The 72,089-nt window shown below is 42.6% G+C and overlaps 1 protein-coding gene across 1 annotated transcript; it reads left to right on the top strand.

Moving 5' to 3' along the window:
• Positions 1-13,918: 13,918 nt before the first annotated feature.
• Positions 13,919-71,559, top strand: LOC124594279 (probable RNA-binding protein 46). The gene is made up of 6 exons (XM_047132645.1): positions 13,919-14,068; positions 43,548-43,766; positions 47,336-47,497; positions 54,486-54,736; positions 66,215-66,280; positions 71,556-71,559. Exons 1-6 carry the CDS (start codon positions 13,919-13,921, stop codon positions 71,557-71,559), a joined length of 852 nt encoding a protein of 283 aa, XP_046988601.1.
• Positions 71,560-72,089: the final 530 nt, after the last annotated feature.

Raw genomic sequence — 72,089 nt, 5'->3', positions numbered from 1 at the left:
GATACAGCGTCACCAACTTGTTCGACGAGTCTCTTAATTCGATTTGAGTTTCGCATATCGTTATTTTAGGCTGAAGCCTCATATTTTGCGCTGACCAGCGGATGGTAATAGAAACTGGGAGTCCCTCAGAGTACCAGTTCTCTATGCACACAAAAATACGTTTATGATATGTAGATTGGACTGGGTTCAAATGAGGTCAGATATTTAACACAAAGTTACCGTAATAAAAATAGAAATAGTGTACGTGGAGGTATCTGCCGTGTTTGCAACTAAATGAATGGCGATTTGTTTTTGACATACACGTTTCGCTTCTTTTATTTATGAAGCATCATCAGTGGCCTGTATTACTGTATAATGAATTCATTGTGTGGTTTTCTCATGTTACAGTCTTAGTTTTCAGGCTAGAAACACGCCAGAAATCGGCCGTCTGGAGTATGGGCATCGAGTAAACGCATCTTCAGGACCCTCATGGGCTAGAAACATTGGAAATCCTAAAACGATAATTTAACCTCACGAAATTCGTGCTGCAACAATTGTTTCAAACTTGAAAAACAATGGATAACTTGAGGAAACGTAACGTAGTAACACAGTTGTAAGCACTAGATAATGCAATTTTATGTATCCAATACAAAAAAAAGTATTACAGGTCACTAAAGATGCTTCTTAAGTAAAAGAAGAGAAAGGCACATTTTTTTTCTCGGCCAATTTTGGTTGAAAAAACCGGAAATTTCTTGTGGAATATTTTCAAACATTCCCGCTTCGTCTCGTATAGTTTCACTGACTTCCGACAGGTGGCAGCGCTGTACGGAGCTGTTAAAATGGCGTCTGTAACGGATGTGCGTTGCAAACAACGGGCAGTGATCGAGTTTCTTTTGGCGGAAAACCAGGGCATCTCAGATATTCATAGGCGCTTGCAAAATGTCTACGGTGATCTGGCAGTGGACAAAAGCACGGTGAGTCGTTGGGCAAAGCGTGTGTCATCATCGCCGCAAGGTCAAGCAAGACTGTCTGATCTCCCGCGTGCGGGCCGGCCGTGCACAGCTGTGACTCCTGCAATGGCGGAGCGTGCGAACACACTCGTTCGAGATGATCGACGGATCACCATCAAACAACTCCGTGCTCAACTTGACATCTCTGTTGGTAGTGCTGTCACAATTGTACACCAGTTGGGATATTCAAAGGTTTGTTCCCGCTTGGTCCCTCGTTGTCTAACCGAACACCATAAAGAGCAAAGGAGAACCATCTGTGCGGAATTGCTTGCTCGTCATGTGGCTGAGGGTGACAATTTCTTGTCAAAGATTGTTACAGGCGATGAAACATGGGTTCATCACTTCGAACCTGAAACAAAACGGCAATCAATGGAGTGGCGCCACACCCACTCCCCTACCAAGAAAAAGTTTAAAGCCATACCCTCAGCCGGTAAAGTCATGGTTACAGTCTTCTGGGACGCTGAAGGGGTTATTCTGTTCGATGTCCTTCCCCATGGTCAAACGATCAACTCTGAAGTGTATTGTGCTACTCTTCAGAAATTGAAGAAACGACTTCAGCGTGTTCGTAGGCACAAAAATCTGAACGAACTTCTCCTTCTTCATGACAGCGCAAGACCTCACACAAGTCTTCGCACCCGAGAAGAGCTCACAAAACTTCAGTGGACTGTTCTTCCTCATGCACCCTACAGCCCCGATCTCGCACCGTCGGATTTCCATATGTTTGGCCCAATGAAGGACGCAATCCGTGGAAGGCACTACGCGGATGATGAAGAAGTTATTGATGCAGTACTACGTTGGCTCCGACATCGACCAGTGGAATGGTGCCGTGCAGGCATACAGGCCCTCATTTCAAGGTGGCGTAAGGCCGTATCATTGAATGGAGATTACGTTGAAAAATAGTGTTGTGTAGCTAAAAGATTGGGGAATAACCTGGGGTATTTCAATGCTGAATAAAACAACCCCTGTTTCAGAAAAAAAATGTGTTGCATTACTTATTGAACTGCCCTCGTACATTGATGTTTCAATTAATTCACAGTAATTCAAATATCTTCTTCAATGAAAAATTACATGACCGAATAGAATTATTTTGACCCCCTGTTTCGACTGGAATAGCTCAGTTGCTGCCAAAAGATTAAAAAAAAAGTCAAAAACAAATGGAGTGGTACTTTCATTTCAGACTTGAAAGAATTAGGTTGTGGAAGATATTCCTCGTAAAACATGTTGCCTCACTGCCATCAAAAGGTGGCTCTGAGATTTCAATACATTGTAGGTTAGACATAATTTTGAAAGACGAAACTAAAAGCGAACACTTGAATCACATGATGACAACTCTAGGTGTAAATATGAATAAAATTACATGTATGAAAAGAGCAGTTTTGTGTTACAGTCGATAGTAAATGTTATGCAGCATCAGATCTAACGTTTAATATATGAAAATTTGTCTTAAAGGAAGAAAGAGTTTTCAGTAAGTAGCAATCGATGACAACCCAAGTGCTTGCTACTTTATTAAATTCTTTTATTTGGCTTTTATGTACTGAACCATACTGCGCAACTCATTACAAATATAAGATCATATATACAGAGGAATCACAGTATAAGTAGCTTGAACAACTGTTTTTAATTATTTTGCAGTTTTCACAAAGGATCAGTACTTATATCTAAGGAATCCTGACATATCAACTACAGGCAAAATCAGATATGTAGAAAAGAATACTCAATAGAGTTTGGTAAGCATACACCTGCCATATAAAATAAAAAAAAGACTGTATAATTGAGGATCTTCATGACACAATAAAACAGGATCCCTCGTTGGAAGAGGTACCTTCAGTTCTGTAGCAACCGGGTTTTCTGTGCTTTTAAGGGACTAACAGTCGCAGTCCTTTTTGACTATCCGATGTAAGTGTGGAGGAGTTGAACTGTGGTCGGTTCGCGATTTAGAGTTATGAATACGAAAACTGGCTGAAGAAGAATTGGTAGAGGATTAATGCCTTTCAGTCTGCCGTAAAGGACAATACTAAACTGCGATCTAACTAGAAATTGGAAGCTCTCCCTGCTATCGAAGCAGGTAATTAAGTGGTTACGAATGCGTACCAGCCAAGGCAATCGAACGTATAGCAAAAATAGTTCGGTAATAGGAGAAGCGAGTGTTTTGCCCTACTGAATAAGCAAAGGTCCCTGATGCGGTAGGAACAGCAACACAGTAGGCTGGATTTTTTTCTGGAGGTTGGGGAGACCGGGGCACATCTATACAGAGACTTTTCTCGGGAACCGTTCTTGCCAGAGTGCTACCGACAATGGAGGATAAGTACTGCCATTAACTGAGGGCCCCCACAAACTTCACGGCATCACTTGAGTGAACATTTTATTGCGAAGAACATATTCGCGTTTTCGTGGAAGATGAGTTAGTTTTGTTATTCAAACATCGAAGCTCCTGGGGATCATACCTTTTAGAATTGAGAATACGTAAATTAATACATGTTCGTTTACAGGAGAGAATTCTACTATACAAGGTACGGGGTGACAATTATTGAACTATATTAAATAAAACCGTCATAACTTCTGAAAGGTTTGCGTTAGGGCATTCAAACTGCACAGTAGGCCGCCGGTCATGAAGGGGAATTAGTACGGTTTGGTTTGGCGACGAAGTTCACTTTTTATTTGGATGGGTTCGTCAGTAAACAAAATTGGCGCATTTGTGGAACTGAGAATCCGCGTCTCGCGATCGAGAAGTCTCTTCACCCTCAACTACCGAAAAGTACGTGAAGGGTTTGGAAGACGATTTCATCCCCATTATCCAAAGTGACCCTGATTTCGACAAGATGTGACTCATGCAAGACGGAGCTCGACCCCATCGAAACAGGAGATAGTTTGAGGTCCTGGAGGAGCATTTTGGGGACCGCATTGTGGCTCTGGGGTACCCAGAAGCCACTGGCATGGGCATCGATTGATTGCCATATTCTCCGGATCTAAACATATGCGACTCCTTCTTGTGGGGCTATGTTAAAGACAACGTGATTAGCAATAACCCCGAAGCCATTGGTGAGCTAAAAACAACGATTCACGAGGTCCATCGTCAGCATCGATGTTCCGACGTTTAAGCGGGTCATGCAGAATTTCGCTATTCGTCAGCGCCCCATCATCGCCAATGATGGCAGGAATATTGAACATGCCATAACCTAAATCCGAATATCTGTAGTCACGTGTGCACGTTGAATAAAGTGTGTGCACGCCGTTGTGTGTAACTAATTTACGTTTTTTTCATATAGTTCAATAATTGTCACCCTGTACATTTGTCTAATTTGGAAGCCTGAAAGTTACTACTGTAGTTTCGAAACTAATTTATACCTGGCGATGGAGCACGTTTATGCAGTTCTCTTAGGGCACGTTTATGCACTATTTTGCATTTCCATTCCATCTGATACCATAGTCAAGAAAGTTTCAAGGCAACAGCAGCCGGAAACGCAGTCTAAAATGATGAACGCATAAGAGAGTAAAAGGTAAAAATAGCTTAAAAAAGCTATTTGAACCTAATGAACCTCAAGTTGAAAGAATTAATTATGTGAGAGTAACAACTGATTGGGGCAAGAAATTGCTAAGAGCAAGAATATGGAAAAATGTGGATAGGTCTACTTCTGACGTCATCATCAGTGTTCTGCCCAAAGGCGGGTTTTACATGTTTACTCACTATGTTCTCCAATCGTCTGCCACCCTCTTGATGTCCACGTAACTTTCGCTTCCTTTTATGTCGTCTATCATCTTGTATCTCCTCCTTTGTCTCACAAACTAGTCCTTCGAAATCGTCTGCTAGCAAGCACTCCCGCCTCAGTGAAAGTCCCGCCCAGTTCTTCTTCCTTTCTCTTATAACTTGCGGCAGTCTGATGAAGTGGATGAAAATTGTCTTTCTATTTACTGCTTGAAATATGTAGCCAATCAAAAAGAAAGCAAGAATGGGTCCAGTGCCTTAGATCTTATCGGCTCACGATGATGGATCACATTAATTTTGCGTGCATAAATTGCAGCATGGAAGATGATGGTGAATAGGCCTTTAATTAACACTCAAACTTCTGTGTAGACTACATTATCCTAATAGGTGGAAATTCGCCCAAAAATTTGTTTTCTGCCAGTAACATTGTCGTGTTTACTGCCAGTAAAACATATTTTGAAAGTTTTAGTAGTGTGTTTTGTTTTCTCATTATTGCAGGGGTTCCCATACTTTTCATCTGTAGTGCAACACTTTGACAATCCTAATGAAACACGTGGTTAATTTTGAAGATTAATAAAAATTTTAAAAATTAGGAAAACTTGTTTTATTCAGTGATTACTTAAACTTTAAATCAATGCTAATAATTCAGGAATCATCATGAAATTTTAAAAAATGGTATCGTCAAAACGTCAACAAAAATGAATGCCATGCCATTAATACTTTTTCACGGAGCGCTTAATTAACTTCCCACCAAACAGCAGTGTTCGCGGAACACAGTTTGGGAAACTGTATTGTTGTGTTCTGTGATTTGCGTAAACGTGCCTCTACAGGCGCATAAACCTGCTCCATACCAGGGACATGTTCACCCTCTCGACTTGTGCGTATGTATAATTATTTTGTACTCTTAAATGTAATGTCGAGTTAGAAGTATATATACAAAGTTATACTTTGATGATCATCTAGTAACACTAAATAATTTTAAAGACGATAAACAAACCTAACCATTTTTCGCATATCTTGGCTTCCCTCGGTATGATGGCTCAAGTCACTCAGTATCAGTGAGCCACAATTCCTATCAGTCAAGTCGTACACATGTCGAGCTACAACAAACAGTTCGTCGATGAAGAAGAAGACGTTCTATTCAAACAGCTGCATAATGGAAAAGTGGAAACACCTTCCATCTTTAAGACAAGGCTTGACAAAAATTTCGTTTACGACACTTATCAATCGTCATTTATTAAACGAAGACAAAGTTCTATGAGTTATTCAGGTTATACATTTTCCAGTTTAACTATTACCTGGATCTGATCATGAAACTTTCGGAAAGCGCTCGCGGTGAAGTGAGGCGGTCAGACGTACTTCCGTAAAGCAGGGGAAGTGCAAGCTGTGCGCTTACTTTAGTGGAATCATCATGTGTAACGTTCACCGTAGCGTCAGAAACGAGCTTATATATTTCGGTACAGTCATTAAAGTGGGGAGTAACTTATTTTAAATCGATGGAAAGTAGCATGATCGCTGGGCTCGGAACTTCGAAGCGAAGGTCAGACAAACCAACATCAATCAGTTTATAACACTCATTGTAGGATGACTAGCTACAGTTAGAAGCTGTAAACCGTCACTGTGACAGGCAGTTACGTGTTAAATCGATACATCTCATAAAAAAATGGAAGTAGGTACGTGTGCATGCTCCACATCTCCTCCTGAACCGCTGGAGCCATGTCAACCAAACTTGATATAACTATCATTCATTGTCTAGCAACAATCGCTGTGGGGGGTAATAACGACTGTCTAACATAGGTCAAGTGATGACGTCATGAACAATTGTATGCGTGAAAAATTGCCGCCTCTTGCATAGCGTTTAAAAGTATTACAGCTGTACTACTAACTGTATTCGTAATAAATTTCCCAGGCGGCATCCACATAGACCGCTAAATGGTCCCACAAAATTATATCATGGTACCAGGAGATATGACATCATAAACACTGAGCTGCTTAAAAAATTGTCGCATTGTGCACGACGTTTAAATTTATTACTTGTTTACAATTAATGTTATTCGCAGCACATTTTGCAGATAGTACACACATATTCCGTTAAATGTACCTACTGTATATCACTTTATAACACGTAGATCAGGAGATATGATGCCATAAACGCTGAGATCCGTGAAAAGCTGCCGCATCATGCACGACATTTCAATTGATTACTTCTTTGCTACTAACTTTATTGGTAACATATTTCGCAGAGGGTGTCCTCATATGCCGCTGAATGCACCTAAACAAATTAAAATTGCACAGCACACAGTTCAAGAGGTATTAAGTCATAAACACTGAGATGCGTAAAAAAAATGCTGCACCATGCGTGAAGTTTTAATATATTTATTCATTACTGCTGAGACACTCGTACAGTCGAGTAAAATTAAGGAAATTCCTGGCACCTGGCAGCGCTTTTGACAGATTTCAACTATGAAGCGCAAACGGCTACATTGGAAAACAGTAGCCGTCTATAGAGTTATGAAGAGATTTTGCTACAGAGAAGTTTACAGAATCGCGTTTAGCTCCTGGACGTGTAACTAAAATTATTGCTTATAATAAGCTCTGAGTTGCATGGAAATTTCAGAGAATTTGTATTTTGCATACTATCTTTCTTAATTTGGGTATTGTACTTATTGATTAATACGCTACTGGCCATTAAAACTGCTACACCACGAAGATGACGTGCTACAGACGCGAAATTTAACCGACAGGAAGAAGATGCTGTGGTATGCAAATGATTAGTTTTTCAGAGCATTCACACATGGTTGGCACCGGTGGCGACACCTACAACGTGCTCACATGAGGAAAGTTTCCAACCGATTTCTCATACACAAACAGCAGTTGACCGGCGTTGCCTGGTGAAACGTTGTAGTGATGCCTCGTGTAAGGGAGAGAAATGCTTGCCATCACGTTTCCGACTTTGATAAATGTCGGAGTGTAGCCTAGCGCGATTGCGGTTTATCGTATCGCGACATTGCTGCTCGCGTTGGTCGAGATCCAATGACTGTTAGCAGAATATGGAATCGGTGGGTTCAGGAGGGTAATACGGAACGCCTTGCTGGATCCCAACGTATCACTAGCACTCGAGATGACAGGCATCTTATCCGCATGACTGTAACGGATCGTGCAGCCACGTCTCGATCCCTGAGTCAACAGATGGGGACGTTTGCAAGACAACAACCATCTGCACGAACAGTTCGACGACGTTTGCAGCAGCATGGACTATCAGCTCGGAGACCATGGCTGCGGTTACCCTTGACGCTGCATCACAGACAGGAGCGCCTGCGATGGTGTACTCAACGACGAATCTGGGTGCGCGAATGGCAAAACGTCATTTTTTCGGATGAATCCAGGTTCTGTTTACAGCATCATGATGGTCGCATACGTGTTTGGCGACATCGCGGTGAACGCTTATGGAAGCGTGTATTCGTCATCGCCATACTGGCGTATCACCCGGCGTGATGGTATGGGGTGCCATTGGTTACACGTCTCGGTCACCTCTTGTTCTCATTGACCGCACTTTGAACAGTGGACGTTACATTTCAGATGTGTTACGACCCGTGGCTCTACCCTTCATTCTATGCCTGCGAAACCCTACATTTCAGCAGGATAATGCACGACCGCATGTTGCAGGTCCTGTACGGGCCTTTTTGGATACAGAAAATGTTCGACTGCTGCCCTGGCCAGCACGTTCTCCAGATCTCTCACCAATTGAAAACGTCTGGTCAAAGGTGGCCGAGCAGCTGGCTCGTCACAATACGCTAGTCACTACTCTTGATGAACTGTGGTATCGTGTTGAAGCTGCATGGGCAGCTGTACCTGTACACGCCATCCAAGCTCTGTTTGACTCAATGCCCAGGCGCATCAAGGCCGTTATTACGGCCAGAGGTGGTTGTTCTGGGTACTGATTTCTCAGGATCTATGTACCCATACTGCGTGAAAATGTAATCACATGTCAGTTCTAGTATAATATATTTGTCCAGTGAATACCCGTTTATCATCTGCATTTCTTCTTCGTGTAGCAATTTTAATGGCCAGTAGTGTAAATTATTCATATTTCTTTGTACGACTGTTTTAGAATATCAGTGGTGTTTTCACAAATACATGAGAATGAAATTTTTTCGATATCGCACTAGAAACAGTTCACTTTTTTTGTTTCCGTTTCTAATAGAAAATTTGCAGAATGAATACCCGGGTAATGCTGACTTTGTCAGCTTGTTTCGTAATAAAATTAGTCTCGTAGACCTGTACAAAAATTTTCCTCAACTAAAATTTTTACGTTAGAAGTTCGTTACTATTATTTCGATGTTTGAACCTACATACTTCTGCGGTAACTTTTTCCGCAGTGAAGAAATGAATATCTACCCGCAGAAGCTCACTGACAGATCCCAACTTAAAAGATTATTGGATGGAATTAAATTTTTCTTCTACATCTGCATAGGCCTTCCTCAAGCCACCGTACGGTGCCTGGCAGAGGGTCCCCTATACCACAACTAGTCATTTCCTTTCCTGGCGGAGGGTAACCTATAACACAACTAGTCATTTCCTTTCCTGTTCTACTCCCGAAATGAGCGAGGGAAAAACGACTGTCTGTGTGCCTCCGTATGAGCCCTAATTTCTCTATCTAATCTTAGTGGTCCTTACGCGCAATGTATGTTGCCGGCAGTAGAACCGTTCAGCAGTCAGCTTCAGATGATGTAGGTTCTCTAAATTTTCTCAATAGTGTCCTTCGAAGAGAACGTCGCCTTCCATCCAGGGTTTCCCATTTCAGTTTCCGAAGCATCTCCGTGACGCTTAACACTATGTGATCAAAAGTATTCGGACACCTGGCTGAAAATGACTTATAAGTTCGTGGCGCCCTCCATCGGTAATGTTGGAATTAAATATGGTGTTGGTCCACCCTTAGCCTTGATAACAGTTTCCACTCTCGCAGGCATACGTTCAATCAGGTGCTGGAAGGTTTATTGGGGAATGGCAGTCCATTCTTCACGGAGTACTGCTCTGAGGAGAGGTATCAATGTCGGTCGGTGAGGCCTGAAACGAAGTCGGCGTTCCAAAACATCCCAAAGGTGTTCTGTAGGATTCAGGTCAGGACTCTGTGCAGGACAGTCCATTTCAGGGATGTTATTGTCGTGTAACCACTCTGTCACAGGCCGTGCATTACGAACAGGTGCTCTATCGTGTTGAAAGATGCAAACGCCGTCCCCAAATTGCTCTTCAACAGTGGGAAGCAAGAAGATGCTTAAAACGTCAATGTAGGCCTGTGCCGTAATAGTGCCACACAAAACAACAAGGGGTGAACAACACGACCACATCATAACACATCATAATTTTACAGTTGGCACTACGCACGCTGGCAGATGTTCACCGGGCATTCGCCATACCCACACGCTGTCATCGGATCGCCACATTGTGTACCGTCATTCGTCACACCATTCAACGTTTTTCCACTGTTCAATCGTCCAAGGTTTACGCTCGTTACACTAAGCGAGGCGTTGTTTGGCGTTTACCGGCGTGATGTGTGGCTTACGAGCAGCCGCTCGATCATGAAATCCAAGTTTTCTCACATCCCGCCTAACTGTCGTAGTACTCGCAGTGGATCCTGATGCAGTTTGAAATTCCTGTGTGATGGTCTGGATAGATGTCTGGCTATTACACATTACGACCCCCTTCAACTGTCGGCGGTCTCTGTCAGTCAACAGACGAGGTCGGCCTGTACGCTTTTGTGCTGTACGTGTCCTTTCACGTTTCCACTTCACTATCATACCGGAAACAGCGGACCTAGAAATGTTTACGAGTGTCGAAATCTCCCGTACTGTCAGATGACACAAGTGACACCCAAGCACCTGACCACGTTCGAAGTCCTTGAGTTCCGCGGAGCGCCCCATTCTGCTCTATCACGATATCTAGTGACTACTGAGGTCGCTGATATGGAGTACCTGGCGGTAGGTGGCAGCACAATGCACCTAATATGAAAAACGGGTGTGTTTGGGGGTGTCTAGACACTTTTGATCACATACTGTACGTCGTGTTCGAACCTACCGTTAACAAATCTAGCAGCTCGCCTCTGAACTGCCTCGATGTCCTCCTCTAAATCGATATGTGTCCTCCTCCAAACCAAAGTGTACGGATCCCAAACACTAGAACAGTATTCAGGAATAGGTCGCAACAACGTCCTATATTCGGTCTCCTTTACGGATGAACAGCACTTCCATAAAATTCTCCCAATAAACCGAAGTCGCCATTAGCCTTCCCTACTGTGATCTCCACAAGCTCGTTCCATTTCATATCGCTTTGCAACGTTGCACCCAGGTATTTAAACGCCGTGACTGTGTTAAGCAGTACACTACTAACGCTGTATCCGAACATTGCAAGTTTGTTTTTCGTACTCACTTTCATTAACTTACATTTTTTCCACATTTGCAGCTAGCTGCCATTCATCATATCAACTAAATATTTTGTCTGAGTCATCTTGTATCTTTCTGCAGTCGCTCAACTTCGACATCACAGCAACATCAGCAAACAACAGCTGATTGCTGCCCGCCCCATCCGCCAAATCAGCTATGTATATGGAAAACAACAGCGATCCTGTCACACTTCCCTGGGGCGCTACTGACGATATCCATGTCTGTGATGAACACTCGCCGTGGAGGACAACATACTGGGTTCTCTTACTTAAGAAGTCTTCGAGACACTCACATATCTGTGAACTTAATCCATATGCTCGTACCTTCGTTAACAGCCTGCAAGGGTGCACCATGTCAAACGCTTTCCGCGAATCTAGAAATATGGAATCTGCCTGTTGCCGCTCATCCGTAGTTCGCAGTATATCATGTGAGGAAAAGGCAAACTGAGTTTCACATGTGTGATTCTTTCTAAAACCATGCTGATTTGTTGTCATAAGGTTCTCAGTCTCAAGAAAATTTATTGTCTTCGAACTGAGAATATGTTCAAGGATTCTGCAGCAAATCGAAGTCGCTGGGACTTTGTTCTGGGCGAGAGATTCACGATAAATGCAAGCTAGGTAAGAAGGAAATGCAGTTGAGTACTCTTCGTAAAACCGAGTCGGGATTCCTTTTGATCTGGTGACTTATTTGCTTTCAAATCTTTCAGTTGTTTATCTACGCCAGGGGAGCTTGTTACTATGTCGTCCATACAGGAGTCTGTCTGTTTTTCAGATGACGGTATGTTTGTACGATTGTCCTGCACGGACGATTTCTTGACTACGAAATTTAAAACTTCGGCTTTCGTTTGGTATCATCAGCTGCCACACCAGACTGGTGAACAAGATAGTGAATGGAAGCGTTAGACCTCCTTAGCGATTTTACATAGGACCAGAATTTCCTCGGGTTCTTTGTGCCAAATCGTTTGCTTAAGTATGATGGTGGTAGTTGTTTTATACCACATACATCTTTTACCGAGCGAGGTGGCGCAGTGGTTAGCACACTGGACTCGCATTCGGGAGGATGACGGTTCAATCCCGTCTCCAGCCATCCTGATTTAGGTTTTCCGTGATTTCTCTAAATCGTTTGAGGCAAATGCCGGGATGGTTCCTTTGAAAGGGCACGGCCGATTTCCTTCCCAATCCTTCCCTAACCCGAGCTTGCTCTCCGTCTCTAATGACCTCGTTGTCGACGGGACGTTAAACATTAACCACCACCACCACCACATACATCTTTTCGCAGACGCACGAACCTCTACTGACCTTTGCTTGTCGTCATTTTTGCATTCTCTTTTAAACCTCGAGTGCAACAGCCTCTGCTTCTTCAGCATCTTCTGAATTTCGTTACTGAAGCACAGTGGGCCGTTTCTATCCTTTATTCACTTGCGAGGCACATGACACTCCACGATTTAAAATCTCCTTGAACTTTGTCCATAGTCCGTCTACGTCCATCTTACAGTAACTAAGTGACGTCAGCTCACTCTCTAACAACTGCTTATCTGCTGCATGTAGCAGAAGCATTCTCCTAGCCTTCGTGACTGATTTATTAACTTTCGTAACCATAGTTGTCATAATGACATCATGATCGCTAATTCCCGTTTCTATACTGACATTGTCGATAAGATCTGGTCTATTTGTAGGTACAAGGTCTAAGCTATTTCCATTGCGCGTGGGCTTCCAAGCCAGCTGCTCAAGACAGTCTTCAGAAAACATCTTCAAAAGTATGTCAAACGACTGTCTGTCTGTCCCCCCTGCAATGAATCCATTGACATCCCAGTCTATACTTGGATGTCGTCTCCAACTAATATTACATGATCTAGGTGTTTACGCGCTACTGATTGTGGACTTTTTGAATTATTCTGCACACACTGCAGAATCGGGTGGCGGTAAAATCATTCAACAATTAATCTGGTTCTCCTACGGCTGTTACACGCGACCAGATAAATTCACTTTCGCACTCCACTTTGACCTCAATAAAGGCAATATTTTTGTCAACTGCAATGAACACCCCATCTCCTACGAGTCTCAACTTTGCAATAGCACGCCAGCTTTTAGACATAAACGGGGAATCCTGCCCGTACCTCAGGCGTGGGTGATCTGTGGGGCTGATCATCTATCATTAAAAGATTATCTTCGAATTAGCAGTGCTTAGAAAGTGATACAACAGACTGATGCTGTAATCAAAAGCAATATAAGTGGCATTCATAGGCATCCATTCCTTTTATGTTGAACGTGTGAATAAAACAGTCACAAGTTGATATCTATGTAAACTTTATCGCAAAACAACATGGAGTATAAGGTTGCAGTAATCGTAAGAAATGTAATGTTTCGTATTTATTTGCCCACGATCTTCGCTTCATGTGTTATAAGAAATGTTAGATTCATTTCATTGTCATTTCTCATTAATGTAACTATCTTAGAAAATAAATTTGCCACGAAAGGCGTTAATTAGCCACCGTGCGGCGATACATCCCAATCACTTCTGTTTTAATTCAAGTAGTACAAAACTTACAATATTGGAATATTCATTTCATTCGCTTAGCATCGATCTACATGTCTTTTTCTTAAGCGCACGTAAGACGATGCGCGCTGGCGAGACGATTGAGTTGATTCTTGAGGCGCTGAAAAAGAAGCGGCGAGCGGTGGCATCATATTGTTGGGCAGGCAGCGGCTGTCAGTTGAGATTTAAAAAACGGCCAGTCTAAAACGGCCTAAGCGCGCTGTGGCCGTGCAGTGAGCAGTGAGACCGGCATGTGGCAGCCACAGCAGCAGCGGGACGACCGCGAAGGGGACGAAGATCTGCACGAGCGCCTGCTGCAGCTCATGGCCACTTCCGGATACCCTATCGTACAGGTGACGCACGCCCTGCGACGCGTAGCCCTTAAATCAAAGTTGCCAGCAGTGCGTTCCGGTTCATTTGGCGCAGTGTGTTCGCGCTAGGGCGTATTCGGCAAGTAGTCAAAGGCTCGTCCTTCAGCCCTAGAAACTTCACTTTCGGCCTGAGTTTGCGTAGTAGTCCCGGCACTGGGAAAAATAAATCGTTGCTTTGCTTTCACTGCTGTTTCATCTCGCTCGCTCAACCTTCGCAACAGTTTTTTCTTTTTTTTTTTTTTTTTCCAAACGTGTTTTACCTAATCGCTGTATGCGTCATCAGTGGTCCACACAAGAAAAAAATAGTGCAGTTAGTTTCTTGCTGTAATTATTTTATTCTGAGTCACTTAATTTTGATAACTAGCGTTTCGTAGCGGCGCTAAAGTACGTAGTTTACTCGCTTATTTCTGTATCTCCTATCTGCCAAACATGTCCATTGGCTATTTTGTTTAGCATGCTGGAACCAAAACTGTGACTATTCTGGAACCAGAATAAGAAGGTTCTTTCTATGTACCGCTGAACTCCAATGCGCTACAACACTCTTTTAAGTCCGGTGGGTGTGGTGAAATGTGTAAACCGTAAAACGCAGTTCTGTGGTTTTGGGTCCGTAATTGCGGTCTCGGACACATCTAGCAGATACGAGAAATAAGCTCACTGTATAATCTAAGTGTTTTCCTTTCAACGATCCAATTAAATTTATTTTTTTGCTAAGTAATACTAAATAGTTAGACAACTCGAAACAAAGTAATTATAGCAAGAAAATAATTGTACTAATATTTCTGCAGCAAATAACAGATGACAGAACAGCTTTTTTAGAAACTGATGAAAATGACCGCAAGCATTAATGATAGAAAAAGGTTTTTTTGTTGTTGCCCGTCCTGTAATATTGTTCTTATTTTTAATTTCCTCCCCTCGATAACGTTTGCCATGACGATTAAAGACAGCTAGACGTCATGGAGAGGTCATTCATTCTGAGAATAGTTCTCCACCAACTTTTCTTCTTTTGAAATTCTCTATCATCATATGCATTTCACTTGAAAGGCGTGCATGCTGCACATAAAACAACTGGAGAGAAATAATTACGTACAACAAGAGAAATAATTACGTACAACAGTGATATCGTTCGTTCGTTAGAATATTTTCACAAAATGCTTAAAATATGTATTAGTAGCTGAGAACTACACGACAGATTATAAATTCTAACTGAATTGACCATAGATCGAGAAATAAATGCTTCCAATTGTCTATTTGTTAATAATACATACGGTTCTTAGTTGTCGCTGAACTTAAAAAGGAAAAACATTGTAATGAATTCTGCTCTCACTCCCTGGAAGAACAATGTCACTAGTATTAAAATTATTACCTTTAAAGCTAAAATACATAATGCGCATGTATATCGTTAGTTACAGTAGTATCAGTTTTGTTCTCGCACACTTTCTCTACAAACTAACTTATTCGTTCATCCTCGTTCATGGATTTAATACAGAGCGTAAGCTGGCGTTACGTATCTACGTAATTGCTATAGCTCCACTCTCAAAGATTAAAAAAAAAAGTCATTTTTCTACTGAAGCGTGACTGGAAGCGACTACTGATGATACGATGCATCCTCCCTCATACACTATAGAAAACAACTAGGTACACTTTGCAATTTGTTTTCCGCATAGCATTCGATTGCAGCATCTGTTTTTCTTAAGTGCGTTTAATTGAATGTTTTGATCTTTGGCGGCTGTAGCTAATCACATGATATCGAAAACCGAATACTGCGTAGTAAAGCATACGAGAGCTAAACTGAAACTATTTAGAATATCAAACAAGGACTTCTTTTTTAAAAAATTAAATGGTTTTGTTGTTTTTCAAAATATTTCCCTTTAACATGAATACCTTTTTGCATTATATTTAACTAGTTCTTCGCTCTTCCTGAGGCACTTGAGAAACCAGGTTTTTATAAAGTTCTGCTGCTTCATGTGATGACGAAAAAGTGATTCCACTTATTTTATCTTTAATTTTTGGAAATAAAAAGAGACCACAAGGTGCTGGGTCTGGACTGTATGCTGGACGGTCCATGGTTTTAACCTTTAGGACAACCCAATTCTCAGTTGGTAGTTTTGCTTAACGCGACACTGTATTATTGCACGTAAAATTATTTTCCCATTTCAACGTTGTTCATGGCCTTTTTAAAATTTTGCGGTAAACGGATATTTGTGTACCAATCGGCAGTAACGACACGTCTACTCTCTAATACTGTATAAGCAATATATATTTGGTAAAAACACACATTCTCGCTAGCACTGCGAATTCGTCGGTCTTTTGCAGTCATGAGTTCTGATCTGTATTTTCAGGACCATAACAATAAATTCAAGATTCATCACCAGTAATGATATTCCAAACTAAATCTGATGTAACGCCCTGGAATTTTTTCAGATTTTTTAGACGTTATTATTCTTGATTAGGATTCAGCGTATGTGGAATCCATCGACAACGGTCTGTTACGTAAGATACAAACAGAAGTAAACTGTTTCTAAAGTGTTTCTCTACGAATTCAGCGTTCCTTCTAGATATTTTGGATTATAGAATTCAGTATTTCTTGTGTTGGATATATCTTTTTCTATAGAAAAAGGTATACTAAAACACGTGAAGAGTTGTCTATTTTAAGGCCTTGTCTCATCCTCGTAACATCTGAGAGGTGAAGAATTTCATGTGTTCATGCACTTTAATCAAAGATTATTACGGTTCTTGTTATTGTTGCTGCAAATTTACAATTAGATGTTACTTTTTTGTTATATTACTCGTTATCCAGTACTGTCTGAGATTAAGTCCCTTTATTCCATTTTAACCATGACATCACTGTCGTGGCGGTGTAGCGCCTTTATCATATTCTATACCTTTCGTCATGTACTAGCGTATCAGTTGTATTCTTCACAAATTGCAATGCCGCTAACGTTTTTGATCTCCCGTGTTCATGGATTCAGATGAAACTGAATACTATGCTGAAACATCTAAAGGTATAGCCGATACGTAGCACTTCTTGTTGAAACATAATTATTATTATTATTATTATTATTACTGTTATTATTTGTATGCTAAGGAAGGCGTTCCTATTTTACACCCGACTTACACTGTTATAAGCACAGTTGAATTTCCGGATGTTTTGATCCTCATTCATGGTGTTCTTGCGTTAAAAAAAGGCTTGTAATATCGATTTCAAGTCGCGTCTTGTCATGTTGGAGAATTTTTTCCTTGCGTTCTTCAGCATGATGAAGAAAGTATCTGAAACAACAAGTATCTGCAAACGGCAGTGTCAAAGAGTCATGAAGCGAACTGTATGTTGTCTTATATTGAAATGTAAAAGAAACAGACCAATTGAAACAAACCACATAAGTAGTGCGATTAAATTCTTGGGTATGGTACGTCTGCAAATAAGAGTCAGAGATTTAGTAGCGGACAAGCTGTGAGAAGTGCGCATGCATGAGCTCCAATTATTCATTGTAGAAGTAGATATTCTCCAGAAAATTGAGTTTTATGACGTCAGTGTCGTTACTTTTAATATTCTTCGCTATAAGTAAAATGGCGATAAAACTTGTATTTCTGATATGGAAGCACATTATAACAGAGAGAAAAAAATTAAAATTGTTGCTGCTTTTGTTGATTATGAGAGCTACATATTCATCCATTAACGTATCAGTTTAATGTTGTTATTAACGTCCGTCTCATCACACATCATCGGTGACATGCGAGAGTGAAACATTACCACCATAACAGATTGTCTTGGTGATTTTAAAGTATCAGGCTGCAGTTATTGTTATTATGTCTATAATTAACCAAGGTTTTTTTTACATACATCTTTATTTTCTTGCAATCTATTTACAGTAATGCCAGACGAGTACATGAAAAAAGGGGCGTTATACTATTCATAACTGGTGCAAACTTACGTAGTTATTTATACTGGCGAGAAAATCTCCCATACTCTCTTGTTCGAATTTTTTGGGCAGGTGTGTTTCAGTTGGGCGCGGCAATGCCGTAAGTGAGACGGTTCACAGTTCTGAAATTATAGGATTGTGTCTCCATTTACAAACTGTCGTACGATTTCCAGAAGCCACTAGGCTGGTTTCACACTCTGTTTGAAGCTCTTCATAGTCAAAAATAATAGTTACGCGCAATCGGTACCACGGCATAGAAGTAACTTCTGAAATCATTGGCACAGAAAATAAATGTTTAATGCCGTCAATTTGAAAATCATCTCAGATAGAAAATTTTTACTGCCGCCTCCAAACAGAAAATGTTCTATGTCCTGAGTTTTACAACGGTGCATTTAAATTTTTTATGCAGCAACCAGAACTTTCACTAGAAACCTAACATCCGAAAGGTAAGTTGATTGGTATTATTTACATAAAACAGCTCTTGTATAGGAATGTGTGGATGACACAAAAATTGCTCTGTATTTGTCTCTCCTCTTCCCTTCCGGGTATAAGTCACAACTACGGACAACTGTGTGTCTGGGAGCCGCAGGGCTTCCGTTCCGCACAATATTCTCTCCTACGGCAACGACTAAAGCACAACTGTTCTAGTGATTAACTTTCCATACGACAGAGAAAATACATATAGAAAGTTGATTCGCATATCCGTTTAAGCAGAGTTGACATCAGGTTGAAGGGGTCCTATAATGTATGTGAATTATTAAAATTTGAATTTACGAATTCATAGCTCACGCCATCGACAAGGAGCAGAATAAAACAAACACCAATTTTTTCAGCGAGAATAAATTTGGTGACTATGCCCCAGGGTCAGTGTTCAGTTTGATCTGCCGCGGCAACCGAAATTAATCGAAGCGAAAGAAGGTTTTCGCGATTAGAAGAATTTTAGGAACGATTTCTACCTAGAAGTAGAAATAAAGATGTAAAGTCTTATAAAGAATCTACGACAGGTTATTTGAAATTAAAAGAAAATGCGAAATGTGCCATTTTCACGAAGACTGGTCCAATTACACCGCGAACGTCCCTCTAAACTTAAACAGAAGTTGCGTTGCAAGTAATAGGGCCCCTGTTGTCACAAATGTAGGTAAGTGCTTTCTCTGAAAAAAAAAATCGAACGAAGGGAGAGGAAGATTAGTGTTTAACGCCATGTCGAGGTTCATAAGAGACAGTACAAGTTCAGACTGGAGGTAGCATGGGGAAAAAATTTTGTCCGAGTTGTTTTCAAAGGTATCATTCCAGCATTTGCCGTAACACAACTTAGGGAAAACATTAATAACCTAAATCTGGAAGGGCGGACGGTTACTTCAACCGCTGTCCTCCGGAATGTGGGTCCAATTTGTTAACCACTGTGCCACGTCGCATAGTAAGAGGAAAAGAGAACAAATATGAGAAGCAGCATTTTTGTCAAAGTACTGGCTTTGCACGTAATTTACCAACGTGTAACACACCATAATGTAAGTCCTCACTCATAGCACTGTTTCCGCTTCCCTTTACGGCTAATTCCACGAAAAATAATGATAAGCATCTTATCAGTGTATTTCTAGGGCTCTTGGTTTCTTTAAAAACAACAAGTGGCTAATTTTAAAAAAGAAATGGAAATAAAAACATAGTTCCTTCAGTATTCCGGAATGAGAAATCTTAACGGGCATTTACAGCAAAATACGCACACCCTTTTCTGTCCTACTGCTTGCGGAAGACCTCGTTCCGTCAGCTGAATGTTTCTGGAAATGTTTGAAGATAATTCTTTTGGTGGCACATCATGTTCGTAAATTCTTCTTCTTCTTCCTCCTGCATCATGTGATAAGCATACTGTGGTGTCTAATATTTATGGCGTTCACTTTATTATTCTTTTTCTGTCTTTTTTTCTCTCTCTGCTCCCTTGAGTGAGGTGTAGAACTTTGACTATTGTCTTTTGTACACAAGTCAATCACCAGTTTTGTTCTGGAGTACTGTAAGCAATTTTTTTGTATACTTTGTGCTTGAAATTCTGTCCTTATTTCTTCATTGTTTTCCCGTAGCTCTTATTGTGTAACCTGCAATTTATTGAAAACTCTAGTTTGTGCTGTCTGTAATCCTTGTTTGTCTCGTTTTAGTATCATTAGCTCACAGTCACTCGATTGCTTGGTAGATGTCCCTCATACTCGCCCTCCCCCACCTCTCTCTCTTCTTAATTTACGTTGTTTAAGTCCTGTGAGGTTTGAGACTAGTTTAATTGAAGTTTTCTTTTGTTCCTGTGCTGAATTCTTCTTAAAATGACAATACCTGTCCTAGTAAGTTGAATGTATCCTAGTAAGTTGAATAAATTTACCCTTTCTATTTGTCGATTTATATTTACCTTTCTTTACATATACCAAAAGATTGTTGTTTCCTGAATATCACGATTGTACGAGAATAAAGATGGTGCTGTGATGATATCAAGTGGAGTGGCAACTGTTACCTGTTCGCCATAAACGAAAGTAGTAAAAATACAATACATTTATAATACATAAGTTGCGCCAAAACGGCCGACACATTACATGCCCACATAACGCAAAAAGAGAGAGAGAGAGAGAGAGAGAGAGAAAAGAGCTAGAAGAAACCTCTAGTGGGACTGGTCACAAGCATATACATTTTTTTTTTCAAATAAATTTAGAAAAAAGGAAACAAGGAGATACGTTGAACAGTTTGTAACAAGTACTGGATAGGGACAGGAAATTGCTTAACATGGATGTACAAGTTTTTTGTAAGCGTACGTTAGACGACGCGCGCTGGCGAGGCGACAGACTTGATTCTTGAGGCGCTAAAGAAGATGCAGCGAGCGGTGGCATCATATTGTTGGGCAGGCAGCGGCCGTCAGTTGAGATTTAAAAAACGGCCAAAGCGCGCCGTAGCCGTGCATTGGGCTGCGAGACGGCAGCATGTGGCAGCCACGGCAACAGCGGGACGAACGCGAGGGGGACGCAGATCCGCACGAGCGTCTTGTGGCACTCATGACCACCTCGGGATACCCTATCGTACAGGTGACGCACACTTTTTTGGTTTAATCTTTTTTTTAAAAAAAAGTAAAGATCGGAGAGTGTCTACTCCCACACTAGCATGGTAACCATCCAAAAAATTTATGCTGTTACCTCTGCAAAAGGTATTTCAACCGACTAGTCACAGTTTATGGGTATGCGATGTCCGTACACCTGGGTGAGATCACCCACTAATACGGGCCCACCGGGAGATAGTAGACGGAAACATTTGAAGAAATAGCGGATTTAAGGGCAGCGGGATAAAAGTGTCATGGGGGAAAAAACCTCTGAGGCAGTCACGTTGGGTAGTAAGGCATTTGGCGGACTTGCTTGCCATCTGCGACAGATCATTCAAGGGTGGGGTTATATTAGTGACAGGTATTATACAGCTGCTCGATACCATTGTCATTGCTCAAGGTCGTCATAAAGACTTCAGTTGCGCTGCTTAGCCTTTATATCGCCGACACCCTCATTCTGGTTCAGGCACTGTTCTTGTAGTCGCGAGCAACGCTTTCCAGTTCATTTGACGCAGAGCATTCGCGTTCTGAAATGTTCGGGCAATAATCAAAGGCTCATCCTGCGGTAGTAATTGCTTCAAATTAGGCCTGATTGAGCCTTTGACCCGCAGTGCTGTGAAAAATAAAACATTCATGTGATTTTAGTGTTCTTTCAATTGAAGAAAAGAATAGTTATTAGTTGTCTGTTGCAATTCAGTTGTAGTTTCCTCTTAAACAAACATTTTTTGCGTAATTTCTTGAGATATCTTTCACGATCTCAAGTATAAATGCTTTTTAGAATGATTCCCTTGTTATAAATATTTGTAGTTATCCAATGGATACATGGAGCATATAGCACAGATGAAAACTTATAACTAGTGGAAATAAGACATCAACTCAAAAATAAAAATAAGCAACACTGCATATCTAATCCAGATAGATAAAAGCAAAAGGACTGTAGTAAGAAAATAGTCGCATTAATAATTTTTGTTATACATTATAATATACAGAGTGTTTCAAAATGAACACACCGGTTTTAAGGCGTTGTAGCATTTATTGCGTTCCACTTACAATTGTAAATAATACACCAAATGAAAGAGAAACTCAAACAGTTTTGTTTGTATACGTGTGCGCAATGGGAAGAATATGGAATGACAGAGTGACTGAAAAACGTGTTGAACAAGTGCGAGTCTTTCATGCTTAGCCCCAAGAAATATCCCCGCGGAATGTTTATGGGCCTTTCTTTTTCGAAGCTGTAACTGATGTTTCTTATCTTGATGTGCTACAGCTATGGCCCGGGCCTCAATGGGAAGAAGCTGAACAACACATCTTTATTTGGGAGCAAGATAGTGCACCGCCTAACTGGCGTAACTCAGTACGCGACTGGTTAAACGACGTTGTGTCCGACCGGCGGATTGGGCGCAAGGGGCCGGTTGACACAGCATTTTATGCATGGCCTCCACGTTCACACACGATCATGTGTGTGTGCCTCCAATACCAGCTGTTCTCTTCGACTTTAGAATCAGTGTTATTGCAACAGTTACTCGTGACACATTGATCAAGGTTCCGGAACAACTCGCCTGTCGACTCGATGTGCGATCGGTGTTGACGCCGAATAATTGTAAGAAAAGCTGTTTGTGTTTCTCTTTCATTTGGTGTATTATTTATAATTGTAAGGTGAATGTAATTTGTGCTACAAAACCTTAAAACCCGTATATTCATTTTGAAACACCCTGTATTTGTTAAGCAGCTAGAAGAAACGTATTTGGTTATGAAACGAAATTAAATTCGATTGCAAAAGATTTGCAATAGCGATTATTTCTGCAAGACGATCTGTATAGAAGTAGCCTTTAAGGAGAAGAGGCCTCACATATTAACAATCCTGTCATTCTCTCTCCCTCTCGCTATCTCTCCGTCATTCTCTGCTTTTCTTATTCCTTTGTTATTTTCCTATACACAAAGGGTGGATCACTGATGGAAGGTAGTCGCTCTTCATTAGAGCCTACGTCAGTGTAACTCACCATTCCAGTTTCTCTCTGACTTCCTTTTTGTTTCTTCCCTCCAGTAGAAGGTCATAAAAATCACAGAAGAGCAAAGTGGCATTGTGCGTCCGTTAATATAAATACGATATGTGCTAGCAGCTGACAATTTTATAGCCAATTATACATTTTAATTGTATATGTCATTGATTCCGCCATTTGTGCTCGGAATACGGAAGTAAATTAGTTTCTCATTACATATTCGATGAGAAATGCTAGAAATGATGTTTAATGTCGACTTTAAAAAGATATTAATAGCTTCTTCATTTACTCCTTCGGTAGACCAATTTCGGTTTTGAGAATTTTTAAGATCAATTACACATGAAACAGTATATAATTTCCTGTTTGCCTGAGAGTCCCATTGTATTTACAACGGGAGCTAGCTCTGAGTTTATCGGCTCTAGTTAATTGTTATGGCCGTGCTGTGAGATTACATAAAGATAATCCGTCAAATGTACTCGCAATTGTGAATATGTACTACCATCAGCGCTATAATGGACTGAAATGGTGAAAAGCACACGGATCGCGGTATTTGTTTATCGAGAATCGTTTTGCAGTTTTTCATGCCTTTCCTTAATAACAACTTATGCTAACTATAGGTCTAGCCACGTTACAACTAAACTATGACACTTGTAGATGAAAGCTTTCTATGTGAAGTTTTCCGTTCAATGTTGTGGGCCGAAATATATTACACTTGTAAAGCTGTGTCTTCATGAGGACTAGTCTTTTTTGCGTGAAGAAGGTCTCGTAAACAGACAACCAGTAGATATAAATCATTCCAAACATCACAAATTCAGAATGTTTGTGGTACATCATCAAAAAGACTGGCTTAGATTTAGTAGGCAGCCATCTATCAGAGGCGCATGTCCATAATTTTCAGTATTTAATGTATCTGTGCGGCTAATTTTTATACATTTTAATGTAGTTAAACGTTGGTCATCTTGTAAAATTTTGTAATTGTGATGCCGAATTAAACAGTAATAAACTCAACGAACATTAAGCTTCCTCACAGTTTGCAGGCCGTACAAACAGTCGAAGGCAAGAGGGGAAAGAAGTCAACTAAAGCTTCGTAACATTAGGTGGAGTTTACATTTACAGATCAGTCATCTATTATCTTGCGATTTTGATACTATTGCTGACATCTTGCGCCACTTGTTACTGTTTTACACATAGGTCCATTATTGCTGTTATTCAAACTGGCAGATCAGGGATTTTTAAATTTGCTGGCAGCAATTAATATTTTCCTTAATCGATTCCTTTCCTTCATGTGAACCGTTTACAGCATGTCATATACAGATATGTAGCGGCGCGGGATTAGCCGAGCGGTCTAGAGCGCTGCAGTCATGGAGTGTGCGGCTGCTCCCGGCGGAGGTTCGATTCCTCCCTCGGGCATGGGTGTGTGTGTTCGTCCTTAGGATAATTTAGGTTAAGTTTTGTGTAAGCTTATGGACTGATGACCTTAGCAGTTAAGTCCCATAAGGTTTCACACACATTTGAACATATACAGATATGTAACTAACTGTTTAGTCCATTTCAAAAATTCCTTTGTGGCGTAGACGAAATTGTTAAGGCAAAACAGCTTTACATTTGAAAACCCGTCTGTTTCATTTCTGTTAGCAAAGTGTCAGAGATGTTATATAGCCGTGTTTCCCACTAAAAGTCGCTAGCGGGAAGTGCAGCTCAATTTTCCTTCTAGTATTGAATTTATGATTGTATCTAGTACTCTCAAACTGCAATGGGTTGTCTCGGACAATTTTCATCAGAGAATAAATGTACTGGGATGCTGTGGTTAATATTCCCAGTTGCTTAAACAAATGCCTGCAAGATGTTTGTATATGTGTGTGTAAACCCCACATTTAAACCAATTACTTTCTATCGTGCAATGAATATTTCTTGCCTAAGTGAGGAGGTACCCTATATTATCATGCTTTAGGACGTCGATGAAACCAAATATGCATAGTATTTTAACTTACTGATTTCTGTGTTCGCTATGTTCGCCATTATACTTACGACAAAAGTTAACGTTTCAGCAGGCCTAGGACATAACTTTTCCAGTTTTTTCATCAATATATACACCCGAGAGCTTACAACTTCCTACTATGTTAACGATTTGTTGTTGATTTTCTACGCTATTGGGAAGTGGGGTATTTTTGAAATTACGGAAATGGAAGGCCAATATTTTTTTAATACAAAATAAATCCATTTATGCAATACCTGTTACCAACTTCAGCAAAAAATGTAATTTGCTATTTTCGCTGAAGATGCTTGTTGACTTGAGAATAATGCTAGTATCACACGCAAAAAATACCAATTATGTCTCCCAAATCAAATCAAATGGTAGACGACTAACACAGAGCAAGAACATTACTGAAATGAGCTCATGATCAAACCCTGCTGACAACTGAGTTATCAGAGTTAATGTGCATCTACATCTACGTGATTACTGTGCTGTTCACAATAAAGTGCCTCGCAGAGGGTCCAGTGAACCACCTTCAAAGCTGTCTACCGTTCCACTCTCGAACGGCACGCGGCAAAAACGAGCACTTAAATTTTTCTGTGCGAGCCCTTATTTCTCTTATTTTATAGTGATGATCGTTTCTGCCTATGTAGGTGGGTGCCAACAGAATGTTTTCGCAATCGGAGGAGAAAACTGGTGATTGAAATTTCATGAGAAGATCCCGTCGCAACGAAAAACGCCTTTGTTTTAGTTATTGCCATTGATCTGTCGAGAGGTGGCATTCGGGTTTCATATTTTATTCATAAGCACTGAGGCTACTGATTATTAAACTTGTATGCACGCTAATAGTTCATTAAATCGATATGTCAGATCCTGCGGTTAAAGTTAACACGACGTTCTCGCGCACAGTAGCGTGGCCCACGTCTGCGACGTTTCTGCTGTGGCAACAGGTGCGCGGTTACCTTTTCTTACGAATCCTAAAAAATCGCCAGTTTTTGGTCACCAATTGGATGTATCCGTGACAAAAGACCCTTTAAAATCTGTGCTAAATTTAAAAAAAGGAAATTCCATGTAAACCCAAGGGATGTAAAGCAATTACTGTCAAAGGCGCACTCATCTTCATCTTAAAGAAGATCATGATTACTCATTTGTTTTGCAGTTATTTTTGCGCTCCTCAGTTACTTCTGCGCTCCCCTCTTACTCTCGTTAGTTGTAATAAGACGTGGTGCAATTTCAAGGCAATTATTTCTTTTAGAAACAGTTGAAACTATCTTCTTCCTCCTGAGATTTTCACATAATCTTCCTAGATCGAGGACAAACTCAGTGGTTCACGGCCTTGTAGTAAATGATATTTAGATCAAAAAGTGCTTTTTTTGAAATAGCTCTGTTTTTGGACAATGTACCTCGTTCAGTGGTTCAAATGGTTCAAATGGCTCTGAGCACTATGGGACTCAACTGCTGTGGTCATAAGTCCCCCAGAACTCAGAACTACTTAAACCTAACTAACCTAAGGACATCACACACATCCATGCCCGAGCCAGGATTCGAACCTGCGACCGTAGCGGTCTTGCGGTTCCAGACTGCAGCGCCTTTAACCACTCGGCCACTCCGGCCGGCACCTCGTTCAGTGCTTTTCCAGTCAGAAGATTAGAACCAACATATGCGATTCTGAAAGGCCTGAAAAATATTATTTGCGATGACTTAGTTATTGACTCAGGGCAAAGACTGATATTTGAAACTGATTATGAGACGTTATTTTAATGTACAGAAAGAATTTTAATTAAATAATTATTTGATAGCCCTTTAACTTCAGCCCGTAAATTTGTGTGTGATTCCACCTGTTCCAAGTGTAAACAGAGTTGCTAACATGATCTGTACCTACTGGAGTATCTAAGAGTCTAATGATGCCAGACGGATATCCGGACATTATTGTCACTACTTACTTCAAAACGGTCTTTTTGTCAGTTTATGCTGACGGACATATCGAAGATGGATGCTTTGGGGCATGGAGTGGTACAATGTCACTCAGTGTAGCTTGCCGCCCCTGTCTGTCCATTGCCATCCCCAGGGAAGACTGTTTTTATGGCCTGGTGCTCCTTCCGCATCGTGAACACTCCCTGTCTTTTTAAGCGCTGGACCTCAGTGCCCTACTCCACCGCACCCGATCTTCTGGAGAAGCAGCATGTAAAGGGGTTGGACAAAAATATCGAAACATCACAAACGCAACGCATTACCATGGCTAATACGATATACGAAAACCTTTGACATTCGAAACAGCTTCCAGTCTTCTTGGAATTGATAAATACAGGTCCTGTATGGTTTTTAAGGGAATTCTATACCATTATTCTTGCAAAATAGTGGCAAGTTCAAGTAGCGCTGATGGACGTGGATAGCGATCACGCACCCTTCTCTCCCAAGTAGGCCTTAGAAGCTCAATAACGTTGAGATCTGATGATTGTGGTGGCCAGGGAAGGTGCAACATTTCATTCTCTTGCTCAAAAAACAATCTTGAACGATGCGAGCTATGTGAACAGGAACCTTGTTGTATTGGATCACCATTTGGGAATAAACAGCGTACCATGACATGGACCTGATCAGCCAGTATAGCCATGGCGCTCATGGAATATCACGATATGGCTGCCACAAACTTCTTCGAACGCCCTTCATGTTTCGCTCTTGGGACGTAAATTCAGCTAGAAGTTGGAAACAGTGTACAACAAGACTCATCCGACCAAATGACTTTCTTCCATTGCTCCATAGTTCAGCTTCCATGACTTATGATCACTTTTCCCTGTTACAAGCTTTTGATCTCTTACGCAGTCATTTGGAATTGCAGATCGCCCTGCAGTTGGCAGCTTATGGAGCTTCCTTCGTGTTTCTTTGGTGCTGACGGGGTTCGCGAGCGCGACGTGGCATTCTGCAGTGACACTTGCAGCTATCGTCTTCTTATGCTTCGTCACAATCCTCTTCAGTGACCTCTGTCACGATCGCTCAACACTCACTTTGTCCACGGGTGATGTTTTCCGTTTCCCACGTGCGCGGTATAAATCTTCGATACGGCGCCTCATGAAACACCCAACACTTTGGCTACCTTGGTTACGAAAAAACCCACCACACGACCGTCAACAATATGCCCGCCTTCGAATTCACTTGGCTCCGACATAATGCAACCACAACTACACAGAAGACTGTTGTGATCACGACTGACACTGGCAACGTATTGAGGACGTTACATAAATGCTGCTGGTATGTTGACGTCATCTTGTGACCTATGAACATTTCTTTAAACCCATGACCAAAGATGATATCACCGGAGACTAGATACAGAAGACGCACCGCGTGTTGAGACAATCGACGCTCGCGAAACATTGAATGAGGGCAGGCGCCTTGCAAAAAAAAAAAAAAATGGTTCAAATGGTTCTGATCACTATGGGACTTAACTGCTGTGGTCATCAGTCCCCTAGAACTTAGAACTACTTAGACCTAACTAACCTAAGGACATCACACACATCCATGCCCGAGGCAGGATTCGAACCTGCGACCGTAGTGGTCTCGCGGTTCCAAACTGTAGCGCCTAGAACCGCACGGCCACTCCGGCCGGCAGGTGCCTTGCAGCTGGACACGCCGTAGCCAACAACTCATCACCCGGCACCGAGCCTTTCTGTACTTCCCATGAAGTTGTCACCTGCTAGCGCTCGCACGGTACCCAAGACCATTGAGTCAATGCCACTACAGCGGTTTGGACTGTGTGTGTGTTATTTGTCATGATCTTTCCATCACGAGACAGACTAACAGTAGTGTTAAGAAGAGTTTCTGTTACAATTGTTTGAATGCTGCAGTATTGTTGCTGCTTCCTACCATCGCCTACTGTAAGTGCTTGACGCGATCGCAAATTGCATAAGCAGCAGTTAAAATGAAAACGCGCATAAGGAAAAAAAGTAAGTAAATTATTTGTTATTTCAGAAGTAATCGCCTTATCTGTTATACATTTATCCCACTTTGAGACAAGACGGTCAGTGCCTTCAGGGAAAAATGTTTGCTGTTGCATACAACACCATGCTTCTACCTATGCGTGCATCTGGTCTTCCAAAGCTAATCGAGAGCAATGAATATCTGTCTTCAGGGCTCGAAAACATGGAAATCGCATGGGGATAGATCGGGACTCTATGTAGGATATGTAAGGTCTTCCCAGCGAAACTTCTGCAGTGTACTCAAAACAACCTTGGCAACATGTAGAACCGCCCATACTCATCTCCATACTATCTTGATTTCTATCCATGCGATTTCCACAGAAGAAAGACTTTCGTGGCGTTGATTTGCTTCGACGAACAGATGCACGCCTCGGTTTATTCATGGTTCCATAGGCGACCGCAAACATTTTTCCATGAGGGCATTGACCATTTTGTCATACAGTGGGATAAATGTATTAATAAATATGGCGATTACTTTTGAAATAATAAACAGTTTATTTACTTATTTTCCATGTCTCTTTTTCATTTGACTGTCTCGTATACAGGGTGATTAGAAACAAGTGTGAAAAGCTTGTAAGGATGTTGCAGGGTAGATTGTACTGAAAAACAAGTGTTAAGAAAAAAATTCCAAACGTTGCGCCGTTTCCGAGTTAATTATCATTGAAGTCAGCCAATCAGGCTGTTGCGTGCGCGAATTCCAACAGCTCCCAGATACCATTAGTGTCACTTGTTCTCATAGCATAGATAATTGTGTACGAGACTTCTCAGCCTTTGACTCGTTTTTGATGCTTACTGCCGTCCCATGTCCAATTTTTGTATCGGTCTCTTGTTTGGTTTTAGGAAACCAAACGAAGGACATGTCTGGCGGCGCCGTCTCTGGTGCGCCGCTTGAATTTGCGCGCGCAACCGCCTGATTGGCTAAGTTTAGTGCTAATTAACTCGGGAACGGCGCAGAGTATCGAATTTTTTTCTTAGCGCTTGTTTCTAGCACACCCTACCATACAAGCTTTTCAGTCTGTTTCTGGTTCAAAATGGTTCAAATGGCTCTGAGCACTATGGGACAAAACATCTTAGGTCATCAGTCCCCTAGAACTTAGAACTACTTAAACCTAGCTAACCTAAGGACACCACACACATCTATGCCCGAGGCAGGATTCGAACCTGCGACCGTAGCAGTCCCGCGGTTCCGGACTGTAGCGCCTAGAACCGCACGGCCACCGCGGCCGGCAGTCTGTTTCTGACCACCCTGTTATGATAATGTAACTAATCTACCTGACTTTGTAAATTTAACAAGGATCGGTCTCTTCTTTCGTTTGTGACTTTCGTGGCTATTACTATCCGTAAGTTGAAATAATGTATATCGAATCATGACATATGATAAATAGATGTGTTCCGGCGCCACAGCCATTAGAGATCCACGGTCTTAATTTTCGTTAGGTACAGGACATTTTATTAAAAAGATACAAGTCCAGAATGACCATGAACATTAAAAGTGGTGCACACTGTTAGAATGAAGAATACTGGAAAGCACAAGCACTGCATTACGAAACATGCGGCTGACATTGGACGCATTTGTTGCTTCTGTCGTCTCCAGTCTTGAGCCTGGTTTTCTGTAGCTCTCCACGCTAGTATACCTCTTCATCCTTGCATAACTGCTGCAGCCTACTCGTACATTCACTTGAAAGTGCTTATTGTGTTCAAGCCTTTGTCTCCTTCAGCAGTATTCTCCCACCCGTACTTTCCTCCACTACCACTCTGACGATCCTTAATGCCTCAGGATGTGTCCAGTCAGCCGCTCCCTTCTTTTACTCGTGTCATCAATTTCTTTTCTCCCCTTTTGCTTCAGTACCTCATCATTAGTTATCGAATTTACTCTTGTAATATTTAGCATTCTTCAGTAGTACCACTGAAGCTTATATTCCATCTTAACAAGATCCTTTTTTTTTCCAGAACTGCTGTTTTGCTATTGGTAGTCTACATTTTGTATCCGCCATGCTTTGGTCATCAATTATTTTCCTGCCCAAATAGCAAAACTTTTAATGTTTCATTTCCAACTCTAATTCTCTTAGCACTGCCTGATGTAAATCTACTACAGTCCAACACCCTCGTTTTATTTTTGTTGATGGTCATCTTATAACTTCGTTTGAAGACACACCTCGTCCTACTGCTGCTTCAGGCGCTTTGTAGTCTGTGATGGAAATTCCATGTCATCGGCAAACCTAGAAGATTTTATTTCTTTTTCGTGAACTTTCTCTTTCAAACTGTCTTGTTAGTTTCCTTCACTTATTGCTCAGTGTGCATATTGGGTAACAATGCCACTCACCTCTTAATTACTGCTTCCCTTTCAGGCCATTCGACTCTCACAACTGCAGTCTGGTTTCTGTACAAGTTTTGGGTACCTTTAGCTCGTTGTATTGTATTCCTGCTACCTTCAGAATTTCGAAGAGTCTCTTCACGTTCTTCTTCTTCCTCTGCTTCCTTTTCCTTGGCGTTTCCCGTTTCTCTACAACGTCGGCGCTGTTTTATGGGTGTTGCCAATCAATGTTCGTGACAGTCAATGGCCGGATGCCAATCGTAACGGAATCTGTGTACGCCATCCGTCTCTGTCTAGAGTAAATCTCGAGTTCAAGAGCGAGAGTTTTTTTTCTAAATGCCTGCGTAGCGTGTATCTGAGGCGGATGTGGATCCCAGAACGGTATTTATGTAGGTGGATGTGGGAAACCGACTAAAAACCACATCCAGGCTGGCTGGCTCACTATCCCCGCTTGTCGTTCATCCGCGAGGCGGACTCGTTCCGGGACAGTCTCGCCTCCCCGAATCCCGGAAGAGGCGCATTAACGCGCTTGGCAATCCGAGCGAGTCAGAATTTCGATAAGTGTGTTCCGTCAGAAACTTTCTGTCCGTCTATCTTGTAAGATAAGTCATAGGGTCAGTTCTGCTTCGGGTGTTCCTACATTCCTCCGGAATTCAAACTGATCTTCCCCGATGTCAGCGTCTACCAATTTTATGTTCTTGTGTAAATAAATCGGGTCGCTATTTTGTGACCGTGACTGATGGCTCGGTATTATTCATACCTGTCAGCAACTGCCTTCTTTGGTATAGAAATTACCACGTTCTCGTGTTATGTGACTGTTCTGGTGGTTTATAGTAAAATATATACATTGTGAATGAAGAACATACATTTGTGTAAGAGTCTACAATATTAATTGTTAACTAACCGGTGTTCAACTGCTGGACCATCATCATGTTAGTTGTATTAAACTATGTAACAGCGTAATATCTGATCAGATTCCAACGTTCTTATCAACATGAATCCTATAGCTTCCAGGCTCTGTGACCTCCTTAAACTCCTTAAATACTATATCCCAGTCAGCCCTGTACTAATTTCACTCTTGTCATCGTGTTACAAATTAGACAGAGACTTAAACCACTGGACCAAAGTTAAAACCAATAAAAGCGGCGTCTTGTGGCTTAATCTCAAAAAATGGTTCAAATGGCTCTGAGCACTATGGGACTCAACTGCTGAGGTCATTAGTCCCCTAGAACGTAGAACTAGTTAAACCTAACTAACCTAAGGACATCACACACATCCATGCCCGAGCCAGGATTCGAACCTGCGGCTGTAGCGGTCGCGCGGTTCCAGACTGAAGAGCCTAGAACCGCTCGGCCACTCCGGCCGGCAGTACGAAAGACATCTACAGGGCTCTTGCAGTAGATTTCAGTAAAAGAAGGAATGATGAACATAACTTTTTATTACGAAAGGAAACTTGGTATCATATAAACACAGAATTATCTCAATACTTAAGTCTGTTGTGAAACAATTTGACGTGTTTGAGGGGAGGAACAATTGTCTTAGAAGCGTGGCGTCTCCGCAATGGCGAAGGAAACGTAACATTAAAGGAATCATGGAACCTGATCATTATGACTAAGTAGTTACGTTATTAATCAACAACAGAAAGAAGTTGTCATTATGGAACCGTCTTTAATAAAGAATAAACAGAGGAAGAGAGCGGTACAAGACTAGTTGAGTGGCAAAATGACCTCCCATCCGCAAATTATGGAAATCTCAATAAAATCCATCACACGGTTCTTCGTTTGTGAAATAAGGATTACACGATTCAAGTGCAAGCAGTAGGTAAAGAGATCAATTTAATGTAAGGTCAGCCACTCGCCACGTGGCCGCGTGCTGGAACACAAAGAAGCACGGGCCTACATCACAAAAATTATCTTTTATATAATATTAATTTCACATGCGTATTACGAAAATTCATAGGAAAATGACGCTGCAGGCGATATAGTAACCTTAAGAACAGATAGTTTGTCTGTGACGTGAACAATGACTGGTTTCGCTCGCTCGAATTACCGGGCAAATGTCTGGCGCCAAGTCCAGAACCACTTAAAAATCACTGAATTTACGAGGGTGAGTTGCAAAGAAAACAAAAAATACTAATGCTTACTAATTAACGAATTTCGTAATGCTCAAAATGCATCACAACTAAACGAATTTGGTGTTCAGCGAGAACATGCATGCTTACCACTCCAAGGTCTGCAACATCTTGCTTCAACAGTCTGGTGAAGTTGGAACCCGACTATCTAAAAATATACATTTTTTCAGAGTTGTTGGTAGATTGCTTCAGTCTTAGAATCCTCTGTACAAAATTTGAATAGTTTTTCTATCTCCGTCCATGTGGGGACTTCAGTATTTCAAAAAAATGGCTCTGAGCACTATGGGACTCAACTGCTGAGGTCATTAGTCCCCTAGAACTTAGAACTAGTTAAACCTAACTAACCTAAGGACATCACAAACATCCATGCCCGAGGCAGGATTCGAACCTGCGACCGTAGCGGTCTTGCGGTTCCAGACTGCAGCGCCTTTAACCGCACGGCCACTTCGGCCGGCTCAGTATTTCACTTACGTAATAAAAAGAAACACCAGCAGTCGTTTAGATGTTATTTCGTTATATTGCAACCAGTTTCGGTGACTCAGTACACCATCTCCAGGCCTTACCTGATGCTGAGGAGCTTAACTCCAATCGTATCACGATCCCATAAGCGGCCAACATCTCTGAACTGGCTTCCGAAGAATACTATAAAAGCGATATTGTGTCTGCAACCATCAACTAGTTAGTGTTTACACGTAAGTGTAATTTCAGGGTAGTAATGTAGATATGGGTATCTCCACATTTAGTATTAAATGAGCCAAATCAGTTCAATTTTTCATCCTTTTAGACAATATTATAACCTCTACTTAGGAGGAGAACTTTGTTGCCTTAATTCGTAAATAGATAATGTTATAAATACCCGTTCGTCTACAAAAAATTCTACTCCATTGTAAAAAAAGGGGCCGCGGCGCGAAGGGATTATCACAATGGGACAGAAATCGGTAGATGTGATTTACATATACAGGCAAACAAACGACTACAATTTCAGAAAAATTTGGTGGTTTATTCAAGAGTAATAGCTTCACAAATTGAGCAAGTCAATAATGGATTGGTCCACCTCTTGCCGTTACGCTAGCAGTTCCCGATACGTCTTCGATCTGGAATCTCATTGACTGGAGTAGAATCGTCTTCAGTGATGAGTCCCGATTCGAAATGAGCCCCGACGACCAGCGAAGACATGTCTGGAGAAGCGACGGACAACGGTCGGATCAACCTGACTCTCGCCCGCCGTACGGTCCGAAAGCCAGGTTCTGGTGTGCCATTTCTTTTCATGGCAGGACCCCTTTGGTTGTCATCCGCGGCACCCTTATAGCACAGCTGCACATCGACGATATTCTAACCCTGTTTTATTGCCCTTCATGGTAAGCCATCCTGGGGTAACGTTTCAAGAAGATAATTTTGATTAAATAAAGAGTTGAGATCGCAATAACATTTGTTTATGATTACCGGTTTCGGCGCATGTTAAAGCTATGCTCAGGTTTTTTGGGCCCCCTATGGCTAGTACTGGCGGCCCCTCGGTCCTTCACATGATACAACGATCGTACACTGATATCACATGAAGAACAGAGGAGCTGCCAGCACTACCATAGGGGGCCCAAAAAACCTGAGCATAGCTTTAACATGCGCCGAAACCGGTAATAATAAACAAATGTTATTGCGATCTCACCTCTTCTTATAATCAAAGTTAGCACCAGACGCTGCGCCTCATAGACAATGCTGTCTAATCCATAAAATTTCGGGCATGCAGCCGCGTAAATTCAGTTTCTTCTTCTAATATTTCGGCTGAATACTGTCAGCCATTTTCATAGTGAGCCTAGGTGACTAGCGCTCCAGCACTTGCTCCGTCCTTTTACACCCGAGGACCGAACCACTGCGTATGAGGCCAAAGACACACAAGGCGCCATAGACGTTGATACGCGGCAAAGAGGTGTAACATATGCAAGGAAATTATATCTATGGCTGCGCAGTCGTTGCACGCCCGAAATTTTATGGAACAGTCTTAACGCAGCGAAAACATGAAGATGCTCAATGTTGTCCAAATTTATCAACAAGATAACGCTAGGTCGGACAAGACAAGAGCTTCAACTGCTTCTCTTCGTGGTTGTCAAACCCCACCTCGGCCAGCAAGGTCGCCGAATCTCTCCCCAATTGAGAACGCTTGGATCATAATGGTCAGCGCCCTCTAACCAGCTCGGGATTTTGACAATTTAACGCATCAATTGGACCGCATGTGGCACGATATCCCTCAGGAGCACATCCAACAACTCCTTCAATCAGTGCCAAGCTGAGTATCTACTTGCATAAGGGACAGAATTGTACCAACGTGTTATTGACTTTTTCAGTTTATGAAACTCTTTCCCTTGAATAAAACATCCAGTGTCATCAATTTGTTTGTCTGTACATATACATCGTCCTAATGAGTGTGGCAGGATACAGATGTAACTGAGCAAAATTGTCCACAGACATTTTAAGTCAAGAATTGAGAGATTAAGAAATTGACATGTATTTATCTCTACTTGGTTGCCGTGTTTGGAACTAGTTGTGTACTACAAAATAGGCTTATAACCCCGAAACCTATGTCGTACATTAATGATAAAGTTTCGCGAAATAAGGCAAAAAAAATTTTTTTAATTGTCATGAAATTAAACATTTGGCTATTCGCCCAAACGTGGTAGTGAATAATCATATTCCCTTACTCGGCATTTCAAACTGCAGATACTGCCAAATAATACTTATATGCCCCATATTTTACTTTATTTCAGTTACTGGTGTTCCACCTGCCCTACTGTTTTACTACGTATAATTTTAGTTGTTTCAGCTACCAGTTAAGTTTCATCATGCGTTTCAATGTAACATGATACTTCATGGTAAAATTGTCTTGTTGAGTCATGCCCTTGATACATGTCATTAGCCCTTACTGAATTTTGTTCTTTTTTTTCTCTGAAAAGTTATTGTAATGAGTGATGTTCTTCATTGGCTCAGTGTGACATTCAATTTATCGAAGCTAAATAGCTTTTACGTCACATTTTTATAATTCTCGATTTAGACTTCAGTTGAAACTTCCGGGCTGAGACGCCTTGGTCGATGTATAAAATTTCCACCTAACGTTTCGTCTCCATTTGCGAGAGACATCTTCTGAGGTCGTCCGGCTACTGCAGTAGCAAACTAGTAAACGTTGTGTTTCATAACACTCCATTTGCAACAACACTGTTTTTGAATGTGAGATTTGCTATCGATGTTAATGAAGTTAAAAGTTCGAATTTACGGCTGTTATTCAGTGGTTACAAGAACCTTCCGTCACAAATACGTATTGCTTATTATTTCTCCTCTGCTTTTTGATTAACTACTTCGCATCCTCACCAAGCGAGCGGCGTACCAACTGACAGCTGTTGTCTGATTGCATTTGAAAATTAAGAAATAAGGGAGTATATGAAGAAAAGACCTTGTTAAAAGGTTTACGACAACTGTTGTTTTTCGTCGTTCTTCGGCCTATTTGATGGAGAATTAGTGAAGGAAGAGAATGGAAATTTGATAAATGGAAGAAAAGTAGAGGGGAATAGATACCAGTTCTGGCAGGCGACATGGCCCTCAGGCCTGAAAGTATCGAAGACTTAGACGATTTCCGTAATGGAAAGAACAAGCGGCTAAGCACGGAATTTGAGTTTAGGATAAACATAGCGAAAACGAAAGAGATATAGCGTAGCAGAAAGACGAATATCAGCATCAAAAGAGGAAAATAGTTGATTAACTCCGCTATAGAGAAATGTGATGAGTGGACTAATAGATGAGAGGTACTAAGTGTATGCAAAACGGTCACTGGAAGAAGGAACAGTTTCTTTGGGTACGTGTTAAAACAATACGGAATAGACAGACAACTACTGAAAGGAGCAATACAGCAGCAAACCTGTAAAGATAGTCAAAGATCATAATATTCAAAACAGATCATCGATGCTTTCAGCTGTAGTTGATACAAACTAACAAAAGATTAATCTATGGCAGGATGAGAATTTCTAAACCAATGGATGACTCATGACTAAAAAAAGCCAACTGCAACATGCCATCGTTGGTAGATCACATAAAGTTCATGTGTAGGTTTATATTACTCTCGTTAGCAATTTACAAGCGTAAGATGTGAAACTCTTCTTTTATACTTCTCACAATTATGCCTCCCGTGTTTTCTGTGGTCCCCATCGGCTGTTACTCGTATTCGAGTGTTCATATTTTCCATATGTCTCTCAAATTGTCTTGTGTACATGTTTCATATGGCTACAAAGCTCGACTTAGGTATGTAACCTGTAGTGACATAAGGCGCACTCTCGATTTAGCGTTAGTTTATTTTCTACAAACTATGAAGTTATGTCATGAATTGCACTATTTGAAACAGAGCCATTGTTGCGCACAACATCCTTTACTACTTAACTAATGTCATCAGCAAACAGAAATATGTTAGAATTACCCGTAATACTAGAGGGCGTATCATATATATAAATAAGGAACAAGAGTGGCCCCAGAACTGATCCCTGGAGCGCCTTTCCCCCCCCCCCCCCCCCCATTTGACTGTGCCCCAGTCAGATCCCACATCACAGCCATTCTCAACACTGAATTGTGACCTTTTGCTATCTGTTGCTGAAATAAGAGGTGAACCAATTGTGAGCTACTCCCCGTATTTCATAACGGTCCAACTCCTGGAGCAATATTTTCTGATCAACACAATCAAACGCCTTAAATAATTAAAAAAAGATGCCAAGCGTTCGAAACGTTTTGTTTAATCCACCCAGTACTTCACAGAGGAAAGAGAGTACAGCATTTTCAGTTGTTATACCACTACTAAAGCCAAACTGTATATTTGATTGCAAATTATGTGACATAAAATGATCAATTATCCTCACATACGCAGTCTTTTCAATAACTCTTAGCAAACATAGAGACAGGTCTAAAATCGTCTACATTATCTCTTTCTCCGTTTTTATAAAGCGGCTTTGCTACTGAGAACTTTAATGGTTCAGGAAATTGACCATTCTTAAAGGAGAAATTACAAATATTGCTAAGTACAGGGCTTGCATGTGCAGCACAGTTCTTTAATATTCTGCTAGGCACTCCCACCGCATCCATGAGAATCAGTAGTCTTTACTGATTTAATTATTGAGTCAGTATCAATCTCGGAAAGGTATTTTCCAAGAGAATTACATAATGTTCTGTAGAAACTAAGTTTTTATTTTTGCGTACAGCAGTGCCCAGAAAATGATTGTTGAATACTGTACATATGTCTGACTTACCAGTAACACAGATATTTTTACTATGAACTGACTTTCTATCGTCGTCCTTGTGCAGCTGATAATACATATTCTTTGCCTTCCTAATGAGATTTTTAAGCACCTTACAATGCTGTTTGTAATGGGCTACTGTAGCTTGGTTGTGACCACTTTTAGCATTTTGATATAATTCCCACTTTGTTCTACATGATATCCTTATCACACTAGTCAACCACCCAGGCTGCCTTTTACTGCTAGTACCCTGTTTAGAAAGTTGTAATGGAAAGCAACTCTCAAAGTGCATGAAAAATGTGTTAAGGAAAGCGTTTGTCATCTGTGTTATCGGCACTATAATCATCCTGCCACTCTTGTTCCTTAACGAGGTTTAAAAAATTCTCTTTTGCCGTTGGATTAGCTTTTCTACATAGTTTGCAATTATAACATTTGTTTTGAGTACTAAAGCCCTTTACTGTTTAAATTTGTGCGTCATGGTCTGAAAGGACATTCACCCTTTTACTAACAGAATGCCCGTATAGTAATGAAGAATGAATAAAAATATTGTCTATGGCTGTGCTACTGTTCCCCTGCACTCTGGTTGGGAAAAACACAGTCTGCATCAGATCATATGAGTTTACGAGATCTTCCAACATCCTTTTTCCTGCACAATCACATACAAAATTAATATTGAAGTCACCACATACAGCTAATTTTTGCCACTTCCTATAAAGTGAACCAAGAACCCTCTCTGGATTGAGCAGAAATGATCTGAAGTCAGATTTAGGGAACCTATAAACAACAACAATCAGAATTTTAGTTTCACAAATTCAACTGCCCCTGCGCAGCATTCAAATACCCGTTCAGTGGAGTGCAATGATACGTCTATGGACTCAAATGGAATACTGTTTTTTTCACGTACATGGCCACTCCCCCCAATCCGCAAAGAACTCCTTGAAAAACAGCCAGCTAATTTGTATCCTGATAAATTGTTTAGGTGGTGCTCCGATATACCAATAATGTCGGAGTCAACATCTGTAAGCAGTTCACTAACTTTATCTTTGATGCCTCTTATATACTGATGAAATATGATAATTCCTTCTCTACTTAGATACCTGATCTCCTCTGAAGCTGATTCCTTTGTTGGAGGGACTTCCTTTAAGCAGGTATACCTATCAGCTTACTTCAGTCTAAAAATGGAACAGCTCTAACACCAACTACTACAGGAATTTGTCCATGAGTGTTCCCACCACCACCCACTACACTGTCACCTATCAGCTTTGCCAGCATCCCCTTCCCATACGTATTGAGTTGCAGGCCATGCCAAGTGAAACCCTATCTATTGACAGACGCAGCTGGCAACACTGCAATGTGAACCATGCCCTCCACCATCAGTGCCTTCTCCAGCCCCATGTTAACACGCCTAACAGCAGCATTAAGATGAGGCCGATAATGACGCTGATAGTTGCACAAAGTGTACATTAGTGCCACTAGTTTGAGTAGCTATCTTCATCAGGTCACCACATACATCATATTCCCGTCCCTATCAAGACAGTTCCCTGCTCCACCCACAATCATTATCTGATCCTCTTTCGTAAAATTCCTACATAACTCCCCTATGCTGTCAGTCACCTGAGCCAACTCCCCGAAACTGCTGATCCTCGCAGCAGAACCTCCTCCTTTCGGTTAGAGTTTGCAGCTGACTTAGGCTTCATAACTGCTGAAGACTGCTGTGTGTTCCCTACACCTGCAGTGACAAGAGGCTTCTCTCCACTCAACTCTGACAGCTCGTCAAAACTATTGCTTATACGCAAAGCGCTACTGTGTGAATATCTCCTCCTCCTAGCTGCTTTCTTACCAACTGCCAGTTCCCGTTTCCCAGCACCCTTCACCCTCCTCAACCTGTCTAGTTCCTCCTTTGCGTCTTGTAACTGTATCTGAAACGCACAGATCTTACGCAGCTGCTCCTCTGTCAGCTTATTTCTTCTACAAATTCTGCATTTCCAGAAGAGGATCTCGCTAGAACGTTCACTGGCTTCATCACTGCATTCCCCCCACCCCTCCCCCCACCTCCCACCCCCAACGAAAATACTTTGAACAAATCCCGCACTATAACACACTACATACAAACCTACGACGAAGCCCACACTTCTCACTCATGGTAAAATTGTAATAGTTACTGAAAAACTAAACGTCTACGTTAACTAAGTTCAGTTACAACTTAAGAATTATTTAAAGAACTAACAATAGTGCTCTCGAAATTCTCTCTTTACTAAGAAAGCAACTACTTTTATTAATACTACTAAACCACAACTAATACCAGCACTACCAAAACTTCACACAATTTCTAAGCTATAACAAAAAATTCAAAGGGCACTGGAACACTCAACGAAATTAATAGAGTGAATGAAAATTTTACTTTGTTTTTTAGAGTTGTTTGTGCGTGGAAGTTGTTTAGTAAATTTCGTGCGGTAGTTGTCGGCTGACACGTCACGTGTCCTGTGCTCTGAACATCTGGTGTCATCGGCTGGCGAGATCACGTGACATGAGCCATGATTGGCTTACAAAAGCGCATCCAGGCTTCTTTTTTTTTCTCTCGGAAGTGCCGGGAAGTTTTAAGTCGGTGTATAAAACCTTAAGCATTCAAAGGACTGGTAAGTTTACAGTTCCGAGAGAAAGTACACTGTCGCTTAACCGCGCAAAAAGTATATTTTTTAACTGGAAAATCCCGGAAAAAGAATTTTTCCTTATTCGCGTATACACCCTGTTAATTCCTCATAATTCCAGAATTAACTGATGAAAACATCTCATTTTCTGCGCAAGTGTAGCGTAACTTCAAGTTATCACACAGGCGATAATGCAGATGCCGGCCGTTGTGGACGAGCGGTTCTAGGCGCTTCAGTCAGGAACCGCGCTGCTGCTACGGCCGCAGGTTCGAATCCTGCCTCGGGCATGGATATGTGTGATGTCCTTAGGTTGGTTAGGTTTAAGTACTTCTAAGTCTAGGGGACTGATGACCACAGATGTTAAGTCCCATAGTGCTCAGAAGTGCTCAGAGCCATTTGAACCAACCTACAACCAACATTTACTACCGGTAAATTCACAGCTTTGCCCACGGACGTGGGAATTTGCGGCGGCCAAGTAACATGCCATTGTGGCGATTTGTTGTAGCGTTTAGTTTAAATTGCGTCTGATGAGATCACACAATCATCTCTCCAAACATTTCATTGTTGTGCACGATGCCATTAACCACTCGCAGTACTTCATACTACGATCTGGGTCATCCTCGATCAGTGCGTGTAGCAGTCTTAGGATGTAACGCTTAAACTACTCAGTCTTCAAAATTCGCTGAAGACTTGAGTGACTAACCCTGGTTTCGTGGCCACACTCTCTGAGACTTCTGTTGGTGAGCGAACGAATTGGTGTAATATAGCATGGAAGTTCGCCGGACGTCTCACTACAACAGGTCGTCCGGATCGTCGTGTACATATGTGAAATAGCCATCGACTTCAAATTTGTCCCGGATGCCCCCAGTTGCATACGTGTCGGTGGCTCTGTTTGAAACTTTAGTCGCATATCAGCCTTTCAGCAACCTTGTTGACTCACTTGAATCAAAACAAAGCAAAGCAACACTTACGTGGCGACTATCAAGTAACAAAACAACAAAATGTGTATATGGCGACCGCCAGAACAATATACTGTTTAACTATCGATAATTCGACATTTCCCTCGGTTAATTTGGAAGTTATGGACAATCAGAGAAGTATACATTTATTGGGCCAGTCTGTAGAATAACAATTTTTGTCAATAAAAGTTTTTAAGAAACTCATGAATAAATATAAACGAATCGCTCTCAGTTTTAATATTTAACGCAGAAATAAGTTTCAGGATTCATTTCTGTTCCACAGGAATGTCTACGTAGGAAGTATTTTAAAAGGAAAAACAATCCATTTCTACGATCACTAGATTTTATTTATTTTTAAAGAGCTTATCAAGAGCCAAAGGAAAGGCAATTTATGTCTGGGGGCTGCTGGTTGGCAAATTATATGTCACTTATATTGAAAAAGCCCGCCCGGTTGGCCGTGCGGTCTAACGCACGGCTTTCCGGGCGGGATGAGCGCCTGGTCCCCGCCACGAATCCGCCCGGCGGATTTGTGTCGAGGTCCGGTGAACCAGCCAGTCTGTGGATGGTTTTTAGGCGGTTTTCCATCTGCCACGGCGAATGCGGGCTGGTTCCCCTTATTCCGCCTCAGTTACACTATTTCGGCGATTGCTGTGCAAACAAGTTCTCCATGTACGCGTACGCCACCACTACTCTACCACTCAAACACAGGGGTTACACTCGTCTGGTGTGAGACGTTCCCTGGTGGGGTCCACCGGGAGCGGAACTGCACAATAACCTTGAGTTCGGTGTGGGGCGGCGGAGGGGTGAAGTGGACTGCGGTAGTCGTTGTGGGGTTGCGGCGGGAGGGACCCTCACCGTCGTTTCTAGGTCCCCGGTTAACATACAACATACCACATACAACATATATGGAAAAATGTCGAATCGGCATGTACGTGAGTGTAATGGGTGCTTATATACTGAAGGATTTCCCAAACCTGTTACGAGAAACACGTCGTTTTTTTTCGAGATTTTGATGATACTAATTATTATTTTAAAAAAGTTATTGTGATTCCTCTGTTATTGGTTATGATGTAACATTGGAGTAATCACCTTACATACAAGTGTTTCTCATTTTTTTTTTAATATATCCATCTTCAAAGTAAAGAAGATATTCCGTCAAAGTACCAGTATTCTCAGAGCGTTCTGTCAGAGGAAAAGTTTGGGAACACCTGCCCTAGTGTAGTGTGTGGTGGCTCGTTTGTGCTGAGCGGCCCCTGGACGCGTTCGCAGGAGAACGGGCAGCGGCGGTACGGGCCGCCGCCAGGCTGGAGGGGCCCGGCGCCGGGCACGGAGTGCGAGGTGTTCGTGGGGCGGCTGCCGCGCAGCTGCTACGAGGACGTGCTGGTGCCGCTGCTCAGCGCCGCGGGCCGCCTCTACCAGCTGCGCCTCATGATGGACTTCAGCGGCCGCAACCGCGGCTACGCCTTCGCCATGTACACCAGTCCAGAGGTACGTGCCCGCTGCTCGCGCCACCGCTGCTTCTCTTGCTGGATATAGGTACGGGCCGACTTGATGCAGCGAACTGTTACTCCGGCTGCTGGAAAGGACCGGATTATTATTGACTTACTGCGGCAACTGAGACAGAGTAATCCAAATTACATTTGTAAATTAACTGCCTATAACATCAGTAGTGAGCACCGCTGCTGTGTGCCACCAGACAGTGACGCGTCCAAACAGGGGGACAACAATGGCTTTGTAACATAAAATTCTTGGCCGCGACTTGTGCTCGTTGTTGCAGCTATTGTGGACGACGCCAAAGCTGGCTTCCGCTATGAGCTTTGTCCATCTGGGACGTGACGGGTCACACTTTCCTTAATCTTAGTGGTTTGTGATGGAAGCCTCATACGCTGGCCTAAGAGCGACAGACTCCTCGTGAAACCACGTATTTACCAGTAAGTGCTGGAAATAAACCTGTGAGAACTCCCAGAATAACAATTACCAGGCCGTATCGAATTCTACTAACATTCCTCCCAGTAGCACATTGCCATTTAGTACGGATTTCTTCTCCTGTAAGAGGACACTCGTGCTGTTCTTGCGTCATACGACTATCACTACAGGGAACAGTTTACCCTCCTTGCCTACTTCATGTGGACGGGGACTTGCACTGTTGTAGATGACTAAACTCATAAAGCACGAAATGCTTCAGTCCGATTAAACTTACTTGACAGTTGACGTCTACTACTTGCCTCTACAGTGTTGTCACATTGGCTACCGCTTGGTTAAAGACGACATGCAAACACGGCGGGTCCGTCGCCAAGTGCAGAAGTGTTTTTTTTTTTTTTTTTTATGTATTGGAAGCGGTTGCCGTCAGGTTTGGTGTGAGTCCGAGATTCTCTGTTTACAGCCGACTTTAAAGTGACCAATGACTGAACTGCAACAGACGAAGCGTTTTGTAGCACTGAATTTACACTTGTGTCCTCACCATACAACAACCTCTTGAATTGCAATGTATTGGAGAAAATGGCAGTCAGCAACATGCGACAAAACTGTTTATCATACTGACTTTGTTCACGGACATGAAAGCCGACATCTACAAGCAAACTCAAGACAGAAAAATTTGTTTCAGTATTAAAAGCGATTTGTAACTTCTCGTTTTCATCGGTTATCCGCCACTCGGTTACAGTTTTGATTGTTTTGCCTTCTGGACGGCAGACTGTAACTTCACCAATGTGCTACATCTCGACATTATAGCCTCAGCTGTCGAGCAATTTTAATGAGACTATAGTAAAGTTTATTTTCTCTGGTTTACACAGTGTTGATGGAAGAACTCGTTCATAAAACTGGGTTTAATAAGCCACCTTGACCATATGTTAATTTAAAGCAGCAATAACAAAAGCAATTTTTTGTGGCGCCAATTCTAATAACATCAAACTGACAGCATTATTTAAGAAATTTACAATAAAAATTATTGTGGAAGTTGCAGTCAGTAGTTATTTGCTCTATTGTTCCATATTTTGAAAGTCCCTCACGGTATGTACGTCAGTACGTTCCTAACTGCTTACAAATTATATTTTGAGCGTCAAAGACAGTTTCCACGTGACGTACTCTTATGACTGTCATAACATGATAACATAAAAATAATGCAAGTCGCTTTTAGAGTGATACAGTGCCATTGAGGGAAAGTTCTCCACTTACTTTATTGAGTGCTTATTGGCGCAAAGATAAAATCGAAATTTTGTAAACATGACTTCCAGTGTAATCACACTTGTATTCCTGTAATTCTAAACAATTTATGGGTTTCTCAATATCCAGAGACGTATGCGGCTCCAACTCCTGGGTAATTACTGACCTGTGGCCTTCACTAAATGTCACAGTTCAGCGTTTCTTCGGGACCCAAATGGCTGTCTTGTTCATAGACGATTTCTGAATATCATTTCTGTTGGTTAGCATTCAGCGGAAATGATCTATGGCTATAAAACAAGAAATTTAAGGGTCATTTAAAAAGTTTCCGTTTGAGGGCTTAGCTGCAGCGTATACGTAACACAGTGCGCCGCACTCAGTGGCCGCGCGGTTTGAGGCGCCATGTCACGGATTGTGCAGCCCCTCCCGCCGGAGGTTCGAGTCCTCCCTCGGGCAGGGGCGTGTGTGTGTGTTGTTCTTCGCATAAGTTGGTTTAAGTAGTGTGTAAGTCTAGGAACCGATGACCTCAGCAGTTTAGTCCCTTAGGAATTCACACACTTGTGAACATTTTTAACTTTGTGCAACTCCGGTGTGGATATATAAGCACCGTCTACATGACGGTAAGGGATTAGTGTGCCATTCGTGTCTTTCCGACGTGTGTGCGGTAAGCGCGAGCACTTGAACTACGGTGATGCTATTACCAAATGCTTCCAAAAGCGACCGACGTGCTAGTATTCTTTTATAATAATAATAATGTCGTGTGACGAGGGCCTCCCGTCGGGGAGACCGCTCGCCTGGTGCAAGTCTTTCGATTTGACGCCACTTCGGCGACTTGCGCGTCGAGGTATTCTTTCTTTTCTTGCCGAAGGACAGATAAATACCGGTACACATCGATCGGAGACTGAAGAAAGTGTGGGGGGGCAGCATGTCTGTCGAAAACCCTCGTTGTGGAATGGTGCAGCAAGGGATGCTGCTACATTATGATGACGCACATCCTCATATCTCAAATGTTCTAACACTGAAATTACGCCAACTTGAGTGGGAGACACTCGAGCACCTGCCTTATAGTCCTGATCTCTCCTCGTGCGGTTATCACGCATTCAATCTCTTAGAAAACACTGTGATGGGTCGACGATTCCAGTCAGACAAGGGTGTGTGGCAGACATTTTCAGACTTCTTTCACGCTGCAGGACACTGTGTGTTACCAAACGTGTATCAGCAACCAGTGCGTCTGTGGGATGAATGTCTCAATGCTCACGACGATTTTGTCTGATTGGCATTCCGATTTTGGACTGTACGACGCTTAAACGGAAACTTTTTGATCGCCTCTTATAGATGTATGATGCCAAGCACCTTTTAAAGTTTTGTTTGAGTGTCTCCTACTCTACTAGTGTAGTGACAAAACATCTGTTTTACTCCTCACACCTGTTGTAATTGTGTAACTTTTAAGTTATTCTGTTCTGTGGCTCTTTTTGTATTTTCAAATATTTTTTGTGCTCCTATTCCTTTCTTAAATTCTTGGTTACTTTATTACTCTTTTTTTTTTAATTTCCAATTTTTATAACTACTAACATGATAATGATAACGATCATTCTGTGCCTCCTGAACTTTTACAACATCAGCAAAAACGTCAACAACCAAATGAGACGAGCTAACCGTTATCAGACTGGGTGCACATGAGCGACACGTGCTAGTTGTCCAGTTCCAGTCTTACGCAATAAATCTAGGCTATTTTAGTCTCACAACATCTTCATTACTGCTAAAGTTGTTGAAAAAAATATCAGAGTGTTAACCGGATGGTCACTCGTTCTCTGCAATACTGACACAAACGGCGGACTGTTTTACGTTGAGGACGGTACACACAGACTGCTGCAATTAATTAGCTGTCCACTGTGCAGGAGGCGGAGCGCGCAGCGCGGCTGCTGCACGGGCGGGAGGTGCGGCCTGGCCGGCGCGTCGCCGTGCTGCCCGCCGCCGACAACAGCCGCCTGCTGGTGACGTCGCAGCCAGCGCCGGGCACCACCAGCGTGCCGCAGCTCTCGCGCGATCTCCTCGCAGAGGTCAGTGCAGTACCTGCCACAGCTCTCAGTCCTCTGCCTTAGCATCTTGCTTGTGCCAACAGTTGGTGTTTGAATTTTCTCATTTTGAGAGAACTGAAGGATCTGTTCAATTGTTAAAAGCCATTCAACAGCCAAGATGGCATAAATTATTTCTTTAAGATAATCGGTTTCAACAGACTATGCTGTCATCTTCAGGCCTTAAAGTCTTTTCTTTGTAAAACATGTTCGTTTTACGCTGATCTCACGCACAAGATGTGTAGTGGATAAAAATCCACTCTGGGCGGTGCGGTTGTGCACCTGTCGCGTTTGCGGCCACAAGCACACCGCCGAGGGCGGGAGGGAGGCACCGCGAAATAATGTGCTATTTCCATCCACTTGACATCTTGTGAATGAGATCAGCGTAAAATCAACAAATGTTGCAACAAAAAAGATTTTAAGACTTGAAGATGACAGCATAGTCTGTTAAAACCAGTTGTCTTGGATAAAGAAATATTTTGTGCGATCTTGGCTGTTGGATGGTTTTCAAGAACAGTTCATGTACAGCTGAAAATCAGACAGATTACAATTAGTAGTATAGAAATTGTTTTTCTGTCTCGACTTCAAAGTGACCGGTTTCACTACCTCTTGTGCCAAGAATAAGTCCAAAATAATATACACTCCTGGAAATTGAAATAAGAACACCTTGAATTCATTGTCCCAGGAAGGGGAAACTTTATTGACACATTCCTGGGGTCAGATACATCACATGATCACACTGACAGAACCACAGGCACATAGACACAGGCAACAGAGCATGCACAATGTCGGCACTAGTACAGTGTATATCCACCTTTCGCAGCAATGCAGGCTGCTATTCTCCCATGGAGACGATCGTAGAGATGCTGGATGTAGTCCTGTGGAACGGCTTGCCATGCCATTTCCACCTGGCGCCTCAGTTGGACCAGCGTTCGTGCTGGACGTGCAGACCGCGTGAGACGACGCTTCATCCAGTCCCAAACATGCTCAATGGGGGACAGATCCGGAGATCTTGCTGGCCAGGGTAGTTCTAGAGCACGTTGGGTGGCACGGGATACATGCGGACGTGCATTGTCCTGTTGGAACAGCAAGTTCCCTTGCCGGTCTAGGAATGGTAGAACGATGGGTTCGATGACGGTTTGGATGTACCGTGCACTATTCAGTGTCCCCTCGACGATCACCAGTGGTGTACGGCCAGTGTAGGAGATCGCTCCCCACACCATGATGCCGGGTGTTGGCCCTGTGTGCCTCGGTCGTATGCAGTCCTGATTGTGGCGCTCACCTGCACGGCGCCAAACACGCATACGACCATCATTGGCACCAAGGCAGAAGCGACTCTCATCGCTGAAGACGACACGTCTCCATTCGTCCCTCCATTCACGCCTGTCGCGACACCACTGGAGGCGGGCTGCACGATGTTGGGGCGTGAGTGGAAGACGGCCTAACGGTGTGCGGGACCGTAGCCCAGCTTCATGGAGACGGTTGCGAATGGTCCTCGCCGATACCCCAGGAGCAACAGTGTCCCTAATTTGCTGGGAAGTGGCGGTGCGGTCCCCTACAGCACTGCGTAGGATCCTACGGTCTTGGCGTGCATCCGTGCGTCGCTGCGGTCCGGTCCCAGGTCGACGGGCACGTGCACCTTCCGCCGACCACTGGCGACAACATCGATGTACTGTGGAGACCTCACGCCCCACGTGTTGAGCAATTCGGCGGTACGTCCACCCGGCCTCCCGCATGCCCACTATACGCCCTCGCTCAAAGTCCGTCAACTGCACATACGGTTCACGTCCACGCTGTCGCGGCATGCTACCAGTGTTAAAGACTGCGATGGAGCTCCGTATGCCACGGCAAACTGGCTGACACTGACGGCGGCGGTGCACAAATGCTGCGCAGCTAGCGCCATTCGACGGCCAACACCGGGGTTCCTGGTGTGTCCGCTGTGCCGTGCGTGTAATCATTGCTTGTACAGCCCTCTCGCAGTGTCCGGAGCAAGTATGGTGGGTCTGACACACCGGTGTCAATGTGTTCTTTTTTCCATTTCCAGGAGTGTAGTTACTCTGTCAGCTTCTGTTACATACAAATCTAGTAACTCTCGTATCTTGTGAACCTCTGTGCAGTTGGATATCTGATGATGGGAATAAACCCGAAACGCATGAGTTGAGCAGTTTGAGTAATAGTCATTTTTCACTGACTGTACGACATTTTTGAAGCGGCCTATTCAGCTCCAATACAGTACGACGTTATACTGTTGTTGTGTACGACTTTCTACACAACAGTACAGAGAAGTGGGCTACAGAATGATGCGATAACTGTCGTCGTAGGAAAGCTGGACAGAACCAAACACGATTAGCGGACAAGTTAACACAGTAAACTGAATGTTTTGTTAACTTGTGTTTCTCCAAGTGTGTGAACACACATTACAAATAATGCAGCAAGAAATGGGGTCCAGCTCTCCATGTGAACAAAGGCAATACTCTCTGAATTAAGCACGAATAACGATGTCGTAGCGAAGCGGCTCCAAGTGCAAGTAGGGCTGGTTGCTACCGCCAGCCATCATATATCGCGGCGGCAGAGGGCGCTCGTAGTCTGTATCCGCTGGAGGCGTGGCTCAACGGGCGTGGACCATTGGGCCCACAAGACCGCGCACTACCACTAGTGGCCACTTGAAGTTCCACTGTCAGTCTAAAGACTCCAGTAGGGTGGTATCGATACAAGATACTACAAATGTCAGATATAAAATGCTTGGCTACAAATAGCATATAAATGTGATGCAGCCATAGGCAACAGAAAAATTACCTGAACAATTTCATAATGCTTTATTTTCTCCAAAACTGAATATAAATACATGCCAGTTATTTTTGAGAGATATCACCCTGGGTAAAATTCTTCTTTAACTCCTCTACGTACAAGTGCTTCAGGCTAGATACACCATCAGTGGGTTCTTTTCATTGACTTAAATGTAAAAGATAACTCAGCATACACAAGTTTTGCTTGCAAGGAACACAACAATCATTTTAGTTACAGTAGAGAACTGAGCATTGTAATTAACATACAGAACACACTCACAAGTCGTGTGTTATTTGATTTATTACGACTTGTCACGCTTGTCAAATGCGAGCGTCCTCCGACATTCATTTCCATACTGGCAATACGTTATAAGAAATCTGAGAAACTTCATGTCTGACAACTGAAACTGGTCACAGTAAATAAGATAATACGCATCATGTGGCCATGTTGTCTATATTAATGCTAAAGATCATATCACAGAAAAACAATACTTAAAGATGAGGTTGTGGTCATTAGTTTCACTGATACTGTGTATATACAGTGACTGAAAGAAAAATGAAGCGCCCAGAAGAGCAGGAGGAAGTGAAATGAAATTATACAGGTTGAGAGCGTGTGTGACATTATTGCAGTGATTAAAAAGTCGAGTCAAACTAACGAAGAAAATGGCAGTAAGAACTCCTGTCCTGGATACATGCACTGATTCCGTTGGTCACTTTGCCATGAAGTCAGTGTAGCCTCTCCTGAGGCAAGTTGCCCCATACTTGTTGTAACTGGTCGTTGATAACCTGGATGCTGGCATTTGGACGGAGTTGACGTTCGAGCTCGTCCCACTCATGTTCAAACGGGGACAGATAGAGGGATCTTGCTGGCCACGGGAGTTCCTCAACGTCAGAAGACAGTTCAGAAAGTCACATGACGTGTGTGAGTGAGCTTTGTCCTGTTGAAAAATGGCACCCAGATACTGTCATTCCCAAGTCGCCGACATACTCACCGACAATGGTCATCTTGTGTAGGGCAGAACCGTGATCCATTGTTGAAACACAATAAGACACCGTTCATCAGCAGTTCCTACTTGCTGGTCACAGCACCACTCCAAGCGCAGCCGTTTCTGTTGTGTTAAGGGCACCCTATCGTGGGACGGTGATTTCCTAGTCCAGCTGCTACTAGTCTCCGACCAATGACGCTGGATGACTCAAAATGTTGCTGGGAGGTCATCATTTGTTCTCAGATGGCACTCGTGTATGCGAAGAGGTTATAAAGTGTTTGATGATAAGACGTAGTCGCCCGAAACCTTGACGAGCATGCTTGCCATCAAGTTTTCATGCCACCCAGCATAAGGTCACTGTCACATCCGACAGCCCCACAAACCAGAATATTGCACGATCCGATGAGGCGGTCAAATGGAGACTCCCAATGAGGAGCCTTACTCTGTCCAGCGCTGATAACGCTGTCTCATTTGAGTACGCGGCTTCCCCGTGTCCATCACAGTGATCACTCAACATCTAGTATTCTCTAGCAAGACTGGTAACAACGCCAAACATGGACGACAATAACGTACTCTTTTCGACCATGTCTTGTAGGTGCTTTTTGGCCAGGCAGTGTATTTGCAGTAAACAGTTAAGTATGTGGCGTTCGAAAGCAGCGAATAATGACTGAACATCTTTTACAGAAATGATCTGTAGCCCTGAACAGTTCATACTAAATTTATAGCTATAGAACGTGTGGTGAAATTATCACAGCTTCACGTGCGTTAATGAACAGAAATAGTAAACACATATAAATTCACATTTCGCCGCCAATTTTCAACTGGAGTTATGTCTCGGTGGTTCAGTTGAAATTCATTGCACTTCACATCATAAAAGACTATTACAAAAATGATTGCATGCTGGACTAAAGAATCAAAGGGCTGGGGTTCGATTCCATATCGGTCCTAATTTTTTTTCCACTTTTCATATCTTTCGAATCCGACAGTGGCAATATTTGTAGATGGGCAAAATACCAAGTTACATCGTAGTCCGCGTTAAACTGAAGGTGCCGATATATGAAGGGCTTATTTCAATAGTGGTACAAGTCGATAACCTCCACTCTTCTGCCTATAATGCTTCTGAAATTAATGATCCAAACAAACAAACAGAAAGAAAGGTTCATCTCTAGGAAGAAGCCATATGCTTGAATATTTCTGGTATCTCAACTGCAGATTTTTCAGCGCTCATTTAACTTTAGGACTCTGTATCTCAAAGTGAACAAAAATGGACTTGTACCACTATTGAAATAAGCCCTTCATATCTGAATGAGTAAGCCTGTTCAAACATGTGAAGAAGGAAGGGTACACCACCTCCAAAAGGACCCACCGCAGTAAACCACTGTGGTGGTCAAACCAACGTTTCGCTTGATAACAACTCTATCTAAGCAGACAATGCAAATTTATATCTCTGCAACTATCTGAGTGTTTATACATATACTCGTTTCACAAACTCTTAACTTCCACTACGTTGTATCACACGTTAATGGTAGTATTTCAAAACAAACATATACACATATTACATTCTTTCGAAACAATGGTAACAGCGACAATATTTTAAAAATAATTTAGTTTAGTGACTGAAACACAGTTGAAAGTTTCATTTTACTCCTCTGCGTCTAATACTCGAATCTTAGGAAACACTGCCACAGAGCCACACGTATTTGTAAACCTTGTCAAATGTGCCTATACGAGATACAAATGAACAAACTACGCTACTGGCCATTAAAGTTGCTACACCACGAAGATGAGGTGCTACAGACGCGAAATTTAACCGACAGAGAGAAGACGCTGTGATATGCAAATGATTAGCTTTTCAGACATTCACATGAGGACATTCACATGAGGAACGTCTAACCGATTTCTCATATACAAACAGCAGTTGACCGGCGTTGCCTGGTGAAACGTTGTTGTGATGCCTCGTGTAAGGAGGAGAAATGCGTACAATCACGTTTCCGACTTTGATAAAGGTAGGATTGTAGGCTGTCGCGATTGCGGTTTATCGTATTGCGACATTGCTGCTTGCGTTGGTCGAGATCCAATGACTGATGGCAGAATATGGAATCGATGGGTTCAGGAGAGTAATACGGAACGGCTTGCTGGATCCCAACGGCCTCGTATCACTAGCAGTCGAGATTACAAGCATCTTATCCTCATGGCTGTAATGGATCGTGCAGCCACGTCTCGATCCCTGAGTCAACAGATGGGGACGTTTGCAAGACAACAAGCATCTGCACGAACAGTTCGACGACGTTTGCAGCAGCATGGTCTATCAGCTCGGAGACCATGGCTGCGGTTACCCTTGACGCTGCATCACAGACAGGAGCGCCTGCGATGGTGTACTCAACGACGAACCTGGGTGCACGAATGGCAAAACGTCATTTTTTCGGATGAATCCAGGTTCTGTTTACAGCATCATGATGGTCGCATCCGTGTTTGGCGACATCACGGTGAACGCATATGGAAGCGTGTATTCGTCATCGCCATACTGGCGTATCACCCGGCGTGATGGTATGGGATGCCATTTGAACAGTGGACGTTACATTTCAAATGTGTTACTACCTGTGGCTCTACCCTTCATTCGATCCCTGCGAAACCCTACATTTCAGCAGGATTATGCACGACCGCATGTTACAGGTCCTGTACGGGCCTTTCTGGATACAGAAAATGTTCGACGGCTGCCCTGGCCAGCAGATTCTCCAGATGTCTCACCAACTGAAAACGTCTGGTCAAAAGTGGCAGAGCAACTGGCTCGTCACAATACGCCAGTCACTACTCTTGATGAAATGTGGTATCGTGTTGAAGCTGCATGGGCAGCTGTACCTGTAGACGCCATCCAAGCTCTGTTTGACTCAATGCCCAGGCGCATCAAGGCCGTTATTACGGCCAGAGGCGGTTGTTCTGGGTACTGATTTCTCAGGATCTATGCACCCTAATTGCGTGAAAATGTAATCACATGTCAGTTCTAGTATCATATATTTGTCGAATGAATACCCGTTTATCATCTGCATTTCTTCTTGGTGTAGCAATTTTAATGGCCAGTAGTGTTATATGCCACCTCACAAAAAGATACGTAACGATCTGACCGATACCGTTTCGCGAAAGAAAGAAAAGAATCGATTCGCAACTAAGCGGAAAGCAACAGTGAGCCGATGTGTACCGCAGATGCCAGGGTCTGAACAGCGTTGGTGGTGGCAGGATCTGCAGCGGATGACGGACGGCGTGGTGGGCGTGGAGCCGCGCGGCGCGTCGCTGGTGGTGCAGTACGACAGCCACCGGAGCGCGGCGCTGGCGCGGCGCCGCCTCGCCGCCTGCGTGGGGCTGCGCGTCGACTGGCTGCCCGCGGGGCCCGCCGCCGCCGCCGCCGCCGCCGCCGCCGGACACAGGCACGACGCCTCGCCGCCCGGGGACGCACAGTCAGTAGCGCTGCCTCCTCCTTTCTTCTCTTTCTGCCTTGTACTCTCCCCCCCCCCCCCCCCCCCCCCCACGGGGTCGGCATTGTTGTATGCGTCGAGGCAGTGTCAGTGCACGCAGAGTAAGTCTGTTTACAAACGTGAATACGTTTTCCAAGGACGTGCGCGACGTGCATCTGATGCGGGACGTGGATAACAGCCCTGTATTCACTTAATTGGATGTAGCAAACCGCCTAAAAACTGTGCTGTCTCAAAACTACCACAAGATACAACCGTGATTTCGGAGGTGGAAGGAGCTAGACGCACACGCAGAGAAATAAACATAGACAGTCTTTTACAAAATTTTATTTTATCACTTCACTTTATCAGTTCACTTTATTACTTGAATGAGAGAGTAACGTGACTTGATACAATCCTTTACCACGTGAGAGCGTGGAATATTTACAGCATGCGCGCAAAACACCGTCGTTGGTAGATGTGCAATTGGCAGGGCACACGTGGGGAGAGCAGTAGTGGTGGGGGCTGGAGGCAGACGCTGTAGGGGAAATGCCGAGCGCTTGAGGGGAAAGTGCCATCCTGAAGTGAAGCCTGCACTCATATTTTTAGTAGATATTAAGCGGAGCCCTTCCACATCCACTTTTGCTTGGTGACCACCCAAAAAAAAAAAAAATCTGCTGTCACATCTGCTTTTTATGTTATCTGCTAGTTCGTGAAACGAATTACACTGAAAAGCAACAAAAGCAGCAATTTATTTTCGCTTTCGAAGAAACCCCATGAATGGCAAATTTTGGGTAAAAGTACATTTCTCTTATTGCTATGTTAAAATTTGCCCCTTTTGCCAAAGCACAATAGAGTTTACACAATGTCACCTCAACAACATCTTGTGTAGATGTAGTTGCGAGAGAATTCTGAAACAGTAGTTTATTAAGTTTATTATTTAAAGGACTGAGGAAAAGTAAGTTCAATAGCTAATGAAGAAGCGCATCCTCAGTACAAAAATACATGTGTAATGTTTTCGCTTATGTTGTTCCAAAACCCATAGAATTTCTCGTTTCACCATCTATCGACGGTTCTTAAAAATCAAAAAGTGTAGTTCGCTGATTAACACAATAGATAACAAAGTGTCACATAATAACCGTATGGCAAAGTACTCTCCTCTTTGCATGGTATTATTTGCCAGAATCTCATTCTCATGTCTATGTCTATGAAATATCAAGAATATTGTGGATATTTCGTTCTCGTTTATCGCTGGCGCGCGCCATTTCAAATGAGTGTCCTGCATCAGATCAGTTGTCTCGAGATTGGTGACAGAGACCTCCATCCAAGTCTAATGAAAAATTAAGTATCTTAGCTAAATTACATACACAGCAATATATTATACAATATACACAAATCGCAAAATCATAGCGACCCCTATTTTTCATTGCAATCTTTTTCGAATTTCGAGCAGTGCCTTACTTAAATGGAAACTTCACAATAGCTTTGACCATTAACGAAATAATGGGCACGTCGTCATAAACATGACTAATAAAGCTGTACGTGAAAGAAAAATGAATTTTTTTACCGAATAGTTCCTGTAAAATCCTTTGAGAAAGATTTCAGGGCGTCCGCATCAATTCTGTCATCGCATGCTCGACACTACACTGAGCGCGCTGCTGTGTCTTCAGGGGTGCCTTCTATTGGTTGCTGCAGATTGCAGCGAGCCCTCGCTAATGCCTGTGGCAGCAACTCGCGTTGCCGATTTTGTTGTGGCACCGCGTCTCTGGACGATAGCCATCTCCAAACAATTAAAAACAACATTAAAGGCCGCCAAGGGAAACAGTTATTTTCCTTTAAACATGTAGAATGCAAACATTAAATTAAATACATCACCTTTGTGGAACCAAACGGGTCTCTGGACGAGGGCCATCTTCAAAAAATTAAAAGTAACATTAAAGGCCGCCAATGGAAAGAATTATCTTCCTTTAAACATGTACAATGCAAACATTAAATTAAATACAGTTCCTTTGTGGAACCCAACGACTCGTACCAGCTAAAAAATAATGCCGAATCCGGCCTCCTAGATTGCAGTAGGCGTTCTCAAACAGGTTAATTACAATACATAGCGAATCACACTCATCAGTAGTGTAAAGCACTTGTAAAAAAAAAAAAAACAGTTACAACACATGTCTTAAAGTGAAACAGGCCACTATATGCTTTACACTCCAAAGGAACGAGAAACTTCGTTGCGTAATGTGATCTGAAAACCAAGTAACGGAACTAAAGCAAATCTTAAAATCTGGGCCCCCCATTGAATAAAATACAACTCGTAACTATGACTTAAATAACAATGTTGTACCAATGCTTGAACAAATTTCAGACATTAAAAGATTAAAACAACTTTACCAGAACCTTATTTCAAAAGCACCTTGTTTGACATGAATCGCAGTGCAGTCAAAATCGCTCTCTCTCTCTCTCTCTCTCTCTCTCTCTCTCTCTCTCTCTCTCTCTCTCTCTCTAAGAGGAACAAGGAGAAACACTTAGCAAGGCAAGAGTCATACACTGAAGCGCCACAGGAACTGGTATAGGAATGCGTATTCAAATACAGAGAGATATGTAGACAGGCAAAATACGGCGCTGCGTTCGGCAACGCCTATAATGTCTGGCACCGATCGGTTACTGCTGGTACAATGGCAGTGTATCAAGATTTAAGTAAGTTTGAACGTGGTGTTCAGTCGGCCCACGATCGATGGGACACAGCATCTCCGAGCTAGCGATGAACTGGGGATTTTCTCGCACGATCGGTTTACGAGTGTACCGTGAATATCAATAATCCGGTAAAACATTAAATCTCCGACACCGCTGCGGCCGGAAAAAGACCCTGCAAGAACGAGACCAACGACGACTGAAGAGAATCGTTCAATGTGACAAAAATGCAATCCTTTCGCAAACTGCTGCAGATTTCAATGCTGTACAATCAGCAAGTGTCAGCTTGCGAACTATTCAACGAAACAGCGTAGATATGAACTTTCGGAGCAGACAGAAAGCTTTACGCCTCCCTTGGGCCCGTTAACACCGACATTGGACTGTTGATGACTGGAACATATTGCCTGGTCGGACGAGTCTCGTTTCAAATTGAATCGAGCGGATGGGCGTGTACGGGTATGGAGAGAACCTCATGAATCCAGGCATCCGTTCATGCCCATTGTGCATTCCGACGGATTTGGGCAATTCCGGCAGGACAATGCAGACATTCCATACGTCCAGAATTGCTACAGAGTGGCCCCAGGAACACTCTTCTGAGTTTAAACACTTCTGCTGGCCACCAAACTCCCCAGACAGAAGCGTTATTGAGCATATCTGGAATGTTTTGCAACGTGCTGTTCAGAAGAGATCTTCACCCCTCGTACTCCTACGGATTTATGGACAACCCTGCAGAATTCATGGTGTCAGTTCCCTCTAGCACTACTTCAGACATTGGTCTAGTCCATGCCACGTCGTGTAACGGCACTTCTGCGTGGTCGCGGGGGCCCGACACAATATTAGAAAGGTGAACCTGTTTCTTTGGCTCTTCAAAAAATGGTTCAAATGGCTCTGAGCACTATGGGACTCAACATCTGAGGTCATCAGTCCCCTAGAACTTAGAACTACTTAAACCTAACTAACCTAAGGACATCACACACATCCATGCCCGAGGCAGGATTCGAACCTGTGGCCGTAGCAGTCACGCGATTCCAAACTGAAGCGCCTAGAACCCGCAGGGCCACACCGGCCGGCCTTTGGCTCTTCAGTGTATATGTTTATTTCTTTTTACAATGTCTAGACCAATAAACATCAACATTAGTACTTAAAACTTAACAGCGCAATGCCAAAACCAAAATGCAAAACTCGGGGAATCGTCTGGGCATAGAGTGTATATTCATAGCACAGACTTGAACAGCGTGTCCTCAAACACCCTGAAACTGTTGAACAAGATTAATCTGTGGTGTACATTAATAGCAAAGCTGACAAATGTTTGCGTATTAACTGTAACGCTCACCGCTTATTCGTTTGCTATGTCCTTCCCTTGCCACAATAAAAATCCACAAGCAGTACGGTGACATTCGGCCGTTTACCAGATGACACGAGCCGTATACATTGCGCCCGTTGACGTTTGACACCTGGCAGTCCATTCAAGAGCGCGCACACTCGTAATCTCGACTGAGAATTATCCAGGCGGCAAGCGTAACACATTCCTATCAGTGCCCAGTTTTAACGCCAGGTAAAACTCCAACTCCACTTCACACGCACATGGCGTGAACATCTACTATAAATGCTGCTGCCGAACTTCCGTCCAAGGTGACACTGTGCCAGTCCCGCGGCGTCAACTCCACGTGTGAACAGCTCCCCCACGGTTCCACAAGACTCAGTCGCTCTCACATTCGCTGGAGGCGACAACGCCATGTGCCGATGCCTATGCGCGTACAGTGCTTTAAAGCCCCATCGGATTCCATGCCCGTATCCTGGAATCGGCACGTTAACGCGCTGCGCTATCCCGTCGATTTACCGTCGGTATAATTACATTTACTGCTATATTCTGCATACAGAGGGTACTTCGTTTGTCACCGTCACCTGTCCGTAAGCCTCCCTGTGAGTTCGACTCTTCTATTTTCACTGTCATCGTCTTTTGGTGAGAGATGCGTAGGGTAAGCCAAAAGTTCGTCGACTTCTAGAAACGTTCGCTCGAGGAATCTCAACAGTAAACCACATTGTAATGCACAACGCCATGAACCCGTATAAAACCGGAAATGGCTTTGTGTATTTGAGTATCTTCATGGTACAATAAAAGAGGAGCAAAAGGGGAAATTTTACAAGGTTTTGCACTATGCGGTTTTGCTGTTCTTTGAAGAAAATTCAGGAAACCGGTGTCCATGTTTGGCCGTGCATCCATTAGAACTGCCGTCTCCGCTTGTAGTGGTTTACATGAGTCAGCCGAGGTCTTCCAACAATGCGAGGAAACCTGTCGAGCAACACGCGCTCCTTGCGCCCGTTATTTCAAGCGTTGCTTTTGCAGAAAAAATGATGTTCAAATCTACATGGAGGAGTTAATCTGATACAGGATAGTAATACATTAATAACTAACTCTAGTAACGTATTTCGCATACTTTCACTTAAATAAAAGTGTTGCTACAGTATCGGGAAAAAAGTATCCAAATTTTCATGTATTCTCGTACGAATGAAAGTTTTGTAAGTTACTTTCTTTGTCGGTGGACTGACGTCTTGTTAATTCTTCCCTTTAATATGGATACGTCTCGTATCCCCCTCTCCTACATTTACTTTTATGCAACACTAAAAGATTTTTGTGCTGCAACACATGTTAAATATAGTTATCAACTTTTTAGGAAAGCTGATCCAGTTGCTGTAGAGAACTTTGTGAACCTTATCAAGGAACAAGAGTGGGAAGATGTTTATAGGGCGGATACAGTAGACGATAAATATAATGCTTTCCTCAAGACTTTTCTCGTGCTATTTGAAAGTCCGTTAGAACGTTCAAAACAGGGTAGGCCTAAGAGCACAAACAGGCAGCCTGGGTGGCTGACTAGAGGTATAAGAATATCCTGTAGAACAAAGTGGCAATTATACCAAAACGTTAGAAACAGTCAAAATCCAAATGCAGCAGCCCATTACAAACAGTATTGTAAGGTGCTTAAAAAAGTTATTACGAAGGCAAAAAGTATGTGGTATGCAGATAGAATAGCTAAGTCACAGGATAAAATTAAAACCATATGGTCAATCGTAAAGGAAGTGGCTGGTCTGCAGAGACAGGTCGAGGATATAGAATCAGTGCGTAGTGGGAATGTCCGTGTTACTGATAAGTCACATTTATGTACAATATTTAATAATCACTTTCTGAATATAGCAGGTGAACTAAATAGAAACCTAGTCCCAACAGGGAATCATATAGCGCTCGTAGAAAAAAGTGTTCCGAGACTGTTACCTGAAATGCTCCTCCATGATACTGACAAGAGGGAGATTGAGTTAATAATTAAATCACTAAAGACCAAGAACTCTCATGGATATGACGGGGTATCTAGCAGAATACTGAAGTATTGTTCTATGTATGTTAGCCCAGTACTTAGCCATATCTGTAACTTTTCCTTTAGGAGTGGTCGGTTTCCTGACCGATTAAAGTACTCGGTAGTGAAGCCATTTATAAAAAGCGAGACAAGGATAACGTTGACAATTATAGACCTATTTCTATGCCATCGGTGTTTGCTAAAGTTATCGAGAAGGTTGTATGTACAAGGTTAGTGGAGCATTTAAATTCACATAATTTGCTGTCAATTGTACAGTTTGGTTTTAGAAATAGCTTAACAACTGGAAATGCTATATTCTATTTTCTCTGTGAGGTTTTGGACGGATTAAATAAAAGGTTGCGAACGCTAGGTGTTTTCTTTGATTTAACGAAGGCTTTTGAACGTGTTGACCACAAAATATTACTGCTGAAGTTGGACCATTATGGAGTAAGGGGAGTAGCTTACAATTGCTCCGCTTCTTACTTTAAAAACAGAAAGCAGAAGGTAATTCTCCGCAATATTGAGAGTGGTAGTGATGTTCAGTCCCAATGGGGGCACTGTTAAGTGGGGCGTTCCCCAAGGGTCGGTGCTGGGGCCACTGCTGTTTCTTATTTATATAAATGATAAGCCTTCTAGTATTACAGGTGATTCAAAAATATTTCTGTTTGCTAATGACACCAGCTTGATAGTGAAGGATCTTGTGTGTAATATTGAAACAGTAAAAAATAATGTAGTTCATGAAATAAGTTCGTGGCTTGTGGAAAATAGTTTGATGCTAAATCACAGTAAGACTCAGTTTTTACAGTTTCTAACTCACACTTCCACAAGAACCGATATTTTGATCAGACAGAATGGGCATATTATAAGCGAGACGGAACAGTTCAAGTTCCTAGGCGTTCGGATAGATAGTAAGCTGTTTTGGAAAGCCCATGTCCAGGATCTTGTTCAGAAACCAAATGCTGCTTTATTTACCATTAGAACAGTATCTGAAATAAGTGACAGTTCAACACGAAAAGTAGTCTACTTCGCATATTTTCATACTCTTATGTCATATGGTATTATTTTTTGGGGTAATTCTTCTGATTCGAAAAGGATATTTTTGGCTCAAAAACGGGCTGTTCGAGCTATGTGTGGTGTAAGTTCTAGAACCTTTTGTCGATCCCTGTTTAATAGACTGGGAATTCTGACATTGCCCTCACAGTATATATTTTCTTTAATGTCATTTGTTGTTAGCAATATTAGCTTATTCCCAAGAGTTAGCAACTTTCACTCAGTTAATACTAGGCAGAAATCAAATCTGCGTGTGGTATGCACTTCCTTGACTCTTGTGCAGAAAGGAGTGCAGTATTCTGCTGCATCCATTTTCAATAAGCTACCACAAGAACTCAAAAATCTCAGCAGTAGCCCAAACACTTTAAGTCTAAACTGAAGAGTTTCCTCATGGCTCACTCCTTCTATTCTGTCGAGGAGCTCCTGGAAGAGCTAAAAAATTAAGCAAATTCAAGTGTTACATTGTTGATTTTCCTTATTTAAACTTACGAATTGTCGCCTGAATATGTTACTTATATTTCATTTTATCTGTTTCTACTATCGTGTTATAATTTCATGTATTGACTCGTTCCATGACCATAGAGACTTCTCATTAATTTGGTTCCACGGAACAATAAATAAATAAAAAATTAATAATAAATCGCTACGTCCAAATTTTTCGAGATATTTAACTGATGCCACAGTCTCCAGTGAAAGTGAAATCAGATAGTAACGGATGTTTCCGCCTATTTATGAGCAATACTTTACTTTTATGTATGTCGAGGGTCAACTGGCAATTTCTGCAACTAGCATCGATCCTTTGCGAGTCTTCCTTCTTTGGTTACAATTTCCTAGCGATGCCATTTCAGTGTATACAAAAAAATGGCTCTGAGCACTATGGGACGTAACTTCTGAGGTCATCAGTCCCCTAGAACTTAGAACTAGTTAAACCTAACCAACCTCAGGACATCACACATATCCATGCCCGAGGCAGGATTCGAACCTGCGACCGTAGCGATCACATGGTTTCAGACTGTAGCGCCTAGAACCGCTCGGCCACGCCGGCCGGCTCACTGTATACAACAGCATCATTCGCGAACAGCGTCATTGAGCTTCGACATTTTTCACCGCTTCATTTATTCAGAGTATCTGATTAATCTTCACCAACCGAAATAACTTTTTGTCCAGAAGCAAAATAAATGTATCAAGAAAATATTGTTTAATTCTCAGGGGGATAATAAGCAACATGGTTGACATTCTTGTAACTTTTTTCGGTGCGTTAAATCGCTCCCTATATATTTCCTTCGGTAATCGACTCCTCTCTTCAGAACTGTTCAAAAACAAGTACTGTGTACCATTCACGTAATCATGGCGTTAATAAAAATGTAACTCAAAATTGAGTTTAACTCATTATCGCAGGCCAAGTAACTTTTATTGAATATTGCACTATACTTTAAGGGACTCAGATACTTGACAATATATTTCAAAGTAGTCACCAAGTGCCTGTAAACAGCAATCAGATCATTGTACTAATGATTCAGTTCCTCGCCAATAGGTATCCGCTCGTCGTTCACGAAACCATTCGTGAACCGCTCTATGAACGTCCTGATGGCAAGAAAATCTCTTTGGCCCCAGATGTTATTTCAGCTTGGAGAAAAGATGGAAATCACGTGGTCCAAGATCAGCATCACGGACGTCTTTGCGACCTTCTTTAAATGTTGGCATCATTTTACTACGACTGGATGCAACATTGCATTTGGTTCAGATACCTGCAGAATTTCACGGTGAATCTGTGTGCAATTTAGATGTGTTACCCAAAGGAATCGTAGTGTCCTGGGTACTTCAACGTTGGAGTGCATTTCTATTGGTTGCGCCATTTAAGTTGCATAGTGTGATGCACCCTGCTGACCGTGCCCCGACAGAACAGTATCCGCAGGAAACTAAGATCATGTAGTCTCATTTGACAATGCACCACTCCTTTTACGCAGTGTCTTAGCGTGGGTCGAGATGTTCGACTTACGTTTTGAAGTCCCTACCTACCCGAATCCCGCTCCGTTCAGCATCGTGTGCCTCGACCCGTAATTTGCGCAGCACCGACGTAGTCACCTTGAACGTTTTGCTTGCACGGTCCGTTACCATTTTGTGTCAGCACTGTGACTCATTTCTGCTTTTCATCGTCAGTAATTTTAATGACGTTATCGCCTTCAGTGCCAGGACAGCGAGGTAACAACGTGCGCTGTTCTGTACTTATTCCGTCGTTGCGCGGACTGTGCATTCGAACGTTGAGCGTGCCGAGTTTCTGACGTCATAGCGTGGAACAGCACGTTGGGAAGTCTTTCAGAACGTGCAGAGCAATATCTATCCTGTCAGATATTCTGAACGTGAGGTTGAACGTTAACCAGCGAGAAGGCACCGAGCGAGGTGGCGCTGTGGTTAGCACACTGGACTCGCATTCGGGTGGACGACGGTTCAATCCCGCGTGCGGCCATCCTGATTTAGGCTTTCCGTGATTTCCCTAGATCACTTCAGGAAAATGTCGGGATGGTTCCTTTGAAAGGGCGCGGCCGATTTCCTTCCCTGTCCTCCCCTAATCCGAGCTTGCGCTCCGTCTCTAATGACCTCGTTGTCAACGGGACGTTAAACACTAATCTCCTCTTCCCAGTGAGACAGCAAAACCCACCCTACGTCACATGCATGCCATCCGCCTTCCGTGCAGAATTGTGAGGCGCCATATTGGCTTCCAGTTGAAAGCCGTATTACATATGCCGTTTCTGAGCGTCAAAAGACTGGGTAGCTTTCGAAAACCCTTCGTTAATTGTATGATTCGTTGTAATAACATGACGAGAAACGTCATATTCGTGCAGTTTGTTATAATTAAATTTCTGTTAGTAATATAGCTTCAATTAATGCTTTCAGGACGTGGTAACAAGCTACATCTGGTCTTACAACGCTTGTGGTGGTCATGATGGCGTTATTGGTAGCGTCACAATTTTGCAGCGAAATTTTGAAATGTTGGTGGTTCACGTCCCACTGCACCCCGAAATTATTTCTTATAACCTTCGCTTTTTTAATAGCTTCTGATACGTTCTCATTAGTTTAATATAAATATTTACTGTAATGTTCAGTATTATGTAAATATAAGGGCGCCGTTTTGGAGGGGTGAGTTTGTTCGATTGGCGTAATCTACAGGACACCTTGCAGTACTTGTAGTACGATATTTTGCCCTTTTTTGTTTTAAGTTTTGTAATTCACATGTGGAGATTTTTACTTCTAATTAGAAACAGTGACCGAGTAAGAATTACCTTAGGGTTTTATTAAAAAGTGCAAATGATGAAATATTTTTTACCTTATGTGGAAAACTATTGTAAATTTGTATCGCACTATTTGTAGTGGAATTTTTATAAGCCGATGTCCTAACTGACTGGGCACGTTACGTTCCTTTTTGCGTTACAATATTTTCAGGGATGCTGAAGTTTGTATTTATGTATACTACAGACATAACAACCTGACCAGCATATGGACGAGGGAGGAAAGTGCGTCTTAATAGCGCTAATATGGAAGTTTTACGCCCGTCCATTTCTTAAACAGGGTGATTTACAAGCCAGATACAATCAACAACTCCCGCTGGAGCGCGCTGCGATCGCATATACCAAGTTAGGGCCCACGTACAGTATGCATAAGTCGCATCGTTTGTGAACGTTCAGCACGCAGACCTCGGCAAGCTCACGTGACTGAGTTACTTCCAATTTTGATTCTATAAGGAACTGTTGCGCACAGTGACCGTACACTATAAGGTAGAAGAGGCACACAGCAATCAGTCTCATTCTGATTAGTTTTTATTACTCAGTTTCCTTCTGCATGTGGTGACAGTAAGATGTTTAGGTGACATGTAATGCCGCGAGTTCGTTATATTGTAACTCAAATGCGCTGAAGACGGCTATTTGTAGTCGAAAACTAGATATACAAAGCACTCCGTCTTCAGGCCACAAGGGGCCTACCGGGGGCCATCCGACCGCCGTGTCTTCCTCAGTTGCGGATGCGGATAGGAGGGGCGTGTGGTCAGCACACCGCTCTCCCGGTCGTTATGATGGTTTTCTTTGACCGGAGCCGTTACTATTCGGTCGAGTAGCTCCTCAATTGGCATCACGAGGCTGAGTGCACCCCGAAAAATGGCAACAGCGCATGGCGGCTGGATGGTCACCCATCCAAGTGCCGGCCACGCCCTACAGCGCTTAACTTCGGTGATCTCACGGGAACCGGTGAAAACTAGATATACAAGAGTAAGAAAAACTAATAGGATTGCGACTGATTGCTGTGTGCTTGTGTTTGCGGGTTACATCTGGGTACGCTCTGGTCTGCGGTTCGCTTTGTCGAATATTAAAGATCGCTGGCAGTGGTGTGTGCGTTACGGTTGCAGGCAGGAGGTGCCCGACGGAGGCCGGCGCACGCTGAGAGCGGTGACGGGCGCCGTCGCCGGCGGCAGGCCCCCCAAAGCGCAGCCGCCGCCGCTGCCCTCGGCGCCGTCTGCAGGCCGCCGCGCCGCCCCACCGCCTCCTCTGCAGGTACATACTCAGTGTATAACGCTCCAGGCTGCGGCACTAGCTTAGACTCCTTTGTTTCTTGTACTAGGAGCGTTCAGTAAGTAATGCAACACTTTTTTTTCTGACAGCAGGACGGCTTTATTCAGGATTCCGGTACACCGTGTTATTCCCCACTCTTTTACCACAAAACCCTATTTTTCAGTATAATCTCCGTCCAATGCGACTGCCTTGCGCCACCTTACTGGGAGGGCTTGTATGCCCGTATGTTACCACTCTACTGGTCGACGACGGAGCCGACGTCTTGTTGTGTCAGTAACCTCAACATCATCCACGTATTGCTTCCCACAGAATGCACCCTTCATTGGGCCAAACACATAGACCTCGGAAGGTGCAAAATCTGGTCTGCACAGTGCATGAGGAAGAATATTTTGTGAGCTCCTCTGGACTGCGCAGATGTGTGTGACGCCTTGTCACAATCAGCCTCGTAACGCGCAGGCAGTTCCACACAGATGACCCTTCGTTGCTCTTTGCGTGGTCTTCTGTTAGGTGACGAGGAACTCGGCAGGCCCACACCTCTGAGTTCCCCAGCTGGTGGACGAGTGTCAACACTACCAGCGGAGACTCCAATTGAGCAGCGAAGTGTTTTTGATCCGTCGAACATCTAGAATGAGAGTGTCCGCACGTTCCAACACTGCAAGAGCCACAGCAGTGTGCGGCCAGCCGACACGCGGCGGATCGGACAGGTTTGGGCGACCTCGATACGATGATGAGAAACGCCTGGCCCAACGACTCACCATGCGTTTATTCAGTGCCAGGTCTCTGTACACACTGTGCAAGCGCCCCTGAAACTCATTGACAGCTCTCTGCTTCGACCGCACTTCCGTTACAGACGCCATTCTGAAGGCTACGTATAGAGCAGCCACATATCGGAATTTCATGTAACTAAAGAGGCTGAAGCGGGAATATTCCATGATGTCCCACAGCAAATATCGCATTTGGATGGAGAAAGAAAAGTTTTGCATTATTTATTGAAGTTCCCCGTAGCTAGTATCGAAAAGATAAGTCCTTTGCCGAGACTTAAGCTGGTATACTCACCCTCTGGCGTTCAACATGGAATGAAGCTCATGTTTGCAAGGTGCGAATATAAAAAAAATAAATAAAAAAATAAAATAAAATTTATGAGAAAGGTGTGTTTGTAACAGTTAGTAGTTTAGGTTTTAACGAATATATCGTGACAAATGAAAGTTTCTACAGCACCTACATTCGAGCCCTGATCTCTTACTCATTGTCGGCAGTTACCTTACTAGCCCAGTGAAATAGAGGATATGCCTAGTGAAAGGTGCAGGTAAAAGAATTTTTCTTTTTTAACTCGTCTGTATGGTTGGAAAGATTGGAAAACGAAGTTTTGACAACAAAATTTATAATGGGTAAACTTGCTATAGTCAAAAACTTCGAAAATTTCGGACTTCTTTCATTTTTTCAAAAAAATTCAGTTCTAGCCCTTTGATGTCTGCTTTACTTTTCAAAGACCACGAAATTCTTTACGAATATGATTACTAAATGTTTTTTCTATACTCAACACCAAGGGCGCTACAATTTGTAAAAAAATCAAATTTTCAAATTTTGAGCAAAATGGCAAAATACATAGATTTTGAGCGATTTTATTTCAGTTTCTGTTTATATAGTGGAAATATGTTTGTTTAATGTGATATATTGGAATTCTGCTTCTCACTTTGCACTTGTCGACGTTAAGATCCAGGGCATTTCAGCCCTGACTCATGCACATTTATAAAACCACATCATTTACTCATTATGTTATGCGCTGAGGTGACGAAAGTCGTAGCGAAGTGCACATATGCAGATGGCGGTAGTATCGCGTACACAAGGTATAAAAAGTCAGTTCATTGATGGAGCTGTCATTTGTTCTCAGGAGATCCATTTGAAAAGGTTTCCTACGTGAGTATGGGCGGACGATGGGAATTAGCAGACTTTGAATGCGGAATGGCAGTTAGAGCTAGACGCATGGGACATTCCATTTCGGAAAGCGTTAGGAAATTAAATATTCCGTGAGCATAGCATAGTGTCAAGAGTGTGCCGAAAATACCAAATTTCAGGCGTTACCTGTCACCACGAGCAACGCAGTGGCCGACGGCCTTCACTTAACCACCGACAGCAGCGGCTTTTGCGTAGAGTTGTCAGGGCTAACAGACAAGCAACATAGCGTGGAATAACCCCTGAAATCAATGTGGGACGTGGTCGTTAGGACAGTGCGGCGAAATTTGGCGTTAGTGGACTATGGTAGCGCAGGGCAGACGCGAGTGGGTTTCCTAACAGCACGACATCGCCTAGAGCGCTTCTCGTGGGCCCGTGACCAAGTCGGCTGGACCCCAGACGACTGGAAAACCGTGGCCTTGTCAGATGACTCCCGATTTCAGTTGGTAAGAGCTGCTGGTAGGGTTCGAGTGTGGTGCAGACCCCACGAAGCCACGATCCCAAGTTGTCAACAAGGCACTGTGCGTGCCTCCATAATGGTGTGGGCCGTATGAAATGGACTGGATCCTCTGGTCCGACTGAACCGATCCTTGACTGAAAATGGTAATATTTGCCTACTTTGAGAACATTTGCAGCTATTCATGAACTTCATGTTCTCAAACAACGATGGAATTTTTATTGATGCCAATGAGCCATGTCACCTGGCCGCAATTGTTCGCCATTGGTTTGAAGAACATTATTATAAGCTGAAATAGTCAGACCAAAATAGGTAGCTAATTATACTTGTGTAAAGAAACTATGTAATACAAATGGACCGTAGGTGTCTTTATTATAATTGAAACGGTATTAACATGTACTAACACTTATTAATAGCACTTCTGGATGTGTAATACTTCTGACAGTGTACATCACCCATAGGTGCACTTGAGGTTTCTCGGTGTCAGCGGAAATTCCTTGAGTAGAATAAGGATAAGTAGATCAAGCAAGTGTCCGAGTGGACGTGTTCTTCCAACAATAATTCAGCCTCGAAGGTTCGTTGATTTCGATGCCTGTTTCGTCAATAATTTCCGTAAAATCTACTTCTTGTTCACTTTCTTCCTACAAAAATCTGGCACGTTTTCACAGTTGACTATACTGCAGCTGTTGCAAATGAAAGAAATTTTAAACCTATCTTTCTGCAGAGCACTTTCCGTCATATCTCAACTTATATGAGCACGAAACAAGGTGAAGAACTGACTCAGGCGTCGGATCTTGTCTCATTACAACAGGCCTCGGACCGTGGCTACTGTGTCCAGCCTCGTTCTTCAGGTTTCCAATTTCCCATAAAGCTTTGGACTCGCTGGTTATCTCCGTAACAAATAATGTTGCGCAGCATCTTTTGTGGGCGGCGATCTTGCAAGATTGTTTGCTTTTATGGCAAACTTGGCGAATATCTGGTACCGCAAATCGTCTATAGTCTTGGAACAACTTACATCTCAACTATATAATGCGATAATACACTGTCCTCCAGCTATTATTATTTATTCACGGATAGCGTCTGGTTTCTTGAACGTGCCAAGTGCTGCGCTTGCATATTCATTATATTAATTATATATCCTTGACCAAAAAAGCAGTTGTCGTACCACACCCACTAATTGAGTGAGTGCACTGAATGTTAGAATCGAACTTGTAGCATGCAGTGCAAAACCACTTGTATTCTGCGCTTGCTCCTTCTGGCTTTAGAAAAAAATAAGTTTTCATTGGCTTGTCCTGAAATATTCATGTGCACATGAAGGTCAATATCTTCTCCCACTGTGACCAATCTTCCAAAATCGTCGGTTCTTGTAGTGGCAGATGTTACTATCATAACGTCAAGCATCTTCTTGTGCCTGGTCCAATTCCATACTACATTTCCGAAATTCTTTTTTGGGAAGTGTGATCAAGCGATTCATCGTACAAAAACTTGTCCAGAGAGACTTGGTTTAGCATCTCTGATTCATCTACAACTTCAACCGAAGAACGTTTTCCAGACCCACGAGTTCTCGCAGCACTCTTTGTGCGCATTGTTCTTCCTCGCATGGGTACCCATCAAATACAGTAGCAAATTTCATCACTCATATTACACGCACTCATTTTTAGCATCACAATATCACGAAAACATGCTGCAAGGAAATCACTACAGTAATGTACTAACCTTCTTGTTGTGTGGTAATAGCTGTGAGCGCGTTGTGGGAAGTCACCAAAGAAAATCTCGCTCCACCGCCTTGGAATACAAGCAGTGTAATCTACTTTAGTAACAATTCATAAACCCTTTTTTCTAATAACTGATAGTTAACGTTTTTCAACAATAAAAAACGTGCGGCGTACATGCCACAAAATCAAGCTTCACGTAATCTGACCTGACTGTGTTGGTAGCTAATAAATGTAATGTAAGCGATGCTGTATGTTCTAGCCATGCCGTAAAGTGAGATATTAAGTTACAGTGTATAACATAACATATATCCACTATATAAATAGAAACTGGTATAAAAGTGCACAGAAACTTAGCATTTTCCCATTTTGCACAAAGTTTTAAAAATAGTTATTTTTTACGAACTGGGTACAGAAAAAAGTGGTATAACCAGAGTTGTAGAGAATTTTGTGCTCTATTGAGAGGAAAATAGACGCCAAAGCGCTAGGAGCACAAGAAACTGAGATTGTTTGAAAAACAAGAAAGTCCGAAATTTTCAAACGTTTTTCACTACGGAAAGGTCAGTCAACATAAATTTTGTCGGCAAAACTTGGTTTCTGAATTTTCCCAACCGTATGAACGTGTTCAAAAACTTAAATCTTCTTCCACCATCTTTATCATTGCGCTTTTTGATCACGGCGTCACACCTAACTCAGATTTTCACTGATACAATTGTTTCCTCCTGTTATTACCGAACGCCACGACTGTAGGTTCTCCCATAAGCTTTGTGGTAATAACACCACTACCATAGGTTCGTACATCAATTGTTTGGAAGTAATGGGACGGAAACAACAGTGCACATGAAAGGTTAAGTCAGGATTGGAGGCATCTTCACATAGTTTTATGGCAAAGGTGGCTTCACGTATCAGATTCAGGATCGGATCCATGTCTAACACGAATTTTCATTCGTCACCAGATATTCATTACCCTGCAGGTTCTGCACTTCTGGAGGGAATTCACACAGATTTTTTCTCGTTATTATACTTATTGATTTGATACCATTAATTTCATTTCAGGTAATTCAGTTCAGTCAGTACATGCTTTCTTTCCATATTATGTTCACCAGCACTAGAGACTTAATTATAAATATTATTAGCAACTAGTGTTTCCACAGGAAAACATGCCTTACCACTGTTGCATATCTACTTTACGTTTCCCCAACACCCACGACCTATATAAAGCCGCTGAAAACTTGTCTGCAAACACCTGCGACAAATCAGAGTAGTAACAAAAGGCCTATTGCACTGTGATTTTCGGCTTGTAGAATAGTCGGAATGGATCCCACTTACAAGTATCAAACAAATCCCGAGCAGCTTCTGGCTGTGTTGCATTCTGCCAGTGAGTCTGTCGGCATGAAATTCGGCATATCTCTCCTGGTTACCCAGATTTTCTCGAATAATCTCGTTGACACTGCCCCTGTTTAACCGCCAATTCCCAGATATCAGTTTTAGAGATAGTCGCTGATCTTGTGCCAACACCTGTCCCACTAGCTTAATAGCGTGTAGTATTACGCGTGATCACGGTCGAATTTTAACACTTTCTTTCCTGTT

The sequence above is a fragment of the Schistocerca americana genome, chromosome 2 (assembly GCF_021461395.2).
Source record: "Schistocerca americana isolate TAMUIC-IGC-003095 chromosome 2, iqSchAmer2.1, whole genome shotgun sequence".
Taxonomy (NCBI): domain Eukaryota; kingdom Metazoa; phylum Arthropoda; class Insecta; order Orthoptera; family Acrididae; genus Schistocerca; species Schistocerca americana.
This window is presented reverse-complemented; position numbering and strand designations above follow the sequence as displayed.

Bases quoted from the DNA above. Each gene is read 5' to 3' on its own strand.
- LOC124594279 (XM_047132645.1), top strand. From the start codon at position 13,919: ATGTGGCAGCCACAGCAGCAGCGGGACGACCGCGAAGGGGACGAAGAT. The intron at 47,498-54,485 runs GTCAGTGCAGTA...TGTGTACCGCAG, and splicing joins CGCGCGATCTCCTCGCAGAG to ATGCCAGGGTCTGAACAGCG. The intron at 54,737-66,214 runs GTCAGTAGCGCT...TTACGGTTGCAG, and splicing joins TCGCCGCCCGGGGACGCACA to GCAGGAGGTGCCCGACGGAG.